The 72,089-nt window shown below is 38.2% G+C and overlaps 2 protein-coding genes and 1 non-coding gene across 3 annotated transcripts; 2 read left to right on the plus strand and 1 right to left on the minus strand.

Moving 5' to 3' along the window:
* Positions 1 to 19,924: 19,924 nt before the first annotated feature.
* Positions 19,925 to 20,031, plus strand: LOC127133342 (small nucleolar RNA R71). The gene has a single exon (XR_007807325.1). It is a non-coding gene; the product is annotated as a small nucleolar RNA R71 (small nucleolar RNA).
* Positions 20,032 to 31,166: 11,135 nt separating this feature from the next.
* On the plus strand, positions 31,167 to 37,216 carry LOC127132031 (pumilio homolog 23). The gene is made up of 8 exons (XM_051060898.1): positions 31,167 to 32,088; positions 32,350 to 32,517; positions 32,985 to 33,128; positions 33,347 to 33,466; positions 33,614 to 33,799; positions 35,628 to 35,776; positions 36,231 to 36,413; positions 36,630 to 37,216. Exons 1-8 carry the CDS (start codon positions 31,297 to 31,299, stop codon positions 37,066 to 37,068), a joined length of 2,181 nt encoding a protein of 726 aa, XP_050916855.1. The 5' UTR covers positions 31,167 to 31,296; the 3' UTR covers positions 37,069 to 37,216.
* Positions 37,217 to 38,392: 1,176 nt separating this feature from the next.
* LOC127132032 (RING-H2 finger protein ATL3) lies at positions 38,393 to 39,736 on the minus strand. The gene has a single exon (XM_051060899.1). The coding sequence runs from the start codon at positions 39,409 to 39,411 to the stop codon at positions 38,593 to 38,595; it is 819 nt and encodes a 272-aa protein (XP_050916856.1). The 5' UTR covers positions 39,412 to 39,736; the 3' UTR covers positions 38,393 to 38,592.
* Between the last annotated feature and the right edge of the window lie 32,353 nt (positions 39,737 to 72,089).

The raw sequence follows: 72,089 nt of genomic DNA on the forward strand, positions 1-72,089 counted from the left end.
GACCTCGGACAGGTATAACCTTAATTGCTCATTTATAACAAAAAATGCTTTTCACACCCCACACCTTTCAAACGTCTTCTTTTGGAAAATCACCACTTAGCATACATCCGTACTAGGATCATTGCCAAGTTATATTTTTCTAAACTACTTTCAAAAAACTAAATGAGATAACCACTTTGTATACATTCATGCAAGAATCATTACAAAGTTAAATTCTCGTTTTCAAAACCTTTTTATACACTTTTCAACCACCTTTTTCGAACTAAGAAAAAAAAAACATAAATGATTGAGCAATTAAGAGCCCATGGATAACCATGGATACAAAGGGTGCTAATACCTTCCCTTTGTATAAAGTACCTCCCGAACCTAAGAATTTAAAATTAAGGTCTTTCCTGTTCTTTTCCACCTTTCCTTAAGGGATAAAAGAAAAGTCGGTGGCGACTCTTGCTAACCGCGACATTGCGATTACAAATCCAATAAGGTCCAGTTCACCGTATGACAGAACTGGCGACTCTGCTGGGGACGATAAAGAGAGGTCCACCTTAAAAATCATTTATGTTTTATTATTCCTTCTTTTAAGGGGGCTTTGAGTGAAAGATCCTACACCCGGATCTAGTGTACCTTAGGTAAGTAGCAATAGATCATCGCGACTATCCGGCGTATACTGGAATGGTCAAAATGATAGCTACGGTTAATGTGACACTTTGGTTGTCCTGATGGTCCTCATGTTATTTGAGGAAAAATTTGGCTTCCGCGTGGTGTCATCAAAGCATTAACCAGACCTTTAGAACCCTAATTGACTCATCCTAGCCATTAGAAAGTAGTGAGATAACTGGCTTCGGTTCCGACTGAGGTTGGTTGATACTCGATACTACACCCTTTGAGATTGGACTTTAGGGAAGCTTCGGTCAACCACTTGGTGTTGCACTGAAGTGGACCTAAAGGAAGGTCGATGATCTGAGATCCTTCTAGAACCCGGTTACTATTCTAAGACAGGTTGAACCAACCAAACTTCAGTGGGGAGGGTACTTACCTATGGAACTCATGCAAGCCTTAAAACCTAGGAATAATTGTTGTGTGACATGCTTGTGCTTGCATAACATCATAACATCATAACATCATAACATCATAACATCAACATACTAACCATTTCAAGGACTTAGGAATTTAGCTTTGCTCTGTTGAACAGGTTATGGCTTCCAGGAAGACTATCCGGATCAATCTTGTAGCAATCTCTCCTCAACTCAAGGATTTGGTGTCAGAACTCCCCGATCATGCTCAGTTCAACAAGAAACATGGTCATCTTCTCAACTTAGTTACCACTGGTTTCAAAGAAGATATGATGAGAGTCCTATTCCAGTTCTTCGATCCTAAGCATCATTGCTTCACTTTCCCAGATTATCAGTTGGTACCCACATTGGAAGAGTTTTCCCAGCTGCTCGGGATACCTATCCTGGATCAAATACCTTTCAGCGGTTTAGAAAAGATGCCAAAGTCTGAAGAAGTTGCCGCAGCTTTACACATGACGAAGTCCGACGTTGAAGCTAATCGGGTAACAAGGAGTGGAGTTAAGGGTTTACTTGCCAAATTTCTGATAAGTAAGGCCCGAGAATTCCTAAAAGTTATGAATGTCCATGCTTTTGAAGATGTTCTAGCATTGCTAATCTATGGTTTGGTGTTGTTCCCTAATCCGGACCAATTCATAGACATGAATGCTATTAAGATATTCCTCACTCACAACCCTGTGCCTACCTTGCTTGGAGATGTCTTGCATTCCCTTCACACTCGTACTATGAAGAAGCAAGGGACTCTCATGTGCTGCGTACCTTTGTTGTCTAGGTGGTTTATTTCGCACCTTCCTCAATCAGTTTTAAAGAATGATCAAAATCTGAAATGGTCTCGAAGGATAATGACACTCTCCCATTCAGACATCCGGTGGTGTCCTAACCTCAGAGAAAATGTTATCATCATCGACCGTTGTGGAGAATTCCCTAATGTACCCCTCATGGGGATAAGGGGAGGTATCACTTACAATCCTGCCTTAGCCCTACGTCAGTTCGGGCATGCTCGAAGAGACGGTCCACATGAAATGATTATCCAAGGTATAGTGTTTGACTATGACAATGACCCTCAAAATCTCCGTCAAAAGTTTGTACGAGCTTGGGGCATGGTGAAAAGAAGCAATTTAGGCAAGAAAAATTCTATTCCTATGGAGCCTTATCTCAGATGGGTACGCGCCAGAACTCGTGAACTTGCCATGCCATATCTTGCAGTCGGACCATTGATTGTTGAATCAGAGGTCGAAGGAGGTACTTCCCAGATCATTCCTTACCCAGATATGCCTACTGATGTTGAGGAATTGAAAAGATCCTGGACCCAGTTGAGAGAAGAGAGAGATACTTTCGAAGCTCAGTTCAATGCAGAAAGGAAGAAAGTATTAGAGCTCACCAGTCAGCTTAATGAGGAACGAAGACTCAATGCATATCTTCGCCCAAAAAGAAGTCGCCCCTGGGAGACTTGAACTTTCATTGTATTTTATCATTATTCCTTTTGTAATGAACATTGAAAAATTAGCAATAAACATTTCTCTCTTGTTGGCAACTTACGCAAAGTTAAATTCCCAAAAGTCCTTGAAAACATTTCATGCATTGCATCGCATAACATAACATTGCATAACAGGTATTCCAAAGGACCATATTCTCACGGTCTGCCTCTTAAACAGAAAAATGGATCTCGAACAAACTGTCAAAGATCTCCAGACTCAGAATGCTCAATTCAAGGAGATGATGCTGAGCTTATCCAAGGGACAGGAGGAACTGAAGGCTCTTTTGGCCGAAAAGAAGAAGGACAAGAAAGCTGTGAGCTTCATTAACCCGGGCAGAAGGCGTAAAGGACAGGCTACGGGAATCAAATTTGGAATCCCGAATGGCCCAGAAGAGGGGGCGGAAAAGGATTCAGAGGAGGAGGACGCTGATTTCTCTAACCCTGAGGATGAGGATGAAGAGTATGAAGATGAACAGTACTCTCCAAGAGATGATAAGTACAAACTGCTGGAAGAGCGCATGCTAGCCATGGAGGGTCAGAAGACACCTGGTCTGGATTTCGAAAGTCTGGGTCTGGTCTCCGATGTGACCATTCCTCGCAAATTCAAAATCCCCACTTTCACTAAGTACGATGGTGCGTCTTGTCCTCAGATGCATCTAAGGGCTTATGTGAGAAAGATCCAGCCGCATACCACTGATAAGAAACTGTGGATCCATTTCTTCCAAGAGAGTCTATCTGGCACTCAGTTGGAATGGTATTATCAGCTCGAGAGCTCTGACATCCGCACCTGGACTGATTTAGCAACAGCTTTCTACAAGCAGTACCAGTACAATTCTGAATTAGCGCCTACTCGGCTACAGTTGCAGAATATGGCTATGGGATCTAAAGAAAGCTTCAAAGAGTATGCTCAGAAATGGAGAGATTTGGCTGGCAGGGTCAAACCCCCTATGACTGACCGAGAGTTAGTAGACCTGTTCATGGGTACCCTGACTGGCCCATTCTACAGCCATCTACTGGGGAGTTCTTCATCAGGTTTCACTGAACTTATACTGACAGGTGAACGGGTGGAGAGCGGCATTCGAAGTGGAAAGTTACAGGCAGCTACTTCTACAAGCAGTAAGAAATCCTATCATGGGAAGAATGAATCGAATGCTGTGTATGGTCAGAAGAATCATAATAAGAAAAATGGTGACCATGCCGTTGGAGCAGTGACAATTGCAGCCCCGCCAGCTCAAAACTTCCAGCAAAGACAAGACAGACCAAGAAGGCAGTTTACCAAGCTCAATATGACTTTAGCACAAGCACTGCAAAGCATGCTGAAGGTAAATTTAATCACTCTCAGAGGTCCTCCTGCAAATGTCAACACTGCTTCGCCTCGTTATAATCCCAATGCCAGGTGTGCATATCACTCCGATAGCCCCGGGCACGATACAAACGATTGTTGGCTGTTAAAGAATAAAATTCAGGACATGATCGACGCTGGGGAAATTGAGTTCGAGCCTCCGGAGACTCCTAATGTCATCACCGCTCCTATGCCTAATCATGACAAGGCTGTTAATGCTCTCGATGACAATCCTCTCATCACTACTGTAGCAGACTTAACATCTCCTCTCCCAATTATAAAGAGGAATTTATTGCAAGCTGGTTTATTTCCAGGTTGTACGGAAGATTGCAATCTCTGCATACTCCGGCCCGAGGACTGTTTGGAATTGAAGAATGGTATTCAACAGCTGATAGCCGATCGTACAATTCTCTTTGAAAGGGTTTCTAAGACGGAAAACCCTGTTGAAGAAGTATCTGTGATTGCAAGGTCCAAGGTTCCAGTGAAGATTACTGCTCCCAGAATACCTGTAAAGATTATTGCTGAGCCCAGAGTAGCTCCCCTGATCATTACTGCACCTGGCCCGATCCCGTATTCCTCAAGCAAAGCTATTCCGTGGAATTATGGAGGTGATGTTTACATCCATGGTGTAAAGCAAGTTGGCAATTCTGCTAATCCTAATGACATTGTTGGGACTAGTAAAGTTACTCGAAGCGGAAGGATCTTCTCTCCAGAGATCTCACCTCCAGTTCCCGAAAACCGAGGAAAGGAACCAGTCAACCCTTCTCAGTCAGAGACACCGATCGAAGCTACTACTGAAGACGTTGCCAAACGAGAAATGGAAGAAGTGCTGAAAATCATCCGCAAGAGTGATTTTGATGTGGTAGAACAGTTGGGGCATACCCCTTCCAAAATCTCGATGTTGTCCTTGTTGTTGTCTTCTGAATCTCATGCCAATGCCTTGATAAAATTCCTGAAGACTGCCCATGTACCTCAGGAGACCTCCGTCGATCAGTTCGAAAACTATGTTGCTAACCTGACTGTTGACGACGGCCTAGGTTTTTCCAATGCTGACCTGACACCGGCAGGAAGGAACCACAATAAGGCCCTGCATATTTCTATTGAGTGTAAGGGAATCACTTTGGCTCATGTGTTGATCGATAATGGCTCTTCCTTGAATGTGCTACCGAAAGTCGTGCTCGATAAACTTGACTGTAAAGGCATTGAATTGAATCCTAGTGACATTGTGGTGCGTGCTTACGATGGTGCAAAGAGTGTTGTCCACGGTGAAGTTGTTCTCCCTATCAAGATAGGACCTCAAGTCTTCAACACTACCTTTCATGTAATGAACATTCGCCCCGCCTATTCCTGCTTGCTGGGACGCCCCTGGATTCATGGGGCAGGTGTTGTAGCTTCGTCTCTCCATCAAAAGCTGAGATATCCAGTAGAGGGAAAGATTGTCACTGTGTGTGGGGAAGAAGAATACATTGTCAGTAGTGTGCATACCTTCAGATACGATGAGATGGATGGTGAATTCTTCGAGACTCCAACTCAGTCATTTGAAGTGGTTCCTCCGCCTAGTCCTGTCCTTAAGCCAACTCCCCTGGTGCCCAAGGTTATTCGAGCTCCTCCTGCTATGATTTCTCTGAAAGATGCTCAAGCTGTGGTCGAAGATGGTGGCTGTACTGGCTGGGGTCAACTGATCAACGTACCGTACAAGTCTGACAAAGCTGGTCTGGGATTCAACTCTGGAAAGATGGTCAAAGATCAAATCAATGCTGTAGAAGAGGCTGACAGTGATTGCGACCTGGATAGCTGGATCTACCCAACAATTGGCGACGGACTCAATAATTGGAAGGCTGAAGACACTATCCCGATCTCCTTTAGTCAGGAGTAATTGCTATTGTCCATTTAGTTTTGCAAACCTTTATTTTTTCAATTGAACTTCTTAAAGCATTGTGTCTATACCCGGGGCACAATAGCTAATTTGTTAAGGGTTTGTCATTTCATAAGCATATTCATATTCAATAAATCAATGGACTTTTTCGCATTCAAATATTGCGCTCTTTATTTTTCCTGTTGTCTTTCAAACAAGCTATGCATTCTTACACACACTCACGTAACAAATTGCAGATCCGTATCCACTCTGGATCCTATTGATAATAATTCCGCTACTGTTCATTATGACTTCGAAAATCCGATCTACCAAGCCGAAGATGGAAGTGAGGAAGATTGTGAAGTCCCTGGAGAGCTTGCCAGACTGTTACTGCAAGAGGAAAGGACTATACAGCCGCATGAAGAGTCACTCGAAGTCGTAAATCTAGGTACTGAAGTGGAAAGAAAATAAGTCAGAATAGGAGCAGGATTGGAAAACAGTGTCAAAGAAAGATTGATTCGGATGTTACATGACTATGTAGAGGTTTTCGCTTGGTCTTATGAAGACATGCCCGGGTTGGATACCGACATAGTGGTGCATCGACTGCCAACGAGGGAAGAATGTCGTCCTGTTAAGCAAAAGGTTCGTCGCATGCGTCCTGAAATGTCCGAGAAAATCAAAGCCGAGGTTATGAAACAGTTCAATGCCGGTTTCCTAGCCGTTACTTCTTACCCTCAATGGGTTGCTAATGTGGTACCAGTACCGAAGAAAGATGGTAAGGTGCGAATGTGCGTAGATTACCGAGACCTGAATAAAGCAAGTCCCAAAGATGACTTTCCACTCCCGCACATTGATGTTCTGGTAGATAACACCGCTCAACACAAAGTATTCTCATTCATGGATGGATTCTCGGGTTATAACCAGATTAAGATGGCACCTGAGGACATGGAGAAAACTACGTTTGTGACGCAATGGGGCACTTTTTGTTACAAAGTAATGCCATTCGGTCTAAAGAACGCCGGGGCAACGTACCAGCGTGCTATGGTGGTTTTGTTCCATGATATGATTCATCATGAGGTAGAAGTATATGTGGATGACATGATAGCTAGATCTCACACTGAAGGAGAACATCTCGATCATTTATACAAACTGTTCGAGAGGTTGAAGAAGTACAAGTTGAGATTGAATCCGAACAAATGCACTTTTGGAGTAAGATCCGGTAAACTCTTGGGCTTTATTGTCAGCGGTAAAGGAATTGAGGTTGACCCGGCTAAAGTGAGAGCTATTCAAGAAATGCCAGTTCCCTGTACGGAGAAAGAGGTAAGAGGTTTCTTGGGACGCTTGAACTACATTGCTCGATTTATCTCCCACTTGACCGCTACCTGCAAACCCATCTTCAAATTGCTGAGGAAGAATCAAGAGATGATATGGAACGACGAATGCCAGGAAGCTTTTGACAAAATCAAGAACTACCTCCAGGAACCTCCGATTCTGATACCACCAGTTGAAGGAAGACCTCTAATCATGTATTTGACCGTGTTAGAAAATTCAATGGGGTGCGTATTGGGGCAACATGACGAGTCTGGTCGAAAAGAGCATGCCATATACTACCTGAGCAAAAAGTTTACCGACTGTGAAACAAGATACTCACTGCTCGAGAGAACTTGCTGTGCTTTGGCCTGGGCTGCTCGCCGACTAAGACAGTATATGTTGAATCAGACCACTTTGTTGATTTCTAGGATGGATCCCATCAAATACATGTTCGAGAAGCCTACCCTCTCCGGAAGAATAGCGAGATGGCAGATGATCTTAACAGAGTACGATATCCAGTACACTACCCAGAAGGCAATCAAAGGAAGCGTGTTGGCTGATCATTTGGCTCATCAAGCGGTGGATGATTACCAATCTATGAATTTTGAGTTCCCAGATGAGGATGTCATGTTTGTTACGGATAATGAAAAACCTAAACCAGATGAAGGACCCGAATGGGGATCCCGATGGACTATGGTCTTTGATGGATCTGCTAATGCATTGGGCCATGGTGTTGGGGTTGTACTCATTTCTCCCGGAGGTTACCATACACCTCTCACGGCTAGACTATGTTTCCATTGTACCAATAATATGGCTGAGTATGAAGCATGTATTTTTGGACTCAAAGCTGCTATAGATTGGCGAATCAAGTTTTTGAGTGTGTACGGAGATTCGGCCTTGGTAATCAGTCAGATCAACGGGGAATGGGATACTAAACATCCAAATCTCATCCCTTATCGAGAGCAGGTGATGACATTAATCCCATACTTTGAAGAGGTAACATTTGAACATATTCCACGAGAGGAGAACCAGTTGGCAGACGCATTAGCTACCATGTCATCTATGTTCAGAGTCAGATGGGGCAGCGAAGCTCCCAGGATTACCATCGGACGGTTAGATGAACCAGCTTACTGTTATGGACTTAACACTGAGAAGGTACAGGAGAAACCTTGGTTCCACGACGTAAGAAGATATTTAGAAGCTCAGGAATACCCTGAAGGGGCATCCATCAAGGACAGAAAATTCCTGAGGAAGTTCTCCGCTAAATTCTTTCTGAGTAATGGAGTGTTATACAAACGCAATCATGATTCGACTCTGCTTCGCTGTGTGGATAGAAAGGAAGCAGAAAGAATTATGGGAGACATGCACGACGGTATTTTTGGGACTCATTCTAATGGACATACGATGGCCAAGAAGATTCTGAGAGCAGGGTATTATTGGTCTACCATGGAAACCGATTGTCACCATCACTCCAGAACCTGCCACAAGTGTCAGATCTATGCAGATAAAGTACATGTGCCTCCTGCTCCATTGAACGTGTTGACAGCACCTTGGCCCTTTGCAATGTGGGGCATCGACATGATTGGAGAGATTAAACCTACGGCTTCTAATGGACATCGCTTCATTCTCGTCGCCATTGATTACTTCACAAAGTGGGTAGAGGCATCCTCATTTGCTTCTGTCACCAAGAATGTGGTGGCACGGTTCATCAAGAATAGTCTTATTTGTCGATATGGCATCCCTGAAAGAATTATCACCGACAATGGTACTAATTTGAACAACAAGATGATTACTGAACTCTGCACGCAGTTCAAAATAAAGCATCATAATTCTTCTCCGTACCGGCCAAAGATGAATGGCGCCGTGGAGGCTGCTAATAAGAACATCAAGAAGATCATACAAAAGATGACAGTAACGTACAAAGACTGGCACGAGATGTTACCATTTGCTCTCCATGGTTATCGCACTTCAGTACGCACTTCGACAGGGGCAACTCCTTTCTCTTTAGTCTACGGAACGGAAGCTGTTTTACCAGTGGAAGTCCAGATTCCCTCTCTAAGAATCATGAAAGAGGCGGGCTTAGATGAAGATGAATGGATTCAGACACGACTCGATCAGATAAATTTGATTGATGAAAAGAGACTTGCGGCTGTTTGTCATGGGCAGATATATCAGAAGCGCATGACCCAGGCATTTAACAAAAGAGTCAAGAGACAGGTGTATCAGGTAGGCGACTTGGTGATCAAGTGTATCATTCTACCACAAGGTGATCCCAGAGGCAAATGGACTCCCACATACGAAGGGCCATTTGTGGTTAAGAAGGTATTCTCTGGTGGAGCCATGATACTCGCTACTATGGATGGTGAAGACTTCCCGCATCCTGTGAACGCGGACATAGTTAAAAAATACTACGCATAAAAGAGACCCGCTAGGTCGACGTACCTAGGCAAAAGTAAGGGCATCCCGGCGAACCAAAAGGGTTCGAGCAAAAATTAGGGATAAACATATAAAGACGTACACCCGGCAAGTCGAAAACCTGAAAAGGCGGCTTGGGCAAAAAAGGGTATCCTGGTGGACTGAAAACCTGAAAAGGCGGTCCAGGCAAAAATTAGGGGTTAAAGCGCATGACTATGTCCCGTTCTCGGTCAACTTTCATCCAAGTTCCAGGGACTGACCAAGCCAATCACTTCTATCCGACAGCAGGGGATGAGATGCTTGAAGACATAATGGCGATAGTAGACTTAAAATCAATAGGACTTTTTCTGCATAGCTGTCTCTTTGTTTTGACAATTTCCTCTTACTAGGATTTCTGTCTCCTTGTACGCAATTTGCCTGTTTATAGGCCTTCTTTCAAAAATCAATACAACCCTCTTTCAAAAAAAAAAGATGCTTTGTTTTTACTTTCTGTTTTGTTTGCGTCAACGCCCATTGATTTAATTTGAATTAATATATGCATTTGAATATGACCAATGTTTACCAAAATACATGCATAGAATAGCAATAGCAATTACTACAAGACTTCGGGATCGAGGATAAGGTCTAATCATGCTTCCAATGAATCCACTACCAATTCTCTTCCCCCAGCAAGCCTGTTTTTCCCAGAAGAAATTGGCAGTATTCCCCGGCACAGCCAGCTATTCCCCAACAGAGGTCGGCCTCATCAGGCAGATTGATCATCTCACCCATCCCTAGCCAGGCTCTGTTGAATATCTCTACCATCAGACAGAAATCAGAACCCCCAGCCGAGAGAGGGTCCTCAACACGAATATCTCCAATCAGTAGATGGGGATTTATTTTCCCCAGTAGAGTCCCCAAGCAGAACTTCTCATACGCATAACTCATTCATTACATCGTTTCACAACATACGCATGCATACAACATTCGCATTAATTTTCGAAAGCATAAAACATCTCATGCATCATGACATGGCATAAAACTAACCGTTCTTTGCAGGTTAATTATCCTCCTGATATAGTCAAAGTAAAAGGCTCATTCAGGTAGACGCCTTTATCAATCACAGACAAGATTCAGATACACATTCCAGATGCAATTCATGGGAACATTCATTCTGACAACACTTCGATATCCTCCTAGCGATGGCATCTTTAAGCCCATCCCAAACATTTATTGCAAATACAATGTGTACAGATACAGCCTAACATACGGTTCATCCGGATTCATCTCAACATATGACTCCTTCAACAACTCAAATACAGTCTAATGTACGACCAAGTTAGACCTTCCAGGCATCAGATACAGTCTAATGTACGACCAAGTTAGACCAGATGCTGCTCAAATACGGTTTAACGTACAACCAAGTTAAACCTTCATCTTTCTCAGGTGCTACCTTCGGACAGGTACATTCCTGAATGGTAGTCTAGTATACGGCTACTCCCTTTCTCAGGTGCTACCTTCGGACAGGTACATTCCTGAATGGTAGTCTAGTATACGGCTACTCCCTTTCTCAGGTGCTACCTTCGGACAGGTACATTCCTGAATGGTAGTCTAGTATACGGCTACTCCCTTTCTCAGGTGCTACCTTCGGACAGGTACATTCCTGAATGGTAGTCTAGTATACGGCTACTCCCTTTCTCAGGTGCTACCTTCGGACAGGTACATTCCTGAATGGTAGTCTAGTATACGGCTACTCCCTTTCTCAGGTGCTACCTTCGGACAGGTACATTCCTGAATGGTAGTCTAGTATACGGCTACTCCCTTTCTCAGGTGCTACCTTCGGACAGGTACATTCCTGACTGGTAGTCTAGTATACGACTACTCCCTTTTCAGCAGCTTCAGCCTAACGTACGGCTCATTCTGCAACTCAGATACGATCTAGCGTACGATCCATTCTGATCTTTCATCCCCAGCAAAGTCATCTGCCTAATGAACAACTCACTCTGGTATTCAGACACGGTCTAACGTATGATCCATTCTGATCCCTCATCCCCAGCAGTATAGCATACTCTGACTCCCCAACGAAGTCAACAGCATAATGGATGGTTCACTATACGGTCTGATTTATGACCCGGTGTGACACCCATGTCTCTAGGTATCGTCTAACGTACGACACAATCTGGAAATCTCCTCAGCAAGTTTCTTGGATGGCATCTTTAAGCCCATCTCCGTCAAGACAAATGAACAAGTGCAAATTTTTGGGGCATTCTAAGTGTTCAATAATCTTTCACCTCCAGACCACGAACGGCACCTACCATTCTACTCTCTCGGTTCAAGAATATTGAACAGGGGCAGCTGTCATACCCCAAAATTTGCCCGTTGGTATTACAAAGCATTTTCCAAGACCCCGACTTATTCTGCAAGGCACCGACATCAAGCCCAGCTCCCAACAGGCCCAATCCAAAAGGGGCCCAAAATAGCTTGCTCGCTAGGCGAGCAATCTCTTCGCCTAGCGAATGCTTCATCATGACACTCGCCCAGCGAAGCGCCAGATCCAGGAAAAGGCCCAGACCTAGTTTGCTCGCTAGGCGAGCAATTCCTTCGCCTAGCGAAGCTTGCGAAGTTTGAGATTTTTGGACCTCGTTTTAAGCCCATTAGGTCACCACTACCTCTACTATAAATACCTGCTCCTTTGCTACGGAAAAAACACACACAGACGGACGAAGACGGACGGAAACACGCATCCAGAGGGAGAAACACAGAAACCCTGCTGATCCAAAGAATTTAGAAGGCGGAAACCCTGAAGGCCGTTTATTCACTCCGAAGCTACCGCCGTCCAACTCGATCCGGCTCGCCAATTCAAGGTTACAACTTGATTTGCAAACAGGTTAGCCTCACTATTATCGCTTTAGCTTCTTAATTGGCATATGATTATCATTTGGTGTCCTTATTTTGCATGTGGTATCATTTTAGTATCTTAATTTGCATGTGATATCGTTTTGTATTTTCAATTGGCATATGGTACCACTTCATGTTCTTAATTTGTGGATTATAATTGAATTCATAAACATCTTGAAGTCTTGCATGAGAATTTAAATGTGTTTGCCTATTGTGAAACTGAACCATATAATTGTATGTTGGATGCCATAAGCCATGCTGCAGGTTGAGGTCATAATGTTCTCAAATTTCAAACCCGTGGCCGCTCGCTAGCTCATCGCTAGGCGAGCCCGCAGTGAGCCTTCGCTGGGCGAAGCAGAGGCGACCGGGCCAGGGGCTGCTTTGCTTTTTGCTGCCTATTTCGTGTTTACCTAATGATGATTCTGCATTATTTGGCCTAAATTCTTGGCTGCTATATTTATCTTATGATGCAATTTCCAATTGTATTTTATGCTTTAATCCGTGTGTTCATGGTAAAGGTTAGCATACTTCCGAAGAAATAGCCGGTTAGGTACTACGCTTTACGCATGGGAAGCCTTCATGGAGAGGGATTCTAAATTATTTCACTTTAATGTGAAGATTCATATTGAGTGCCTAATTAATTTTACTATATTAATTTTTAATGTAATGTTGATTTTAATGTATCGATTTAATGCGGTATCATCATAATTACCTAATGGACTTAAAACATGGACTTTAAATAAATGACATCGGACCTCTCTTTATTACCTCACGATTACAATATTACGGTCATGTCCCGCGAATATGGGGATATCCTTAGCAAAGACCCTTCGGTAAAATCATCATAGTCCCTCGGATGTTGCCTTCGAAAATACCATTTTGTCCCTCGACGACCCTTCGGTGTAGCCTACGGTTAAATGATGATAGTCCCTTCGAATGCTAAGGTATCCTCACAACTGTTGCCTTCAATGACCTATCGATGACCCTACGATGACCCTTATACATCCCAAGGATAAACTACTTGCTTCTCAATAGTAAGGACAGTTTTACCCTCATAAGGATGGGAAATGCCCAGAAAGACCTCGGACAGGTATAACCTTAATTGCTCATTTATAACAAAAAATGCTTTTCACACCCCACACCTTTCAAACGTCTTCTTTTGGAAAATCACCACTTAGCATACATCCGTACTAGGATCATTGCCAAGTTATATTTTTCTAAACTACTTTCAAAAAACTAAATGAGATAACCACTTTGTATACATTCATGCAAGAATCATTACAAAGTTAAATTCTCGTTTTCAAAACCTTTTTATACACTTTTCAACCACCTTTTTCGAACTAAGAAAAAAAAAACATAAATGATTGAGCAATTAAGAGCCCATGGATAACCATGGATACAAAGGGTGCTAATACCTTCCCTTTGTATAAAGTACCTCCCGAACCTAAGAATTTAAAATTAAGGTCTTTCCTGTTCTTTTCCACCTTTCCTTAAGGGATAAAAGAAAAGTCGGTGGCGACTCTTGCTAACCGCGACATTGCGATTACAAATCCAATAAGGTCCAGTTCACCGTATGACAGAAGGGTTCAGTGACTACTACTTCAGTTTGTTTAAATTGCCCTTTGAGTATTTTTGGTAGAGACTTTGGGATGGACCTCGTGTGTCTTCCACTAGTGCAGATTGATGTTATCTTGGGTATGAACTGGTTGGTGTTTAACCGAGTTTATATCAACTGTTTTGATAAGACTGTGATCTTTCCTGAGATTGAGGAAGGAAAGAGTTTGTTTCTATCAGCAAGGCAGGTGAATGAGGCAGTAGCAGATGGGGCAGAGTTGTTTATGCTGTTAGCGACTTTGGAGGCTAAAGATAAACTGGTGATTTGCGATCTAGCCGTGGTGTGTGATTTTCCTGATGTGTTTCCTGAAGAAGTGAATGAATTATCGCCAGAGCGTGAAGTTGAGTTCTCGATTAATTTGGTACCTAGTACTAGGCCGATATCGATGGCTCCGTACCGTATGTCTGCTGTTGAGTTAACTGAATTGAAGAGTCAGCTGGAAGATCTGTTGGATAAGAAATTTTTATTCGTCCGAGTGTGTCGCCGTGGGGCGCACCAGTGTTATTGGTTAAGAAGAAAGAAGGTACTATGAGGTTGTGTGTGGACTACAGGCAACTGAATAAAGTGACGATCAAGAATCGATATCCTTTGCCGAGGATTGATGATTTGATGGATCAGTTGGTTGGTGCGAGTGTGTTCAGCAAAATAGATTTGAGATCGGGGTATCATCAGATACGTGTGAAAACTGAGGATATTCAGAAGACCGCTTTCAGAACAAGGTATGGACATTATGAGTATTCTGTAATGCCTTTTGGTGTGACTAATGCGCCTGGGGTATTTATGGAGTATATGAATAGGATTTTCCATCCGTACCTAAACAAGTTTGTTGTGGTGTTTATTGACGATATTTTGGTGTATTCGAAATCTGAAGAAGAGCATGCTGAACATTTGAGAGTGGTTTTAGGAGTTCTACGAGAAAAGAAGTTATTTGCTAAACTGTCCAAGTGTGAATTTTGGTTAGAAGAGGTTAGTTTTCTTGGTCATGTGGTTTCAAGAGGTGGTGTTGCTGTTGATCCTTCTAAGATAGAAGCGGTATCTAAGTGGGAAGCTCCGAAGTCAGTTTCTGAGATAAGGAGTTTTCTTGGACTTGCAGGTTATTATAGGAAATTCATTGAGGGATTTTCTAAGTTGGCATTACCGTTGACGATGTTGACTAGAAAGGGGCAAGTGTTTGTTTGGGACTCAAAATGTGAAGAAGGTTTCCAAGAGTTAAAGAGAAGGTTAACTACTGCTCCTATTCTGATATTACCAAGTTCGTCGGAACCATTTGAGGTTTACTGTGATGCTTCATTGTTGGGTTTGGGTGGTGTTTTGATGCAGAATAAGCAGGTTGTAGCTTATGCTTCGAGACAACGGAAGGTTCATGAGAGGAACTATCCGACACACGATTTAGAGTTGGCAGCTGTGGTATTTGTTCTGAAGTTATGGAGGCATTACTTGTACGGGTCAAGATTTGAGGTTTTCAGTGACCATAAAAGTTTAAAGTATTTGTTTGATCAGAAAGAGCTGAATATGAGACAGAGGAGATGGTTAGAGTTTCTGAAAGATTATGACTTTGGTTTGAATTACCATCCGGGTAAAGCAAACGTAGTGGCTGATGCATTGAGTCGGAAATCATTGCATATGTCTATGTTAATGGTTAAGGAATTGGATTTAATTGAGCAGTTTAGAGACTTGAGTTTGGTGTGTGAGAGTACTCACAATAGTGTTAAATTGGGAATGTTGAAGTTAACGAGTGGTATTCTGGATGAGATTAGAGAAGGTCGGAAATCCGATGTGCTTTTGGTTGATAAGTTGACTCTAGTGAATCAAGGTCAAGGTGGTGAATTCAGAGTTGATGAGAATGGTGTTTTGAAATTTGGTAATCGGGTGTGTATTCCGGATGTTACCGAACTTAAGAAGAGTATTCTTAAGGAAGGACATCGTAGTGGCCTCAGTACTCACCCTGGGGCTACGAAGATGTATCATGATTTGAAAAAGTTATTTTGGTGGCCGGGAATGAAAAGAGAAATTGCGAGTTTTGTTTATTCTTGTTTGACTTGTCAGAAGTCAAAGATTGAGCATCAGAAGCCGTCTGGGCTAATGCAACCGTTGGCTATTCCAAAGTGGAAGTGGGATAGTATCAGTATGGATTTTGTTTCTGGTTTACCGAGGACAATTAAGAATTTTGAAGCTATTTGGGTGATTGTTGACAGATTGACAAAATCGGCTCATTTCATTCCGATCAGAATGGATTATCCGTTAGAGAGATTAGCTGAGTTGTATATTGAGAAAATTGTAAGTTTGCATGGTATTCCGTCGAGTATTGTTTCGGACAGAGATCCTAGATTTACATCGAAGTTCTGGGAAGGTTTGCAGAGGGCTTTGGGAACTAAGCTGAGATTGAGTTCTGCATATCATCCTCAGACTGATGGTCAGACTGAGAGGACGATTCAGTCACTGGAGGATCTTTTGAGGGCTTGTGTTTTGGAAAAGGGAGGTGCTTGGGATTGTTATTTACCTTTGATTGAGTTTACCTACAACAATAGTTTTCATTCGAGCATTGGTATGGCACCGTTTGAAGCTTTGTATGGTAGGAGATGTCGGACACCTTTATGTTGGTATGAGTCCGGTGAGAGTGCTGTGGTTGGACCGGAGATTGTTCAACAAACTACGGAAAAGATTAAGATGATTCAGGAGAAGATGAGGATTGCTCAGAGTCGTCAAAAGAGTTATCACGACAAGAGGAGGAAGTCACTTGAGTTTTAAGAGGGAGATCATGTGTTTCTTCGTGTTACTCCGATAACTGGGGTTGGTCGAGCTTTGAAGTCGAAGAAGTTGACACCTCGATTTATTGGTCCTTATCAGATTTTGGAGAGGATAGGGGAGGTAGCCTATCGTATCGCTTTACCGCCGTCACTTGCGAATTTGCATGAGGTTTTTCATGTGTCTCAGTTGAGGAGGTACATTCCTGATCCGTCGCATGTGGTCCAAGTAGATGATGTACAGGTGAGAGATAACCTGACTGTTGAAACATCACCTATGAGGATCGAGGATCGAGAGTTGAAGCAGTTGCGGGGTAAAGAGATTGCTTTGGTAAAGGTAGCTTGGGGAGGACCAGCAGGTGGCAATGTGACTTGGGAACTTGAGAGTCAGATGAAGGAGTCTTATCCAGAGTTATTCGCTTGAGGTATGTTTTCGAGGACGAAAACTCTTTTAGTGGGGGAGAGTTGTAACACCCCGATAAAATATGATAATTATTTAATTTAAGTTAATAGTATATTTATTAATTTAATTAAATAATTGGAATATTATTGGATTATTATTATTGGAATATAAAGTTGGAATCAAAAAAGAGTCCCATTTGGTAAAAAAGGTTTTACACGTGAAACAGAGAAGAAACTGAGAAAGGGAGGAGAAGAGGCTAGGGCTCAAGAGGAGAATTCACGATTGTTGAAGGTCAAAGAAGATTTGTCGGATTAACTCAGGTAAGGGGGGTTTATCGTCGTTTAATGGGTATTATGGGTTAACATGTAATGGGTAGTAATAAGCCATTGAATTGACCCTAATTGGGATGGTGAATGCTGCAAATTATGATGAACAAATTATGTTAAAACTGTAATTGAATCTATATTTGGATGAGTCGTCATTTTCTGGACGCGTAGCTTTTTACGGAATTGAAATCGGAGGTCCGGAAGTCCTCCAACGGCGAAAAATGCGGGTAATCCTGCATTCTGTTCGTGTTAGCGCAGGAACAGCTTTCTGTCTTGCGTTAACCGGTTAACCCAGGGTGTTAACCGGTTAACACTGTTATGATAATTAAAAGAATTGATGTTTGTCTGCGTTAACCGGTTAACCCAGGGCGTTAACCGGTTAACACTGTTAAAATTTGCCAGGAAGCGCGTTCTGTTTTGCGTTAACTGGTTAACCCAGGGCGTTAACCGGTTAACACTGTTTGAAAGTGGAAAAATTGATATTCAAATATTGTGTACATATTTGACGATTGGCCTATATTGGTGTATGATATAGTAGGGATCATTTCCCGTTGTTTTGAGCAATATAGGTATTAGTAGAGTGTGCTAATACTGTGATTTATTATTTGACATGACATGATATGATTCTGTGATAAATATGTTGATGATGTATGTTGGTATGCATAATGCTGTGAATATATCTATTGTGGATTGGAGTGTGATGTATGTATGATGTATGATGGACTGTTTATGGCTTAGAGTGTGAGCATATGTCCATTGTGGATTGTTGTTGATGGTTGTATGCTAGGTGATTTAGCGTGCATAGCGTAGTCTTTATGGTGGTAGCTAATTCCCATGGTGAGGAATTAGTGAGTGAGTTATTGTGGATTGTTGTTGATGTTTGCATGCTAGGTGATTTAGCGTGCATAGCATGGCCTTTATGGTGGTAGCTAATTCCCATGGTGAGGAATTAGTGAGTGAGTCACTAGGTCTCAAATGAGTGGGACTAGTGAGCTTGGTAGCCGTATCTGGGTTTGATCGGTGAGGTTGAACTATGTGTTCACGAATAGTCGGTACCGCATGCGTGGAGTCTCATTGCATAATGTATGTATGGCGTATAATATGAATGGATGTATTCCAATATTATACGTGTGTTTTGTGTTTGTGTTGAGTATGATTTTGAGTTGATGTTGCCGTTGCTGAATGTGTGATCTGATTAGGGTGATGAATGTGTTAATTTACTTAGCATTACATGATATTTTATAATGCTTATTATATCGATTGAGGAACTCACCCTTACAACTATGTTTCAGGTAACGAGCAGTGATTGAGTAGAAGCTAGTGCTTGGAGTCTAGTGTAATTCCTTAGTGGGTCATGCTCTGGTATATGTAACATCGGGACGGGATGTTTACTTTGTGTTCATTTGTGGTTGTTGAACAACTTTACATGTAATGTGTTACATGGTTTGCATGTTGTTGGATTTCTATCCGCTGCGAATTGTGCAATGTTTTATTTTGATTAATAAATGAGCATGACAAGTTATTTTGGTGAATGGTGTGAAGTGTCAAGTGTGACACCCTGAAATTGCATATCTACTTTGATTTATATTATGTTGTTTTAATTAATTATTGGGGTATTTTAGAAGGGTGTTACACCTTCCACTTCCGTTCCACTTCTCAGTATAATTGCATGAGCGTGGCTTCTCGGGTTAGGTTGGGGTTGTCCAGGAAATGTACCAGTTGGGGCAACAATAGGCGCTTGTTGTTGAGCTACTTGTGATATTTGCGTTTCCAGCATTTTGTTATGGGTAGCCAGGGCATCTACTTTACTTGCTAGTTGTTTAATTTGTTCGCTAGTGTGTACATTCTGGTTTAAGAAATCTTTATTGGTTTGCTGTTGAGAAGCTATAAAGTTTTCCATCATGATTTCCAAATTGGATTTCCTAGGGGCGTTATTGTTAGGTGTAGATGGGATCGGCTTTTGATATCCTGGAGGTATAGCTGGGGCTTGATTTGGAGAGTGTCCAGGTGCGTATAAAGCATTATTACTCTTATATGAAAAATTGGGATGATTCTTCCAATTTGAGTCATAGGTATGCGAGTAGGGGCTTCCTTGAGCATAGTTTACTTGCTCCGCTTGGATTCCTGTTAGGAGTTGACAATCTGTAGGAGTGTAACCTTGGATTCCACAGACGTCGCAATTCTGAGTTATGGCAACCACGGTGGCTGGAGGTGATACATTTAAACTTTCAATTTTTTGGACCAGAGCATCCACTTTTGCATTAACATGATCAAGGTTACTTATCTTGTACATGCCAGTTTTCGTTTGAGGTTTTTCTACCATTATTCGTTCGCTTCCCCACTGACAGTGGTTTTGAGCCATGCTTTCGATAAGTTGGTAAGCATCAGCATAAGGTTTGTTCATTAGTGCACCACCTGCGGCGGCGTCTATTGTTAACCTCGTGTTGTACAGGAGACCATTATAGAAGGTATGAATTACTAACCAGTCTTCTAAACCATGGTGTGGACAAAGTCTCATCATGTCTTTGTATCTTTCCCATGCTTCGAAGAGAGACTCGTTATCTTTCTGTTTAAATCTATTTATCTGGGCTCTTAACATAGATGTTTTGCTCGGCGGAAAATATCGGGCAAGAAAAACTTTCTTCAACTCGTTCCATGTGGTGACTGAGTTGGAAGGAAGAGATTGAAGCCATCTTCTAGCGCTATCTCTTAACGAGAAAGGAAAAAGACGAAGTCGAATTGCCTCTGAAGTGACACTGTTAGCTTTAACAGTATCAGCGTATTAGACAAATACGGATAAATGAAGGTTTGGATCCTCGGTAGGATTTCCAGAGAATTGGTTCTGTTGCACTGCCTGCAACAGTGAAGGTTTAAGTTCAAAGTTGTTTGCTTCGATTGCGGGTGGAGCAATACTCGAATGCGGCTCATCTTGCGATGGAGCGGCGTAATCTCGAAGAGCATGAGTTGGTTCTGCCATCTCGGGTATCGGCGAAGGAAGAAGATTTTTGAGATCAGGAAGTTCGACAGGAGGGAGATTGTTTGCAGCACGATATTCCCGAATTCATCGTAAGAGTCGGAGATATAGTTCGATATCGTTGATTCGTAAGTAGAACGGCTCGCCTTGTGAGCGAGTGTGTGGCATACAAATCAACGAAAGAAAGAAAAGAAAAGGAAAAGCCTTAGTCTCTACAGCGTAACAGAAGAGTTACGATATCGACTAAATAAAAGTCCCCGGCAACGGCGCCAAAAACTTGATCGTGACTTTATGAGTCGAATTTGGGGTACAAACTGCAAGTGCACAGTTCTATCGCGTAGTTTTAAAAGATATCGATCCCACAGGGACTTATGAATCGATATACCGTTTTCTAAGGTTACTTCGTAAAGCTAAGGCGGGTAATACTTTGATTGTTTGGGGAAAAGTTAAAACTAAAAATAGGATCTAAATTAAATATCAATTAAACGGATATCGGTATGTAGTTCGTCGTAATTAGGGAATCAATTCTTCGTTGGTTTCTTGGTTTTAAAATAAATCTTTTCAGTTGACACTATTGATTAAAAGTCGTATCTCAAACTCTCGCTCTGTTGAATAAACCATGATTTTATATTAACGTAGCTGTCACTTATTAGTTAAGTCAAAAACCACTTTTTGAAAACAATAGAATCCGTAGAAACTCTTTTTAAGAAAACACTAATCGTTTAAACACCCTTGTCTCAAACTCTCGCTCTGTTGACTTAGGTTATATAATTAAATTCAAATGCTTAACTCTCGTCCTCGCATTCAACCTTTAAAAATACTTTTTGAAAAAGATTAGAATTTAATTAACTCTAAAAATTGCTCTCGCCCTGATCTAGAATTAATGTCCAATTTACAATGTCTAGTCAAAAACTCAAACTTTCGTTCTATTGATTTTAACTTCTTTATGTCTTTTACTTTCGTACAAAAACCTTGTTATTATTAAACCTGTAAATTGAGGCCATGAAAAGAGTGATTTTAATTTTAAACTTAATTAAACCAACTTAGTTTTGATTCCTTCATTCCGCTTACTTTACATACCGATACCTAAATAAATTAGCCAGACATACTAAACAAATCTAAATAATCAGCATGCATAAATAATTCCATCTCAGGCAAATAATATAAATAAACAGTAAAACAAAGCATATGTAAATTCAAACAATAATTAAAGAACCTGAGTAATTAAATAGCAGTCTTGAACATCCACCACAGACCGGTTGGATTTGTTCTTGAATTCTTCAATCAGACAGAAAAATAAAAGTGAAGGAATAAAAATCTAGGATCTAACGTAAGGTTAGATCTAGTAAAAGATACACAATAGTTTTTAGTGTAGAAACTATTGTGCGAAAAAGAATTAATTAAGTGCTGAAAGCTTAACTGGAAAAGAAAATAAAAATAGAAATAAAAACTGCAATTAAAAGCAAAAACAGTAAAGAAAAAATAATGGTATGCTTGCACGGCTGGAAGAAGAAAATTGAACGAAGTCGGAGAGATCTGTAGGGTTTGCAAAGCCAATATTTATACTGGTCACTTTGTTGTAACGGTTTCCAAGATTCTTCCGTTCACGTTCCAATGGTCAAGCGTAACAATAGGCCTCAACGTCTTTGTTGCGCTTCTGAAGCCAAAAATATAGGAGAATGGTGTGACGTCCGTCACACCATGTGTTACGCTCGTAACACAAGTGGGTAAAGCGTGACGCTCGTCATAGCCTGTGTAATGCTCGTCACAGGCACAACGCCTGTGCTTTTTGGGCTGAGCTTTGGCTTTTGATATTTGCTTCTTTTCATTCCTTTTTGCACCTCCTTTTCTTCCTTTTTTTACTTGTGCTTCAAATAAACTACCTGAGATAAATAGAAAGAAAATACTGAGTAATATCGCATAAAATGAAATAAATTGAAGTAAATAATAATATAATTTAATTAAATTGAGTCCTAGAATGTGATATTATTTCATGTTATCAATAACATTAAAGCATTAAGACTATTATGTATATAGACTGATGATCACATCTCATGGATCATGGATAAGGAGTTATCAAGTCTTAAACATAAGTATGAATATTAGGAGTAATATTTATACTAGATTGACCCGCTATGAGAATACCATATAGAATGTTATGCAAAGTGTCATAAGTTATTCTCATGGTGATAGTGGTGTATACCGCCTTTGATCTGAAACCGCTATGGACCCTAGATGTAGAGTCGAGTGCTTTATTGCAAATCAAACATTGTCCGTAACTGGATGACCATAAAGACAGTTAATGGGTACTCCACGAAGCATGCTGAGGGACATGAGTGACCTATATGGAATTTGCCCATCCTACGTAACAGGATAAATGTCTACGGGCCCAATATTGAACTGGACAAGGATGACACGGTCTATGCCTTGTGTTCAATATACACATTTGGGCAAAATGGTAATTATACACATAAGTATTATCATAAAAGAATTTGTCAGATCACATGATATTTTCGTGTCTTTGGTAGTAGTGATGTATTGCTAGATACCACTCATTGTTTATTATGTTAAATACGTGATTTAATATAATTGCTAATGTCGCGAAAACCTACAGGGTCACACATAAAAGGACGGATTGATGAGAGGTAGAGTAAATAAGGAACACCGTAAGGTACGATGCACTTAAGTGAATTGTAAAACATCGTAAGGTACGGTGTACTTAAGTAGGATACGAAATATGGTAAGGTACCACGCGCTTAAGTGATTTTGGCATATCATAAGATATGAGCCACATACACTTAAGTGGGGTTTTTAGCTTGCAACCCATACAAGTGGTTCTATAAATAGAACCCTTGTGCAGAAGCATTTGTGTAGTTGAAATTTCGTTTCTCTCTCTCTCTCTCTCTCTCTCTCACTCAATGCCTTCATTCGTAGCAGCTAGCACTGAGATTGAAGGAATTCGTTCGTGTGGACTGAGTAGAGGCATTGTTACCATTCAACGTTCGTGATCACTCCTTAGATCCGCATCAAAGGTTGCAATCACCATAAGAGGTAACAATTCTATCACTGATCATGCTCATTCGTAATGATCACTACAGGAGAAATTTTTTAATTTCCGCTACGTTTTGGATTGCTATTCTCCTTCAGGTTGGTCCCCCTATTACAAAACCAGTTACTTTGATCCCTTACTTATTTTTATGGTCCCCATCCATTTTTGCGTAGGTGGCATTGATGAATAGGATTTAAAAATTATTTTTAATTACATGGAATCACTGATTAGGATAATTTATTTTTTAATGATGATTAAGATAATTTATTATTTAATATTTTTTATCTAACTAATTAATAAGTTTAGTTAAGTCTTTTTAAGAATTAACTAATTAAGTTTTTAATAAATTAGTTAATTAAAATTATGAAAAGTACTTTGAACCTTAAGTCCATTTAATTTCAGCATTAATCCAATATTCAAGTTTGTAAATAGTAGTATTATTGAGATATATAAACACTAACCAGTGGCGGAACTGAGGGGGGACGTGGGAAGGCCACGGCCACCCCTCAACTTTTTTTTTTAATTCATATATATTAAATTACTAAAACATCCTTATTTTAAATTAAAATTAATTTATCTTTTTTCTTTTTCATTCAAAGTTAGGTTAAAATACAGATAAGGTAAAAAGCTCCTACCTTTCCTTTCTTTCTCATATGGATTTGTTACCGGTACCGGAATCGGAACAGATTAAAGTGATTGACATCTAACAGGTAAAAAACTTTATTCATTCTTCTTTTATAAAAAATAACAAATTAAAGTGATTGTTTGATTTGTGTTTTTGAGATTTTTAGGATTCTTCTTTCTTGATGTGTTAAAATAATCTATATGAGGTTTATTAAGTCAATTCATAACACTGTAATTTACAAATATAGTTATACACTGTAATAACTAATAAGGTTTATTTAATCATTGTTGCTGCTAATTTCTAATAGTGAAGTTACCAGTATTTGAAAACAGATTAAAGTTGATTAATTAAGTTTATTAATTTTGTTCTCTTTTAATTTTTATGTTCTCTAAATTGATTTTTGGATCTGATATAATATTATGGGAAGAGTAAAGATGAATAATAGGAAAATTGATTCTTTTTTCAAAAGGAAAGCATGTGAAATTGAAAGAGAAGAGAGAGATGAAGAAATTATAATCCCGACATCCGAATCTGAAACAGTTCTTGAGAATCCAACAATTGAAGAGCATCATAGTTTTGAAAATTCTTTGGAACGCGATCCTGGAAAGCGTCCTCCGATTTGGCAATATCCACCAAATTAAGTGGATGCAATACGAAGAGCTTATCTAAAATGGGGTCCATATCAAATTCATTTAGAAAACTATCATTTGCCCGGTAACGAGGATCATCCGAGAAGGTTTCAACATACTTGGTTTAACATATTTCCATCATGGTTAGAATATTCACCATCTGAAGATGCCGCATATTGCTTACCATGTTACCTTTTTAGCAAAAAATTAAGTGGACGTCCCGGATCACTTGTCTTTATTTCTATGGGTTTTAGAAATTGGAAGAAAGTTAGGAATGGAAAATATTGTTCATTTCTTAAACACATAGGGAAGGATCCTTGCTCACCACACAACAATGCAATGAAAGCTTGTCAAGACTTGTTGAATCAAGATGGTCATATTAGAAATGTTATTCAAGTGCAAAGTTCAAGTCAAAGAATGAATAATCGGTTACGACTCAAGACTTCAATTGACACTGTTCGTTGGTTAACACTACAAGCTTGTGCTTTTAGGGGTCACGACGAAAGTAGCAAATCAAGAAATCAAGGTAACTTTCTTGAGTTATTGAAACTTTTAGCATCCTACAGTGATGAAGTTGCAAAAGTTGTGTTGGAAAATGCTCCACAAAATTGCAAGTATACTTCACATCAAATTCAAAAAGAGCTCTTGCAAATTCTTTCTAGTAGGGTGAAAAAGAGTATTCGTGAGGAAATTGGTGATTCCAAATTTTGTATCGTTGTTGATGAAGCTCGTGATGAGTCAAAAAAGGAACAAATGTCTCTTGTATTAAGATTTGTTGATAAAGTTGGTTTAATACAAGAGAGATTTTTTGATGTGGCACATGTTAAAGACACCACATCTTTAACTCTTAAGGAAGCAATATGTGATATACTTTCTCGACATAACCTTGATGTTTCTAACATTCGTGGCCAAGGGTATGATGGTGCTAGCAATACGAGAGGAGAATGGAATGGTTTACAAGCCCTCTTTATGAAGGATTGTCCTTATGCATACTATGTTCATTGTTTTGCTTATCGATTGCAACTTGCATTAGTTACATCATCAAGAGAAGTCAAACATGTTCATAAATTTTTTGAGAAGATGATCTTTATTATGAATGTTGTTTGTTCTTCTACAAAGCGTCATGATGAGTTACAAGTTGCCAAATTAGAAAAAATTGTTTATTTATTAGAGATTGATGAGATTGTAACTGGTAAAGGTGCAAATCAAGTTGGTACATTGAAACGAGCTGGAGATACTCGTTGGGGATCACATTACGATTCAATTTCTAGCTTGATAAACATGTATGAAGCAACTTGTTTAGTTTTAAAAAAAATTGCAAAAGATAGAGGGAGTTATGCTACACGTGGGGATGCAGATAGTTGTTACAATTACTTGAAGGCATTTGATTTTATATTTATTTTGCACTTGATGAAAGAAATCATGGGAATAACATATATGCTTTGTCAAGCCTTACAAAAAAAAATCAAGATGTAGTTAATGTTATGAACTTGGTTCGTTCAACAAAACATCTTATTCAAGGTTTGAGAGAAAATGGTTGGGATATATTGTTTACTAAAGTGGTATCTTTTTGTGAAAAGCATGGTATTGAGATTCCTGATCTTAATGATGTTCATTCAACAACAAGATTTGGACGCTCCCGTCTTGAAGAGAATCAAGTCACAATTCAATATTACTTTAAAGTTGAAATCTTTTTCACTACCATTGACAAACAATTACAAGAGTTGAATAGCAGATTCAGTGAACAGACAATGAATTTGTTAACTCTTTCTTGTTCTTTATCTCCTAAGGATGGATATAAAGTTTTTAGCATTGATACTATTTGTTCTTTAGTTGAAAAATATTATCTTATGGATTTTAGTGATCAAGAGAAGAATAATTTGCAATTTCAACTCCAACATTTTCTATTTGTTGCTCGTCAAGCATCAAACTTGAATAATTTATCAACTACTCAAGAACTATGTTCATGTTTGGTTGCATTTGGACATGCTGAAACTTACTTCTTGATTGATAGACTACTTCGTCTTATCATGACTCTTCCCATTTCTACGACCACAACTGAGATGTCTTTTTCAGCAATGAAAATTATTAAGACTAAGTTGAGAAACAAAATGGATGATGGGTTTCTTGGAGATAGCATGACAGTATATATTGAAAGAGAGATTAGTGCAAGCATTAGTTCGGAGTCAATTATTGACGATTTCAAGTCACTCGGAACGCGTAAAGCATTACTTTAAGGTAGTTTTAAGTCATGTAATTTAAATTTTTAGTAATTAACTTTGTATTTATTTTAACTTTAATATTTTATTTAAAATACTATTTACATTTTATTTATAATCTTTATTTTACGTTAGCGTCCATCCCAAATTTTTTTATCTGGTTCCGCCAGTGACACTAACTAAATTTATTAAAACTTCAATGTTAGACTTTAATGAGAAATAAAACTCACACTACATATGTAACCTTGTTTCTTTTCAATCTAATTGCACTATCTCCATCTCCGTCTTCCACAATCATTTTTGTTTGTGTCTGAGACATTTCTTTAAAGGAAGAATTCCAATTTAGAAAATGTTGGCACAAATATATCCCAGGAATGATGTGTTGCTTATTTTTTCCATTAAAGGATGTAGATGGTTCAAAATGAAATCAAATACAAATGCAATACCGTATCATTTATATTTCTCTTTAAAGTATCACCTTAAGAAGCATAGGCACAACTATCCACATTAGTGACACAAATTGAAGATGGGCCTTGATGCCCTCATAAACAAGCTCAACCACAATATTTAATGTGTTTTTAGTGGATAGCCTTTTGATTATCCAGTATCACCATAAAAGAAACATGAAAATAGTCTCATATCTCATATTCTCAATCATCATAATTGAGTTGTGATGTGGTGGTGCATGGAATTTCAGACAAAATATTCCATGCTGCAAGGAAATAAATTACAAATTTGCATATCTGCTACCATTTGGCAAAGATCGAAAGTCTCTTCTTTAAATCTTGCATTTTCTGAGATAACTCTGTTATGATTAAATTATATGGGGAATGGTAATTAGGATCACAAACCAACTTTCCGATGTAGCCACGAAGACAATGATCTTATTGAAGAAGTAAGAAAGATGTTGAGAAGGCTAATTGAAATTATATATAAAATTATAAGAGGAGTATTTAAAACGGAGATATTAAAATTAGATAGAAAAGAAACAAGATTGTAGGTGTAGTGTGAGTTTTGTTTCTCATACTACACCTAATAAACTTGAATACGGTACTAATGTTGAAATGAAACGGGCTTAAGATCCAAAGTATTTTTAATAATTTTAATTAATTAATTTTTAAAAAGATTTAATTAAAATTATTAATTAATTAGATATAAAAAATAATAAATCATCCTAATCATCATTAAAAAATTATTAACAAATAAATTATCCTAATCAGACTTCACCTAATTAAAAATAATTTTTAAATTTTAGTAATCACTTCCTCCTACGCAAAAGTGGAGGAGGTGTCTCCTACGCAAAAGTGAAGGGGGTGTCTCCTACATAAAAGTGGAGGGAGACCACACAAATCCAAAGGCCATCAAAATAACTGGTTTTGTAATAGGGAAACCAATGATTTAAAACGTCCAAACCTAGAGGACCAAAAGTGCATTTAAGCCAATGTCATATTATCAATATCCTCAATTATGTCCCATTGTTTCATTTTAATTTTCTATTTCCCTTTTCTTTTTATTCATGTAATATTTTTTTCTTTCTGTTATATCTATAAATCGAATTAAATGCATATAAATCTTTGTAGAATCCTTAATATATTTCTTTGTTCTCTTTTTGATATTTTATAATTAATTATAATAATAATTTTGTTAATTAATCATATTATATGTTGATATTAAAATTAAGAAATAGATATTAGCAATGTAACTTTATTTTTTTCTCTTAAATTAAGTATAAATTCTACTAAATTATTAAATTTAATTTATACATGTTTAACAAATTTTTAACATTTATGAATTGAATAATGGATTATAAAGACATAAATCAAATTAGAAGAATAAAGACATATTTAATTTTAATTTGTACATATTTAACGAGACATAAATCAAATTAATTTTTTTTTAATAATTAAAGGGTGGAAAACAAAAAATATACTTTAACAATCTATTGATTTATTGATGTATTAGCTTTATATTTTTAATTAATATTTTATATTATTTACTTTCATATTTAATCATATTCATAAAATATATAATATTTTATATTATTTACTTTAATATACAATCAATTTCTATAAAGCCTATGTTTTAATCTGTCTCTTGTGCACATGGCATCCATGTAACATTAGGGGGGACAAAACGGATCGGGTCGTTGGACATACTCGTTTTGTCCGCACTTTAGTGCAGAGCGAGACGAAGATTTAGACTCACACCCTCTAATGTGTCCGTTCTGTCCCGCCCTATTTTTTTTTGCGGACTTTTGCGGACACATGCATTTACATAATTTTTTGTATTTTTAGATTTAAAGAGTATAGAGTCCGCGGACTTTTCCCATTCGACCCTCACTTTTTTGAGGGACGAATTTAAATTTTAGGCTCACATCTTCAACTACGACCCTTCCGCACCGTTTTTTTACGGACTTTTGTGTGGCGGATCTAAACAGGACGGCATGCCCGTTTGCCACCCATATGTAATATTGCAACAATTAAATCTCCAAAATTTGTGTTGCAATAATTAAATATCGAAAGCTTGTGTTGCAATAATATTCACTTTAATTCTCCTAAAATAAAGAAATTTCAGAAAAAGATATATTTACATTTCCAATTGATTAATCATGATATTTAGAAGACAAATATAATTTCGAGTCACTTCATCAACTAACAAATTGATAAGTGTTGGAATTCTGAAGCACAAAAGGTGTTAAAACATTAGTGTAAATCAAATACATTACACACATGATAAAGCGAAAATAACTTAAGAAACATACTTCAATTGACTCAACTGATATCATATTTTTCCCCATTTACATTTTTATGTATTTATATTTATTTCAAAAAAGTTTGATAAAAAGGAGGGTCAATAAGCGCCCCTATTAATAACTCATTATTATTAGAGCAGCAAGGATAACGAGTCTCCTATGTTTAGAGTGTATCATATATGTTTGTCTAATTTATTTTTTTAAATTAATATTTTATATTATTCATTTAATATTTAATTAAATCAATAATATATATATATATATATATATATATATATATATATATATATATATATATATATAATTAATTATAATATTTATTTATTGTTAGTGCATTAAGATATATGTTCTATAGAAATATATGTTCCATATCTTTAGGGTCTATAAGTATACAGACATGAAATCTGCAATTATAAGACTTAGATACCATTATATCCCTTGTACACATTTCTTAATATATGAATCTGAAATTATATCTCCTGCACACCATTTAATAGTTTGATATGCAATATTCTGTCTAACTGCATAGATAAATAGACATTATAATCAATATTATAATACTCATAAGAATTAATTATAATATTTATTTATTAATTTAAATTGTATTCTTAATATATATAAAATAATTTAAATAATTTATACACTTTATTTTTTTAAATTATTTCTATATGAAAAACAGAACTACTATAAAAAAATTATATTAACATATTCTTTAAATTTTTTTACATCAAACACTTATTAATAAGGACTCAAAAATTTTCAACTTATTATAATCTTTAATTAACATAAAAATAATAATTCATTATTCTCTCTTATATCTTCTCAATCATCAAACAACCTTAAACGAGTGTCTATTTTGTGGATACAAATGTAATTATCGGGAATGTGATATTGAATTTTACATATTTCATTGTTTTAAGTTATTATAATTTATGGTTGATTACTATTTATTCTTAGGAATATGTTTCGTTCATGAATTTCTTCATATTTATTCTTATAGATCAAATGAAGAGAATCTTATAATCCCGTGTGAATATAAAATAACCAACCATAATTTCTCACGTTATTTTTATCACATTTAATTTTTAAAATTTAATTCAAATAAAACTTAAAAATATTTCTGATTTTTTTTTTCATTTGTCAAACACATTAATGAAAATAAAGTTTTCGACAATAATATTCCTAAAAATGATATTGTAAGGTTTATAATTTTAATCCATCAAACGAACACACCCTAATTATCTATTTTTATTTTAAATGAATAATAAATTATTAATTATAAATGAAATATAGAGAAATAATATTAAGACATTTAATATATTTCTGTCTCATTTGAAAACATAAGAATGTAAATTGTTTTTAAAATTAATATTTTACACTTTATTTTTAATTGTGTTAAAAATATATTATTATTTTTTATAAAATAAAAATCATAAATCATTTGTATTTTATATAAAAAATCATATTAATATATGACATTTTAAAATAGGTGTACCTTGCATCTGTCTGCGTCTTGTTAAGCTTAAGAACAATAGATAGATGTTAAACCCTAAAAAGACAAGGTGAAAAAGGGCGGCGATAGAGTGGTGCGGCAGCGTTAATCAGTTTCAGAGAAAATGGTTTCTGTGGGTTCAAAAGCATTACCATCCAGAAGCTCTTCCTCGACGGGGAAGAACAAGTGTAAGAAGCCTAAGAAGGGTTCTACTGATGATTATCATGATACCACCACCGCCTATTCCACTATTAGGAAACAGGTCGACCCTGAAACAACTAAATACTTGTCTGAAATCGCCAATCTATTTGAAAGCGATGGAGTTGAATTCGAAGAACGTTCACTCATATGTGCCAATGCCCTAGAAGAAACCAAGGGAAAAGAATTTGAAATCGCAACTGATTATATTCTCAGCCACACTTTGGAAACTATCCTCCAAGGCTCTGATGTTGACACCCTTTGTTCTTTCCTTCACACCAGTGCCAAACAATTTCCCTTCATTGCCATGGATAGATCAGGTTCTCATGTTGCACAAACAGCCATCAACTCTCTTGCTTCTCATCTTCAATACGACCCTCAAGTTCACCCTCTCGTTGAGGAGGCTTTAACCGTCATTTGCAAGGTCATTGCTGCCAATTCCCTGGATGTTATGTGTAACTGTTACGGCTCCCATGTGCTAAGGACTCTTCTTTGTCTCTTGAAAGGAGTGCCCTTAGATAAGTCTGGATACTATTTGTCTAAATCAACTACTGCACTTGCGGAACGATTGAATTTCAAACAGTTTTCTTCAAATAAAGATGGTTTTCTCCCTGGTTTCCCTAATTTATTGAATTCACTTGTGTCGGAGATGTTTAAACATTCTAGAAAGTGGATCAAGGATTTACAACTTGACCAATTTAGCAGCTTGGTTTTTCAGGTACGTGTTTCTCCATATTAATGTCTATTGACTTGGGTTCATGTTCTAGACCATGTCTGGTGTTGGATATTGTGTGCCCTTGATAACTTGAGGAACCTTCTTTGCCATATAGCCTTTTTGTTCATACTGTAAAGACAACACATTTCAAAGTTCATTAGTAACTTTTTTTTTTACCTGTTGGGTTAATCCATTTTCTGTGGTTTTATATTGTACATAGCTTCTGTTTCCTTTCATCTCACAATTTTCTTCAATGAATGACAGACAACTCTAAGGGTGCTGGTAGGCAATGATGAACTGCTGTTAGATGTCATTCCTATCCTTCTTGGCTGCAAGAATAAGAGCAATGCAGACGGGAATTTTATAGAGAGTACAGTGGTGCCGGGGCTCAAGCATTTGTTTAAAGAACCTGGCTTTAGCCATCTAATGGAGGTGAGCAACCTTTACAAGGGAAGAGATTGCTAAAAATACAAAGACAAGTTTTTAATAGAAACTTATATATAATTAGCTTATTCTTATGTTTTAAAGTTTTTTTCTTTCATAAAGATAACCACTTGTTCCTTTCTAACTGCCTGTTGTATTTACGTGTACTTTGTTTCTTAATAGTTTTATAACATATAAGCGAACTAGTATTATATTTTTTCAAAATAACCCTTCAACAAATGGAATCTAAAAGAAAGTTTGGCATTCTAAGTAACTGGGTCAAATTTTTCTTGCCTCGAAAATGGTCTAACCATTAGATATATCATGCTTGTAAATTGTTCTCTGATATTTCATACAACCTGTGTAATGCCTATTTTCACGGGTCATTATATACCTGCATTTCTTTATGGCGGCATCAGTGAAGTTCTATTTCTAAATAGCTTTTGAGCTAATCAATTTTCCTAAATGTTTTACAGGTTGTTTTGGAAGTGTCTCCCGTGGCTTTGTTCAATGAATTATTCACAAAAGTATTCAGGAGTTCCTTGTTAGAGTTATCATCTCATCAACATGGAAACTTTGTTGTTCAAGCATTGATTTCTCATGCAAGCGATCAAGATCTGGTATTATGCGTAGTTTCTTTTGCGTCTGAATATGTCGGCAATTGGTTTAGTTTTGATCTTAATGCTGGCCACCAGTTGATTTTGTCCAGTGTTGAATTGATTGGATTATATTGCATGTGTCTATGGCATATTTTTTGAATGGCATCTATTTTGTGTAAAATCTTCACTTTGCAAAATGCTACCCCATTTTTGTTTTAACCTTTTCAATGCTTTGGTAGATGGAGCTGATCTGGGATGAACTTGGGCCAAATATGGAGGATCTTTTCCAAATGGGAAGGCCAGGAGTGGTTGCTTCACTTATTGCTGCATGTGAAAGGCTTCACATTAATGAACAGAAGGTTTGCAATTAAGTTACTGTATCTAGGATTAGTGGATTCCTATATACTTAGAATTAATTTGACTGCATACTGAAGTTATTTTACTTTCTTCATTTTGTTCCACATCTTTGTGAAAAGCTTAATTGCCTTTTGTTCCTTTTATGGCAGTGTTGTCAAATGCTTGCTAAAACAGTGTGTTTAGCAGATGAGAATTCAAAATGGATTGTTCCACGACTACTATTTCTTGATAGCTATTTCACTTGTGAAGATAAGTCCAACTGGACCTGGCAAAGTGGAGCCAAAATGAATGTCATGGGGTCTCTGATTCTGCAGACAATATTCCGGTTAAACAGTGTAAGCAATTTTGTTGAACTCTAGAAATTTCTAAGATTAGCTGTAAGACTTCCATCCCCAATTACAACCTAGAAATTTGGATTAATAAGTCCTGTCCACTGAACTGTGGGAAAGTAACTATTTACATTGAATATGAGTAGGGTTTAAGGGTAATTAAATATAGGAGACATTTGTTTTCATTTTCGAGTTTGTTGCAATCTTTTGTTGTTGCTTTGCTTGGCACGTTAGGTTAGATCGTAGATTTGATGTTAGACTCATAATTGTTGAACTCTAGAGTTAACTTGGAATTACCAAACCAATTTATGTTAAGCTGGGTAGTATACAAAACATTAACTTCAAAGTTGTAGGACTCTATTCCACGTATGCATCTAACATTCCAACATGGATGCACCTGCAAGGAGGTGAGTGAGCCATCGGAGTGTCAGCCCCATAACTCCCAACATATATAAGAGACTTGAATTTAGAGAGATTTCAAGAGTTTACGTAGACTCTTAGGTTTGTCAACCTTGGTTGAATTTATTCCAGAGGCACAGAGATGTGTGATGTATTGCTCCAACAAAAATATCTTCGACTACTGTCTACTATACAATATGAAAATACGAGGAGCTTCAAGTGGTGTTGTAGCCTTTAAAATTTTTGGAAGCTTAGTGTTTGGGGTTAGGGCAAGGGATTTTCCAGGTTAGAGATGGTTTGTTATTCGTGTACATTTCTATGTAAGATGGTAATGCAAATTCAGATATCTGGTAGCTTGGTGAGTTTTTTATATTATTATGAATTCTGATTGATGGGTTGTCAAAAGTGGCAAGATAGCGCCACAAATGTGTAGTAGTGCAGAGCGGGTGGCGGCCACCACGGAGCCCCCTATGTGTTGTAGTATAGCGGTGTGGCCAGAGCAGTGGGTGATGTGGTGCAGAAATGCAGAAAAAATCACATATGGTACGACACTTCAGGGTCGAACCAGAGGATGAAGGAGAAATGTAATTAAGAAAGGAATTTGCATAAATTCTATTCTAATCTCGATTTTCCAACCAGATTTGCATTCTCGGGCTTAAGGCTTCTTTCTCTGCTCCTGTGGTTGTGTGCGGCACAAATGTCTTGCTACAGACCAATATTACTAAACACACTTGTAAGGGAGAATAAGAATACCGGGCCCTTAAGGTTTAATCCAAAGAAAAATACAATTTAAGTAAGAGGCATCATAAAAAGTTTGGCCTTTGAGTTCCTTAGGCTTTTAGATCAATATTTGAATAGAAAAAATGAACTAGTCATATAGTAATAGGACTATGATCAGTAATAGAACTTTTATTGACTGCAGGGAATAAACCCTTTCAGTACACAAAGGAATTCATTTCCAAGATATCTAAGATGAAATGAGGAATCTGAGTCCTCCCAATTAAATTCTTATTATGCATAAGTGACTAAACTAACTCATTGACTCATTCACCCTCTATTAGTAAGCTCAGCCTAACAACTTCCCTAACAATTAATTACTGGCAATTACAATTTACTAATCAGTTATATAATTATGTTAATACCTTCCTATCCTGTTTCTTCCTTACGTAAACTTGTTTAGTAGGAGGTTTCCTATTTCTATCCTAAAGCTAATAGTAAAATAAATATGCTTATTATGGGAGTCGGTGTAAACACTACCATATATTTCTAATCCTGGTTATATTACTCAAACATGCGGTGCTTTTAAACCTATCTGTGTGCAAGGTAGAATGCCTACAAAAGTACCAGGTTTCCCATTTATAACTTGATTTCGTGTATTGATTACAAAATGTTATTCATGTGTTGTATTTCGTTGTCTTTCATTTTATTTTTACAGGAATATACAAAACCTTTTATCACCAGTATAACATCCATGGACACGGCTCATGTTCTCGAAGTGGTGAAAAATGCTAGAGGATCACATGTTATTGAGGCTTTTTTGAGTTCAGGTGCTCCTGGGAAACAGAAGCGCAGATTGGTTTCGAAGTATGTCTTTCAAGTTTCAACTATATTTCTTGTATTTGCGTTCTCTGAATTTTTTATTTAAGCTGAAGGAATAAATGAAATTAAAAGCCAAAATCATTCAATATATGTTTTATTACTTTAGAAAACCTATCACAAATACACACACATTATATGAGAACAATTATTTGGTTGAAATCTAAGTATATTTCATTTGTAGTCACAGTTTAACCTTTGTGATTTAAGATTCTTTGGATATTATTTCTTGAGTTTTGACTAGCACTAAATAATTAGCTATTAAAATTGTTTCTGAATTTTAGAGGGTGTTAAAATATTCAGACCTAAGTTGGGTGTATTTTTTTTCTCATAGTTTTTAGCTACCTTTTTCTAAACTCCAGCAAGGTGAAAATATCCCGAAATTTATTACGATGTAATAGATTTCAAGAGTATTGAGTGTCTATTGTAACTTGTTTTGTAGACTACAGAAGCATTTTGGAGAGGTTGCACTCCACTCATCAGGTGCTTTTACCATTGAAAAGTGCTTCACTGCCTGTAATCTATCGCTAAGAGAGACTATAGTGTCTGAACTATTGGCTGTGCATAGTGAGCTTTCCAAGGCAAAGCAGGGCTCTTACCTATTGAGGAGATTAGATGTTGATGGGTATGTTGTTGGCTATTTTCTGTATTGTGGAATTTCCATATCTATTACTTTCTGTTGAATAATTTTGACCCTTTGGTCTCCAAATAAATAGATATAGAAACAAGATCATATAACAGGGCTCAGGCCTTTTCTGTTCATACCTTAAGTTTATGAACTACAGTCTCACTTATGATAAACCGACGCAGTAATACCGTCTCCTTTGGTTTATTGCAACAGATTTGCTGCAAGTCCAGATCATTGGAGGTCAAAGCAAGTATCAAAAGAATCTACTTATAAAGATTTTTATGCTACGTTTGGCTCCGGCGATACAAGATCAGCCAAAAATGATGGTTTTCTTGCTGACGCTTCAAATAGTAAATCTAATCCAAATAATGTGAAGGAAATGAGAAAAGAAATTGACCAATCACTTGGTTCTTCATCATTTCTGAGCACGGATAGCTTGAACAAAAAAGCAAAGAAAAACAAGAAAAATGCTGAGATAGGTGGAAATGAAGATGACTCTAGTAGGAAAAAGAAAAGGTCTAAGAAAGAAAAGGTTGAGAGTGGATATGATATTGCTGCTACTGAGGTAGACAGGAAAAGTGCAAAGAAACGACATAGAAACCGTGAAGTATCGGAGGGTTCAGGGAAGAAATTAAAGAAATCAGATGAGTAGAGTAGAAGACAATTTTGTTTATTGAATTTAAAGGAAAATGATGGCATTAAGGATGGCTAATTTATTTCCGTTTTTCTAGTAGTTTTGTACCATTTACCACCTGTTGTAAACAATTAGTTACTGCAAAATATAGAAAATTTTCCTCCAATGAATCCCCATGAGTGTGTACAACTTTGCTTCAAATCTGGAGATTATTCTGACTTGTCCAGATTAAAAAATACAAATATTATTATAGATTGAATAAGTACATAACATAACTGAATACAAGCTTGGTTAGCAAAACTGTAAAAATACAATGTAAATTGCAGTGCATACAGCCATTGGCACTTGCCTTTTGTTCAAACGAAATGAAAGAAATAAGAGAAGTTTGGATATTGCTTGTTATCTTTCAAGACTTGTTTTGAAGGATTGGACTTGCGATGGAAATATAATTTAGGTATAGTTTGGATCAGTGGTTTGCTCAGTATTAGTGATTAGCCACATGATGCTTACCTATAAGCTCTAACTTTTTCCTTATTTATAGTATTCTATGATACTCTACCAAAAGGAAAGAAAGACCAAAAACAAGAATGACCTTATCATATTATTTTAATCCTAATGTTAATTATGAAATCGTTTTGAGCCACATGACGGGCAAATATCCTCTACCTTTTAGGTGGATAGGATTTTCATAAAATAGGAGAGATAACGATGTTTAAAATGAAGAAAAAAGATGTATGAGAAAACAAATTAAGATAAAGAAATTGGCAAAAAGACCGTAAGTCACGGTAACAATATTTTTTTTTATTACAACAGTCATGCATCATTTCTAGAGCTAGAGATAGTAATTTGTTCAATTGAGTATTTACAAAAATATCCCTAATAAATAGCATTTTATTATATATCTGCATAATATATATTTATATATTTTAATTTATATTATTATATAAAATTAAATTCTTATCAATTTTTCAAAACACATAATTCTAAATTACGATGTATTTCATAATTCAATAATAAATTCTTTTAAAAATATTTTTAAAAACTTAAAATAATATGTTGTTTTATACTTTATATATATTTTTTATTTTAAATATAAAAAACGGATACGATACAACATTTACATATTCATAGTGTACGAGTATGAGTGTCAGTGTTATACCCAAGAGAATATGGATTCGGAAATGAGAATTTTTTTCGACGGAATACGAGGACAAATACTATAATACTCTGTCCAAATCAAGTTCATTGCAATCATTTCAAATAATTTTGTATTGTACCATGATGATTGATTTGGGTGGAAAACTATTGAATTATTGAATGGATTATTATTGATGATACTTGATTGAATTAAATGATTTAATAAGTTATTTCATCCAAGTGTGGTATAAACAAGTTTGTAAATAAAGAAAAAAGTGGATTAATTGCCGCTGCCTGAATTGGGGCGGGCGTATATATACACACAGAAGCAGTTGAAAAATAATAATAATAAGAATAATGAATTGGTAAAATTAGAGCTTCACGCTATATATATGTATAGGTAGCTCAGCTGTGTCCTGCTGCTGATTCCTTTGGTAGAGATGTAGTAGCAGCAGCAGCAGTTGGACTCCATGGATTTAGTCTGCTGTTGCTTAAAAGCCTCTTCAACGACCTTAATCTTCCTCCTCCTCCTCCTCCGGTGGGCGAGGATGAAGATGATGATGAACTAGTTGCCTCATTGTGATTGGGTATATCAATCCTCAACATTCCATCCTCACTTGTTCCCTCGGATGAAGAGGAAGAAGAAGAACAATTGTTTTGTTCCGAAGTAGAAGAGATAGTTTGGTCGTGGTTTCCCCATATCAAAACATTTGTGGGAAAAGCAGCAGCAGAGGATGGTTGTATTTCAACTACTAGGGAAGAGGAAGGAGAGGCGGCTAGTGTTGTTCTGCAAAGAGGGCAGGTTGAATGAGATTGGAACCACATATCGATGCAATCTATATGAAACCTGTGATTGCATTTAGGCAAAACCCTCACTTTTTCTCCTTCAACTAGTTCAGATAGACAAACTGAACACTCCAAATCCAAACCATCTTTTTCCGAATTGAATACCGATACCGGCAGGGAGTTGAGTATCAAAGGATCAAGACCTCCTTCTCCAAGAACGGCACCCTGTTGACCATGGCGGCGGCGGCGTCGGGATTGGGAATTGTTGTCTGCCTGACTATTATGGGACCACCAGAATCCCTTTGCAAAAAGATGGAAGAAAAGAAAAATAACAACAAACATGAAGAGAATAACGATGATAACAACCATGACCTTGCCGGTTATATCAACGGCTGTGGATTGACTCAGATTATCACCGGTGGCGGACAAGTCAGACATTATAGTTGCTTCTTAGAAGAGAGACAGAGAGATAGATAGTTTGTGTTTGAATGATGAGAAAGGAATTTTGGAGGTTATAATAAAAAGAGGAAGGAGGGAGAGAGTTGATTTAAACCTCCCTCCCTCCACATTGGACTTTTGACTAAGTATTCACCAAGACAACGTGATGTCATTCACTTCAATTCATCAAAATTTCCTTTCTCTTTCTATCAAGCTTCCGAGATACTGTATTTCTTTATTACTAGTTTCATTTTGAAGACAAAGTCAGACTATCAATGTATCTCTACTAGTCAACAATGTATCTTTCTTCTTCTTCTTCTTGCTCCCGACTTTACCACAAAACCTACCAATTCATTTTATTCAACTTCCTATTTTTTCTAGATAACCAACTATAGGACCCCACAATGTCTGCTTTTCCTCCCCTAACTAATTCTATATTACCATAATGCTCCACCTATTTTCACACAGACTCAACCACGTCACACTATACGTCATTTAACAATATTCCATTCATTATGTATAATCTATTTCTAATTCTTATCAATTTATAAACTCAAAAACTAACTCATCCATATCTTCTTTTATTATAAATCCTTTTTTTAAAGAGAAAAGCATAACTAATAGGATTCATGATTCATGTCAATTTGTGTTTACTACCTAAACTAACATGGAATTCGCTCCGGTCAAAAACGAATGATACAATTCTTATCACCCAGCTCTAAATAGTAAATAAAGACTTGTGTCTAAATAAATAAGAAAATGATATTTTCATACTGACTTGTACACTTATACCTCTTCAGGTATATGTTGAACAATAAAATATTATAATAATATATTATTTTTTTAAAAATATATATCTTTTTAATTTTTTATTTATTATTCGAACGTTTATTAATCAATTTTATAAATTTTTTTACCAACTGTTAACCAAAACGTTTATTAACTAATTTCATAGTTTCATTCATCAATTTTTTATTTTTTATTAACCAATTTTGATTTATTAATAAAAATTATTTTTATATTTGAACGTTTATTAATCAACTTTGTCACTTCATTAATCAATATTTTATATTTAATTAATAATTTTTTTCACTACTTTAATTAATTATTCACGCGCACTGTTCATAGACATTATTCACACGTACGTACTATTCATAATATATATTATTTTAATTTTAAAAATATACTATTCATCGAACTGTTGTAATTTATTAAATACAAGTGTGTTCCAAAATAATAAATGGTGGAAGTGAGTTAATGCTAATAAATGCATGAGATAACTCTTCATGAATTTTGAATTTTGAATTTTGAATTCGGAGATTGCAACTCTTCATGAGATGTTGCAAAGGCGAAACCATGCAACTGTTGATGAAACATGTTGCAGGCCAACCATTATGATTATTGGAAAAGGACATTGCTTCACCAAGGGTCACTACCTTGTGAAACAATATCAACATGGCCTATAAAAACATAAATTCAGATTCAGAATATAATACACAAAATCCGAAAATCCTCTAAATAATTCCAAACGCTCTTCGCTGCATTCGGGTTTTCGTTGGTCTTGCGCAAACTCGATAAGGATGAATTATCCTGGGTATTCCTGCATCAGAACTCTAAGACAATCGAGTGCTTGAAATACTATAAGGAAAGTGTTGCATTCACGATTCAAGCCTGGATCCCTTTAATCTTTCCGAACTTTCTAACAGTCTTATAGTATCTCAAATCATGGCCACCAACGCTTCTGTTTCAAGCATCAAACTGATGAACCAAGACCTTGTTAAGTTAGATCGTTTCGATGGAACAAACGATACCCGCTGGCAAGACAAAATGACCTTTCTCTTGACCGCCATGAAAATTCAATATGTCTTGGATCCTGATCTGGAGACAATTCCAGAACTAATTGAGAATGACACTGATGAAGTAAAAAAGGAGAGAAGGAAACGAAAAGAAGATGAACTGCTTTATCGTGGACACATCTTGAATACATTATCTGATCGTCTCTATGATCTATACACCAATACTGCATCCGCAAAGGAAATTTGGAACGCACTCGAATTCAAATTCAAGGCCGAAGAAGAAGGTACGAAAAAGTTTTTAATATCTAAATACTTTGATTTTAAGATGTTAGATTCCAAGCCGATTCTTGCACAAGTACACGAGTTACAAGTTCTCGTGAATAAAATAAAAGCCGTGAAAATTGACATTCCTGAAGCATTCCAAGTCGGTGCAATAATAGCAAAATTGCCACCTTCGTGGAAAGGATATAGAAAGAAATTGCTGCATAGTTCTGAGGACTTTTCTTTGGAGAAACTTCAGAAACACCTTCGTATCGAGGAGGAAACGAAGGATCGAGAAAAAACTGAGTCTGCTGGATTTACTAAAGCAAATGCTGTTGCCACTAAAGAAAAGAAAAAATATGATGGCATGAAAAACCATCTAGGCCCAAGGAAAGAACACAACAAGTTCAAAAATTCTGGCGGACCAAAAGGTACTAAAAATGGTTGTTATGTATGTGGCAAACCCGAACATTATGCTCGAGATTGCAGGCACAATAAGTCCAAAAATGATGTCAATGTTGTTCATGTCGATGACGACATAATCGCTACGGTAAGCGAAATTATGGCAATCAAAGGCAAAGTGCAAGGATGGTGGTATGACACATGTGCAACTGTGCATGTATCTTATGATAAAACAGCATTCAAAACCTATACCGAAGTCAATGATGGACAAGAAGTGCAAATGGGAAATGAAGTGCGATCTAAAGTCGTTGGAACAGGATCCGTCGAACTCAACTTCACTTCCGGAAAGAAAGTCACTCTTGTTAATGTGCTTCATGTTCCTGATATGAATAGAAACCTTGTTAGTGGGAACTTATTGGAAAAACCGGGTATTAAATCTGTATATGAATCGGGCAAATTAATATTGACCCGTAATGGTATATTTGTAGGAAAAGGATATTCCGCTGAAGGAATGATCAAACTTTGTACTACCGACAATATTATTAATGAAATTTCTAATTCTGCTTATATGCTTGAATCTATTTCCTTATGGCACTCTAGATTGGCACATATTGGTATTAGTACTATGAATAGACTAATTAAATCCGGTTTGATATCATGCAACGTTCATGATTTTTGAAAATGTGAAATATGTGTTAAATCAAAAATGATAAAGAAACCTTTCAAAAGTGTTGAAAGAAAAACAAACGTGCTAGATCTTGTGCACTATGATTTGTGTGAATTTAATGGTATGTTGACCCGTGGGGGAAACCGTTATTTTATAATGTTTATCGATGATTGCTCTAGGTTCACATATGTATATCTCTTAAAGCATAAAGATGATGCTTTTAATGCCTTTAAGACATATAAAGCAGAAGTAGAAAATCAATTAAGTACAACTATAAAAGTACTTAGGAGCGATAGAGGCGGAGAATATTTCTCAGCAGAATTTGATGCATATTGTGAAGAATATGGCATCATACACGAATGTTCTGCGCCCCGCACACCACAACAAAATGGCATGGCCGAAAGAAAAAATAGAACATATCAAGAGATGATAAATGCTATGTTAATGCATTCATAATTACCATTTAATTTATAGGGTGAAGCACTATTGTCCGCATGTCACATAATGAACAGGATTCCTTTAAAAGCAATTGGTATTTCTCCATATGAGAAATGGAAAGGAAGACCACCAAGTATTGGTTATTTCAGAGTGTGGGGGTGTGTAGCTTATTACAAGAACATGGATCCCAAAAGGACAAAATTGGATCCTCGAGGAATCAGATGTGCCTTCATAGGATATGCACCAAATAACAAAGCATACAGACTTCTAAATCTAGAGCCTAATGTAATTGTTGAATCCAGAGATGTGGAATTCTTTGAAAATCTCATCACAAAGGATAAGGGACCTGAAAATCCCACAATTGAAGAATCTCGTGACAAAGATTCGACACGAATTATTGAAACACAATCAGATGCAAGGAGAAGCAAAAGGGCACGAAAAACTAAGGATCTAGGACCAGATGAAATCAATTCCCAACATATTTCTCTTTATTTAGTTGAAGGAAATAGCAAGAATGATGTTCATAAAATTCCTATTATTCTTCAAGTAGAAGATGATCCTAAAACATATAAGGAAGCGGTGGCTTCTAGGGACGCTTCTTTTTGGAAAGATGCTATCCAAGATGAAATGGATTCAATTATGTCAAATCATACTTGGGAACTAGTTGATCTTCCGAAGGGATCAAGACCCATTGGATGCAAGTGGGTGTTTAGAAAAAAGTATCATAGTAACGGTACATTAAACACCTACAAGGATAGACTAGTAGCAAAAGGATTTAGACAAAAGGAAGGTGTCAATTATTTTGACACATATGCACCGGTAGCAAAAATTACGACAGTTAGAATCCTGTTTGCACTAGCTTCCTTGAATAACCTTATTGTTCATCAAATGGATGTTAAAACAGCATTCCTAAACGGAGATCTCGATGAGGAGATCTACATGGAGCAACCAGAAGGCTTCATGCTTCCTGGAAATGAACAAAAGGTATGCAAACTTGTTAAGTCTCTATACTGTTTAAAACAGGCACCAAAACAATGGCATCAAAATTTGACACCGCAATAGTTTCAAATGGGTTTGTTCCAAACTCTTGTGACAAATGCTTGTACACAAAGGTGCGCGGAAGTGTTGTGATATTTCTATGTCTATATGTTGATGACATGTTGATTATCAGCAATGAAATGAATGGAATATTAGAAACAAAGAAATTTTTGACTTCCACATTCAAGATGAAAGATCTTGGACTAGTTGACACTATACTAGGGATCAAAGTAAAACGAAATAGTGGGGGTTATGAACTTAATCAAACACATTATATTGAGAAAATGTTGGAAAAGTTCAAACACCTAAACTTTAAGGAAGTAAACACTCCATTCGATCCTAGTGTCAAACTTCAAAAGAACAATGGAAGAACCGTGGCACAACTGGAATATGCAAGTGCAATTGGATGTCTAATGTACTTAATGCAATGCATCAGACCTGACATAGCTTTTGCAGTTAGTAAGATGAGTAGATTTACTAGCAATCCAAATGATGAACATTGGAAGGCCATAACTAGGATTTTCGGATATTTGTTAAAGACCAAAAATCTTGGCCTTCATTATGGTAAGTTTCCTGCCGTACTAGAAGGATATATCGACGCAAGTTGGATATCAAGTGTTGGAGATTATAAATCTACAACTGGGTGGATATTCACATTATCTGGAGGTGCGAGTTCTTGGAAAAGCAAGAAACAAACATGCATTACTCTCTCAACCATGGAATCAGAGTTTATGGCTCTTGCGTCTGCTGGACAAGAAGCATAATGGTTAAGGGACCTCTTATTGGAGGTTCCGTTAGCTAAAGACAATGTTTCAAAAGTATTGATACATTGTGATAGTCAAGCCACCCTGGCTAGAGCGTTCAGTGAAGTGTACAATGAAAAGTCTTAGACACTCTCTCGTGAGAAAAATGATAAAGGATGGAATCATTTCACTAACATATATACAAACAAGCTATAATTTGGCTGATCCATTTACTAAACCACTGGCCAGAGATTTAGTAAAGACTATCTCGAAAGGTATGGGATTAAAACTCCTTAAATAAGGGTTCCGACAATGATAATAACCCAATCTGAAGTTAACACATCTTAACCTAAGATTCAATGGGTAACAACAAGTCGTTGATTCGGAAGGTTATGCAACATTCCACGATAATGTTGACGATTACAAACTGAGGGTTGAGTTTTCAAAGAAACTCTTAATGAAGTTCTATATCAAGGAGGATACGTATCTCAAGAAATAGATACGAATTGAACTTCACCTATATGAACTTCAAGATGGTGTCGTCTTAAGGTGAGAGTTGGAGTTTCTCTCATGAAAAATTCATGAAAACAGGAAAAACACATGGCCATAAATAGTGCTAAGCGAGATATATAGGCGAAGAACCTCTAAAAGTGTGTGTATAGCAACGCCGGTCTGATCACATGGGATAATGGTTCAAAGCATAGCTACCTAACGTTCCGATTAGGCTTTGCGTTGTCTTTACTAAGGTTAAGTTCAAATCGAAAGATACCTAACTGTATTAACACTTTTCGCTTTCTGTATTCTGGAATTGGATTTGTCATTATTAGAACAAGTGGGGGATTGTTGTAATTTATTAAATACAAGTGTGTTCCAAAATGACAAATGGTGGAAGTGAGTTAATGCTAATAAATGCATGAGATAACTCTTCATGAATTTTGAATTTTGAATTTTGAATTCGGAGATTGCAACTCTTCATGAGATGTTGCAAAGGCGAAACCATGCAACTGTTGGTGAAACATTCTGCAGGCCAACCATTATGATTATTGGAAAAGGACATTGCTTCACCAAGGGTCGCTACCTTGTGAAACAATATCAACATGGCCTATAAAAGCATAAATCCGGATTCAGAATACAATACACAAAATCCGAAAATCCTCTAAATAATTTCAGACGCTCTTCGCTGCATTCGGGTTTTCGCCGGTCTTACGCAAACTCGATAAGGCTGAATTATCCTGGGTATTCCTGCATCAGAACTCTAAGACAATCGAGAGTGCTTGAAATACTATAAGGAAAGTGTTGCGTTCACGATTCAAACCTGGATCCCTTTAATCTTTTCGAAATTTCTAACATGAACAATGTAAGTATTGAAGGTAGAAAATGGTATAGGAATAGCCATGCTGCTGAATAAATAAATACCGTGTACTTTACTTTAGATTACATTTCTATATACACTTATCAATTAACTATTGCTTTATTTATATTTTTAGGAACAACATCTGACCTGAGTGGAATGGGGGCCGCTGTCCCCACTTGGTTTTGGATTTAGTTTTAGTATCTTTTATACTATTTGTTTAATGATATTTAATAATTTAATAATGGTTTTAATTATAATTTAAAATATTCATTCTCATAAATTTATTTTGTATTCAATGGTTTATTTATTTATTATTTTGTTTAAGAAAATTATGATAAATAAAATAGATTTTCAACAATAATTTTGTTAAGAATCAAGTATCTAAATATTTGACTATATATATAAAAATAAATATTTTTAATAACATTTAAAATAAATTAATCATATAATAATTTAATTAAAATGTAGGTATAATTAGTCATTAGGTCCCTTAACTTTAGCGAAGTTTCGTGTTGGCCCCCTAACTAAAAAACGTTACGTATTAGTACCTTAACTTCTCTTCCAGTAAAGTATTTGGTCCCTTCCGTTAGTTAGGGTGAGAAAACGTTAAGTATGATTGAGGTGACATATCAGGTATGCAACCATTCAAGTTAAGACTCAACTGTTGTGTTATAAACCATTTAGGGTTCGTGTTTCCCCAATCTTCATCTTCCTCCTTCATTTTTCATTGTTCATATATCCATCTTCCATCGTGTATTCATATGTTCATACATCCATCTTCCATTGTGCATTTATATTCCTCCATCTTCCATCAGTGCTTCAATGTCTAAGAATGCAAGCAGTGCCTCAATCACATACTTTGGTACATTTGGATCCGTGCTTCGTAGAAACAAGATAATTGAGTGTTTTTGTCAAGATGATAGTGTTCTTCGTACTGTTATGATGTGAACAATGTCAACTATGGGAAAAAAATTTGGGGATGTAGAAATTACATAAATCACATGGACAAGAGGTGTAATTTCTTCAAGTGGTTAGGTGATGAATTTGTTGATGAAAGAGATTTGAAGCTTGAAAGACAAAAGAAGAAAATCAACAAATTGAAGAATGAGGTTATCCACGCTAAATGATGGTTGAAAATGTCCATTATGGTTGGGATGTTGAGCTTAGGGTTGAACCTTGTGTTTGTAACAAAGTATTTCAATTAAGACTAGGGTAATTTAGGATTTTTCCACAATATGAATGTAATCTTTTGTTTATTTAATTAAGAATGTTAGTGTCTGTTTTGACAAAGTTTGTGTTAGTACATTATTCATCTATTTTAACATTGATACATAACTTGTATAAAAGCTGGAAGAAATAATAACCTGTTATAATGCATATCTATAACATTCCAAAAAGTGATACAAAAAAGCATTATAAGCCATTGTCATTAAACCATTATAAGAAATATCAATAACATTATAAAAATGCATTACAGACCATTGTCAATAAGCCATTATAAGACACTAAAATAACATTATAAAAAGCCATTATAAGCCTTTGTCAATAAACCATTATAAGCCACTAAAATAACATTACAAAAAGGCATTATAAGCCATTGTCAATAAGCTATTATAAGACACTAAAATAACATTACAAAAAACCATTATAAGGCATAACAAACATCACAAAAAACATCAAGGTTGACTTGAAACATACTTCCCACCCTTTTGAAGTTTTTTTTTCTTCTTTTTGGATGGTGACTGACTTGAAACTGTTGGTTGTGGTGGTTGACTTGAGACTCCTTCTGCTACCTGAGTTGGAGGTACCACTGGTTGTGGGAATTTACATGTGGCCTTGTTGTGACCTTCCTTGTGGCAACGATTGCACTTGATTCCATGATTTTTCCTTTTCAAGTGTGTCTCATCCCTCACCATTTCTCCAGCCTCTCTATTCCTCTTTTTCTTGGGCCTTCCAGGTTGTCTCTTTATTGGTGGTGGTTGGAGATCAACCACATCAGATTTAGTCCACAAAGCTTCCCCATTAACTGGATAAATAACTGAAGAATAACAAGCTTCATAGAGATCCTTCTTATAACAGTTAGGTACAAAATCATCAATTTGTAAATATTGATCCTTCATGCATGACAACGTGGCAACCCTGTCAGCATCCATATTCTACATGAGCATTATTTCTTGAGCAAAATAAGTCCTTACTCCCCATTTGTAGTCTTCCATTTTTTATGGAAGTTTAAAGGTTACAAAGGCATCCTTTATAATCTCACCATTATCACTATCATACTCTTCAATGTCACTTAATCCTCTTAAATTTGGCTCTAAGACCCCACCTTCATTCACAATGTTAAGTAAACCAGTCCCTTCATTTGATCCTGCCACATTTCCCTTGCTCTTTCCCTTGCCTTTTGCTTTTCCCTTTGACTTACCCTTTGTATTACCATTTGCCTTACCATTTTCCTCGCCCTTTGCCTTTCCCTTTGCCTTGCCCTTTGTACTCACTTCCTCATCATCAACTACTATCTCTCCATCAATTCCTAGATCATTTTCTGAGTCTTCAAAATTTACATCCAAAGCATTGTCTTCACTACCCTCTACCTCCACCCCCACTTCTGCATGGCTAACATTAACTCCATCAACTTCTGACTGGTTATAGTTGAGTCCCTCAATGTCATTATGAAGGAGAATTGCCATCCAAGGCGCAACGGAATTTAAAATTTTCTCCATTTAGTGATCCTTACGAATGAGCATGATCAGTGATAGAATCGTTACCTCTTGTGGCGATCACGAACGTTGAATGATGACAACGTCTCTACTCAGTCCACACGAACGGATTCCTTCAATCTCAGTGCTAGCTGCTACGAATGAAGGCTTTGAGAGAGAGAGAGAGAAACGAAATTGCAAGCCTGAGTGACAATGCTTCTACCCAAGGGTTCTATTTATAGAACCACTTGTGTGGGCTTCAAGCTAAAAAGCCCACTTAAGAGTATATGGCTCATATCTTATAATATGCCAAAATCACTTAAGTATTTGGTACCTTACCATATTTCGTATTCTATTTAAGTACACCGTACCTTACGATGTTCTATAATTCAATTAAGGAAACCGTACATTACAGTATTCCTTAATTACTCTATCTCTCATCAATCTGTCCTTTGTGTGTGACCCTATAGGTTTTCGCGGCGTTGGCAATTATATTAAATCACATATTTAACATAATAAACAGTGAGCGGTATCTAGCAACACATCACTACTACCCAAGACACGAAAATGTCATGTGATCTGACAAGTCCTTCTGTGATAATAATTATGTGTATAATTACCCTTTTTCCCTTATGTCTATATTGAACACAAGGCATAGATCGCGTCATCCTTGTCCAGTTCAATATTGGGCCCATAGACATTTACCCTGTTATGCAGGATGGGCAAATTCTGAAATTCTTGTATCAAATATAAGATGTCGAAGGTAATGTTACGACACTGATATCTGTCAACACATAATGGATAAATAAACAGAATGGTAAAGAAAATAACACAGGCAATTGTTAACCCAGTTCGGTGCAACTCACCTACGTCTGGGGGCTACCAAGCCAGGAAGGAAATTCACTAAAATAGAATTAGTTCAAAGACTATCCTTACACTTCAACAAGTTACAATCTTTCTCACCTAATCTCTACCCATGCAACTTCTACCTAAGCACTCTTAGATATGAGAACCCACTCACTTCCCTTACAATCACACACCAGTGATTTTAAACAACAATCCCTTGTGAAAAGAAAATACTTTTCAATTACACACTCTTGATTTTACTTCACAGTTTCAATCAAGAAGACACACTCTTGATCTTGCTTCAAAGCTTTGATCAAGAAGACACACTCTTGATCTTGCTTTAAAGTTTTAATCAAGAAGACACACACTCTTGCTTAACAACTTTAGAGTGACAAATTACAACCACAAATCAGTCCAATTCAATCATCAATGGATGACTTGAATGACCTATAAGTCTTACGACTAAAACAGACACAAACCCTAGCTCTCTCTCTCTATTTCACTCAGTCTTGGTTGTGTGTTCAAACAGGTTTTCTAAGTCCCTTTTTATAGAAGCATTCTGCTGGGCTTGGACATCTTGAAAACCCTAAATCTATTTTCCAATCAAATCTTTTTATAACAGCTGTATAGATCTCCTAGGAAAATAAGTAAATCTGGTTGTAATCCATGATTGAATGCGCCAGCTAGCCATATCTTCAATCATCCAAAGATTGCCGTTAATTGTGCAATCACAAAACACCAGACATTCATAGTGAATGTTCTGTGTACAGGATGTCATGACATCGGGTCTGACATCCTGGAAAAATCCTGCATAATCCAATAATTCCTTTTATAGCTTTTAGCAGGTACAACCATATCAGATGCCATGACATTGTGTATGTCATCTGAAACAATCCTGCATGAACATGTCTTCTGTAACACCCTTCTAAGATACCCCAAATATTTAATTAAAATAGCAATATATCAATCAGAGTAATTATGCAATTAAGGGTGTCACACTATCATTTCACACCATTCACCATAATAACTGTCATGCTCTTTTATTAATTCAAAACATAAAGTATTTGCACAATACGCAGCGGATAGAAATCAAATCAATCATGCAAAACATGTAACACATTACATGTAAAATTATTCAACAAGGTAAAACATCCCGTCCCGATGTTACATCTATCAGAGCATGACCCACTAAGGAGACTACACTAGACTCCAAGCACTAGCTTCTACTCAATCACTGCTCGTTACCTGAAAAATAGTTGTAAGGGTGAGTTCCTCAATCGATATAATAAGCATTATAAAATATCATGTAATGCTAAGTAAATGAACACATCTCATCACCCTAATCATATCACACATCCAGTAACGGCAACATCAACTCATACTCATAATCATGCTCAACATACACATCAAAACACACGTATAATATTGGAACACATCCATTCATATTATACACAATACATACATTATGCAATGAGACTCCATGCATGCGGTACCGACTATTTGTGAACATATAGTTCAACCTCACCGATCAAATCCAGATACGGCTACCAAGCCCACTAGTCCCACTCATTTGAGACCTAGTGACTCCCTCACTAATTCCTCACCATGGGAATTAGCTACCACCCCAAGGGCTATGCTATGCACGCTAATCACCTAGCATGCAAACATCAACAACAATCTACAATGATTTACTCACTAATTCCTCACCATGGGAATTAGCTACCACCATAAAGGCCACAATATGCATGCTAATTCACCTAGCAATGCAACATCATCAACAACAATCCACAATGGACACATGCTCACACTCTAAGCCATAAACAGTCCATTCACAATTACATACATAACATATACATTCACAGCATTATGCCTACCATCATACATCATCAACACATGTATCAAAACATCATATCATGTCAAATAATTAATCACAGTATTAGCACACTCTACTAATACCTATACTGCTCAAAACAGCGGGGAATTAATCCCTATTACATCATACGCCAATATAGGCCAAACACCAATTATGCTCACATTATTCAAATATTAATTTTTCACCTTTCCAACAGTGTTAACCGGTTAACGCCCTGGGTTAACCGGTTAACGCAACACAGAACACGCTTTCTGGCAAAACTCAACAGTGTTAACCGGTTAACGCCCTGGATTAACCGGTTAACGCAGACAGAACAGCAATTCTCACAAATCATAACAGTGTTAACCGGTTAACGCCCTGGGTTAACCGGTTAACGCAGACAGAACAGCAATTCTCACAAATCATAACAGTGTTAACCGGTTAACGCCCTGGGTTAACCGGTTAACGCAAGACAGAAAGCTGTTCCTGCGCTAACACGAAGCAGAATGCAGAATTCTCCGCATTTTCCGCCGTTGGAGGACTTCCGGACCTCCGATTCCGATTCCGTAAAAAGCTATACGTTCGGAAAATCACAACACACTCAATTACAGATTCAATTACAGTTTTATCACAACTTATCCAACACAATTTTTCAACATTCAACATTCCAATTAGGGTCAATTCAACGGTTTATCACTACCCATTACATGTTAACCCATAATACCCATTAAACGACGATAAACCCCCCTTACCTGAGTTAATCCGGCGAATCTTTAAGCTTCAAGCTTTTCCGTTCTTCAACCCTTGCTCTCTTGCTCTTCCTCTCTGCCTTTTCTCCCTTTCCAGCCGCTTCTCTGTTTTCACGTGAAAACTCTTTTTACCAAAATGAAACTCTTTTTCCTTATTTCCAACTTATATATATTTTCCAATAATTATTATTCCAATAATAATAATAATAATAATAATCCAATAATTCCAATTACTTAATTAAATTAATAAATATAATATTAACTTAAATTAAATAATTATCTTATTTTTATTGGGGTGTTACAACTCTCCCCCACTAAAAGAGTTTTCGTCCTCGAAAACATACCTCAAGCAAATAACTCCGGATAAGACTCCTTCATCTGACTCTCAAGTTCCCAAGTCACATTACCACCTGCTGGTCCTCCCCAAGCTACCTTCACTAAGGCAATCTCTTTACCCCGCAACTGCTTCAACTCTCGATCCTCGATCCTCATAGGTGATGTTTCAACAGTCAGATTATCTCTCACCTGTACATCATCTACTTGGACCACATGCGACGGATCAGGAATGTACCTCCTCAACTGAGACACATGAAAAACCTCATGCAAATTCGCAAGCGACGGCGGTAAAGCGATACGATAGGCTACCTCCCCTATCCTCTCCAAAATCTGATAAGGACCAATAAATCGAGGTGTCAACTTCTTCGACTTCAACGCTCGACCAACCCCAGTTATCGGAGTGACACGAAGGAACACATGATCTCCCTCTTGAAACTCAAGTGACTTCCTCCTCTTGTCGTGATAACTCTTCTGACGACTCTGAGCAATTATCATCTTCTCCTGAATCATCTTAATCTTTTCCGTAGTTTGTTGAACAATCTCCGGTCCAACCACAACACTCTCACCGGACTCATACCAACATAAAGGTGTCCGACATCTCCTACCATACAAAGCTTCAAACGGTGCCATACCAATGCTCGAATGAAAACTATTGTTGTAGGTAAACTCAATCAAAGGTAAGTAACAATCCCAAGCACCTCCCTTTTCCAAAACACAAGCCCTCAAAAGGTCCTCTAATGACTGAATCGTCCTCTCAGTCTGACCATCAGTCTGCGGATGATATGCAGAACTCAATCTCAGCTTAGTTCCCAAAGCCCTCTGCAAACCTTCCCAAAACTTCGATGTAAATCTAGGATCTCTGTCCGAAACAATACTCGACGGAATACCATGCAAACTTACGATCTTCTCAATATACAACTCGGCTAATCTCTCTAACGGATAATCCATTCTGATCGGAATGAAATGAGCCGATTTTGTCAATCTGTCAACAATCACCCAAATAGCTTTAAAATTCTTAATTGTCCTCGGCAAACCAGAAACAAAATCCATACTGATACTATCCCACTTCCACTCTGGAATAGCCAACGGTTGCATTAGCCCAGACGGCTTCTGATGCTCAATCTTTGACTTCTGACAAGTCAAACAGGAATAAACAAAACTCGCAATTTCTCTTTTCATTCCCGGCCACCAAAATAACTTTTTCAAATCATGATACATCTTCGTAGCTCCAGGATGAATACTCAGGCCACTACGATGTCCTTCCTCAAGAATACTCTTCTTAAGTTCGGTAACATTCGGAATACACACCCGATTACCAAATTTCAAAACACCATTCTCATCAACTCTGAATTCACCACCTTGACCTTGATTCACTAGAGTCAACTTATCAAGCAAAAGCACATCGGATTTCTGACCCTTTCTAATCTCATCCAGAATACCACTCGTTAACTTCAACATTCCCAATTTAACACTATTGTGAGTACTCTCACACACCAAACTCAAGTCTCTAAACTGCTCAATTAAATCCAATTCCTTAACCATTAACATAGACATATGCAATGATTTCCGACTCAATGCATCAGCCACTACGTTTGCTTTACCCGGATGGTAATTCAAACCAAAGTCATAATCCTTCAGAAACTCTAACCATCTCCTCTGTCTCATATTCAGCTCTTTCTGATCAAACAAATACTTTAAACTTTTATGGTCACTGAAAACCTCAAATCTTGACCCGTACAAGTAATGCCTCCATAACTTCAGAACAAACACCACAGCTGCCAACTCTAAATCGTGTGTCGGATAGTTCCTCTCATGAACCTTCAGTTGTCTCGAAGCATAAGCTACAACCTGCTTATTCTGCATCAACACACCACCCAAACCCAACAATGAAGCATCACAGTAAACCTCAAATGATTCCGACGAACTCGGTAATATCCGAATAGGAGCAGTAGTCAACCTTTTCTTTAACTCTTGGAAACCTTCTTCACATTTTGAGTCCCAAACAAACGCTTGCCCCTTTCTAGTCAACATCGTCAACGGTAACGCCAACTTAGAAAATCCCTCAATGAACTTCCTATAATAACCAGCCAAACCAAGAAAACTCCTTATCTCAGAAACTGACTTCGGAGCTTCCCACTTAGATACTGCTTCTATCTTAGAAGGATCAACAACAACACCATCTCTTGAAATCACATGACCAAGAAAACTAACCTCTTCTAACCAAAATTCACACTTAGATAGTTTAGCAAATAACTTCTTTTCTCGTAGAACTCCTAAAACCACTCTCAAATGTTCAACATGCTCTTCTTCAGATTTCGAATACACCAAAATATCATCAATAAACACCACAACAAACTGATCTAGGTACGGATGGAAAATCCTATTCATATACTCCATAAATACTCCAGGCGCATTAGTCACACCAAAAGGCATTACAGAATACTCATAATGTCCATACCTTGTTCTGAAAGCAGTCTTCTGAATATCCTCAGTTTTCACACGTATCTGATGATATCCCGACCTCAAATCTATTTTGCTGAACACACTCGCACCAACTAACTGATCCATCAAATCATCAATCCTCGGCAAAGGATACCGATTCTTGATCGTCACTTTATTCAGTTGCCTGTAGTCCACACACAACCTCATAGTACCTTCTTTCTTCTTAACCAATAACACTGGTGCACCCCACGGTGACACACTCGGACGAATAAACTTCTTATCCAACAGATCTTCCAGCTGACTCTTCAATTCAGTTAACTCAACAGCAGACATACGGTACGGAGCCATCGATATCGGCCTAGTACCAGGTACCAAATCAATCGAGAACTCAACTTCACGCTCTGGCGGTAATTCATTCACTTCTTCAGGAAACACATCAGGAAAATCACACACCACGGCTAGATTGCAAATCGCCAGTTTATCTTTAGCCTCCAAAGTCGCTGACAGCATAAACAACTCTGCCCCATCTGCTACTTCCTCATTCACCTGCCTTGCTGATAGAAACAAATCCTTTCCTTCCTCAACCTCAGGAAAGATCACAGTCTTATCAAAACAGTTGATATAAACTCGGTTACACACCAACCAGTTCATACCCAGAATAACATCAACCTGCACTAGTGGAAGACACACTAGGTCCATCCCAAAGTCTCTACCAAAAATACTCAAAGGACAATTTAAACAAACTGAAGTAGTAGTCACTGAACCCTTCGCAGGAGTATCAATCACCATACTTCCATGCATCCCAGATATCTCTAATTTAAGTTTCACAACACAATCCAAAGATATAAAGGAATGAGTCGCACCGGTGTCAATAATAGCTACAAGAGGAAAGCCATTAATATAACACGTACCTCGGATCAAACGATCATCTGCAGAAGTCTCAGAACCCGATAAAGCAAAGACCTTGCCTCCCGACTGGTTCTCTCTCTTCGGCTTAGGACACTGTGGACTGATATGATCCACCTCTCCACAGTTGAAACAAGTCACAGTCTTCAACCGGTACTCTGCAGCCAAGTGACCACCTTTTCCACACTTGAAACACTTCTTCTCAATACTGGTACACTCATGGATACGATGTCCAGCCTGACCACACCTGTAACACTTAGCAGGAGCACTGGAGTCTCCCCCACTAGGCCTCTTCATTCCACTCTGCCTCTGGAAACCTTTGCCAGCTGCATACGGTTTTCCACGATCATTCTGATTCTTGCCTTTCCTATCAACCCTCTGCTGATAGCTCTCCGCTCTGGCCTTGGTATCCTGTTCGAAAATCCTGCAACAGTCAACCAAGTCAGAGAACACTCTGATCCGCTGATACCCAATAGCCTGCTTGATCTCGGGACGTAACCCGTTCTCAAACTTCACACATTTTGAAAATTCCCCAGTAGCCTCATTATAGGGAGTGTAATATTTCGACAGCTCTGTGAACTTAGCAGCATACTCAGTAACAGACCGATTGCCCTGCTTCAATTCTAAGAACTCTATCTCTTTCTTTCCTCTGACATCCTCTAGAAAGTACTTCCTCAGGAATCTCTCTCTGAACACAGCCCAAGTGATCTCAGCATTCCCAGCAGATTCCAACTCAGTGCGGGTAGCAACCCACCAATCATCTGCTTCTTCTGACAGCATATGCGTACCGAACCTGACCTTCTGGTTATCGACACACTCAGTCACTCGGAAGATTCTCTCGATCTCCTTCAACCACTTCTGAGCACCATCTGGATCGTATGCTCCCTTGAACATTGGAGGATTGTTCTTCTGGAACTCACTCAGTTGACGAGCAGCTCCCATTCCCACAACATTCGGATTTCCTCCAAGTACTCCAGCTAGCATACCCAGAGCCTCAGCAATCGCAGCATCGTCTCTACCTCTTCCAGCCATCTCTATTCTGAAAACCCAACAAGCTAAAACAATAAGTACTGATAGGGTCACACAACACCTATCCCGTACAGGGAAACAGAATAATTACGACTCGACTCGACCGACTATGCTCTGATACCACTAATGTAACACCCTTCTAAGATACCCCAAATATTTAATTAAAATAGCAATATATCAATCAGAGTAATTATGCAATTAAGGGTGTCACACAATCATTTCACACCATTCACCATAATAACTGTCATGCTCTTTTATTAATTCAAAACATAAAGTATTTGCACAATACGCAGCGGATAGAAATCAAATCAATCATGCAAAACATGTAACACATTACATGTAAAATTATTCAACAAGGTAAAACATCCCGTCCCGATGTTACATCTATCAGAGCATGACCCACTAAGGAGACTACACTAGACTCCAAGCACTAGCTTCTACTCAATCACTGCTCGTTACCTGAAAAATAGTTGTAAGGGTGAGTTCCTCAATCGATATAATAAGCATTATAAAATATCATGTAATGCTAAGTAAATGAACACATCTCATCACCCTAATCATATCACACATCCAGTAACGGCAACATCAACTCATACTCATAATCATGCTCAACATACACATCAAAACACACGTATAATATTGGAACACATCCATTCATATTATACACAATACATACATTATGCAATGAGACTCCATGCATGCGGTACCGACTATTTGTGAACATATAGTTCAACCTCACCGATCAAATCCAGATACGGCTACCAAGCCCACTAGTCCCACTCATTTGAGACCTAGTGACTCCCTCACTAATTCCTCACCATGGGAATTAGCTACCACCCCAAGGGCTATGCTATGCACGCTAATCACCTAGCATGCAAACATCAACAACAATCTACAATGATTTACTCACTAATTCCTCACCATGGGAATTAGCTACCACCATAAAGGCCACAATATGCATGCTAATTCACCTAGCAATGCAACATCATCAACAACAATCCACAATGGACACATGCTCACACTCTAAGCCATAAACAGTCCATTCACAATTACATACATAACATATACATTCACAGCATTATGCCTACCATCATACATCATCAACACATGTATCAAAACATCATATCATGTCAAATAATTAATCACAGTATTAGCACACTCTACTAATACCTATACTGCTCAAAACAGCGGGGAATTAATCCCTATTACATCATACGCCAATATAGGCCAAACACCAATTATGCTCACATTATTCAAATATTAATTTTTCACCTTTCCAACAGTGTTAACCGGTTAACGCCCTGGGTTAACCGGTTAACGCAACACAGAACACGCTTTCTGGCAAAACTCAACAGTGTTAACCGGTTAACGCCCTGGATTAACCGGTTAACGCAGACAGAACAGCAATTCTCACAAATCATAACAGTGTTAACCGGTTAACGCCCTGGGTTAACCGGTTAACGCAGACAGAACAGCAATTCTCACAAATCATAACAGTGTTAACCGGTTAACGCCCTGGGTTAACCGGTTAACGCAAGCAAAACAGCAATACCTCACAATTCCTAACAGTGTTAACCGGTTAACGCCCTGGGTTAACCGGTTAACGCAAGACAGAAAGCTGTTCCTGCGCTAACACGAAGCAGAATGCAGAATTCTCCGCATTTTCCGCCGTTGGAGGACTTCCGGACCTCCGATTCCGATTCCGTAAAAAGCTATACGTTCGGAAAATCACAACACACTCAATTACAGATTCAATTACAGTTTTATCACAACTTATCCAACACAATTTTTCAACATTCAACATTCCAATTAGGGTCAATTCAACGGTTTATCACTACCCATTACATGTTAACCCATAATACCCATTAAACGACGATAAACTCCCCTTACCTGAGTTAATCCGGCGAATCTTTAAGCTTCAAGCTTTTCCGTTCTTCAACCCTTGCTCTCTTGCTCTTCCTCTCTGCCTTTTCTCCCTTTCCAGCCGCTTCTCTGTTTTCACGTGAAAACTCTTTTTACCAAAATGGAACTCTTTTTCCTTATTTCTAACTTATATATATTTTCCAATAATTATTATTCCAATAATAATAATAATAATAATAATCCAATAATTCCAATTACTTAATTAAATTAATAAATATAATATTAACTTAAATTAAATAATTATCTTATTTTTATTGGGGTGTTACAACTCTCCCCCACTAAAAGAGTTTTCGTCCTCGAAAACATACCTCAAGCAAATAACTCCGGATAAGACTCCTTCATCTGACTCTCAAGTTCCCAAGTCACATTACCACCTGCTGGTCCTCCCCAAGCTACCTTCACTAAGGCAATCTCTTTACCCCGCAACTGCTTCAACTCTCGATCCTCGATCCTCATAGGTGATGTTTCAACAGTCAGGTTATCTCTCACCTGTACATCATCTACTTGGACCACATGCGACGGATCAGGAATGTACCTCCTCAACTGAGACACATGAAAAACCTCATGCAAATTCGCAAGCGACGGCGGTAAAGCGATACGATAGGCTACCTCCCCTATCCTCTCCAAAATCTGATAAGGACCAATAAATCGAGGTGTCAACTTCTTCGACTTCAAAGCTCGACCAACCCCAGTTATCGGAGTGACACGAAGGAACACATGATCTCCCTCTTGAAACTCAAGTGACTTCCTCCTCTTGTCGTGATAACTCTTCTGACGACTCTGAGCAATTATCATCTTCTCCTGAATCATCTTAATCTTTTCCGTAGTTTGTTGAACAATCTCCGGTCCAACCACAACACTCTCACCGGACTCATACCAACATAAAGGTGTCCGACATCTCCTACCATACAAAGCTTCAAACGGTGCCATACCAATGCTCGAATGAAAACTATTGTTGTAGGTAAACTCAATCAAAGGTAAGTAACAATCCCAAGCACCTCCCTTTTCCAAAACACAAGCCCTCAAAAGATCCTCTAATGACTGAATCGTCCTCTCAGTCTGACCATCAGTCTGCGGATGATATGCAGAACTCAATCTCAGCTTAGTTCCCAAAGCCCTCTGCAAACCTTCCCAAAACTTCGATGTAAATCTAGGATCTCTGTCCGAAACAATACTCGACGGAATACCATGCAAACTTACAATCTTCTCAATATACAACTCGGCTAATCTCTCTAACGGATAATCCATTCTGATCGGAATGAAATGAGCCGATTTTGTCAATCTGTCAACAATCACCCAAATAGCTTCAAAATTCTTAATTGTCCTCGGCAAACCAGAAACAAAATCCATACTGATACTATCCCACTTCCACTCTGGAATAGCCAACGGTTGCATTAGCCCAGACGGCTTCTGATGCTCAATCTTTGACTTCTGACAAGTCAAACAGGAATAAACAAAACTCGCAATTTCTCTTTTCATTCCCGGCCACCAAAATAACTTTTTCAAATCATGATACATCTTCGTAGCTCCAGGATGAATACTCAGGCCACTACGATGTCCTTCCTCAAGAATACTCTTCTTAAGTTCGGTAACATCCGGAATACACACCCGATTACCAAATTTCAAAACACCATTCTCATCAACTCTGAATTCACCACCTTGACCTTGATTCACTAGAGTCAACTTATCAACCAAAAGCACATCGGATTTCTGACCCTCTCTAATCTCATCCAGAATACCACTCGTTAACTTCAACATTCCCAATTTAACACTATTGTGAGTACTCTCACACACCAAACTCAAGTCTCTAAACTGCTCAATTAAATCCAATTCCTTAACCATTAACATAGACATATGCAATGATTTCCGACTCAATGCATCAGCCACTACGTTTGCTTTACCCGGATGGTAATTCAAACCAAAGTCATAATCCTTCAGAAACTCTAACCATCTCCTCTGTCTCATATTCAGCTCTTTCTGATCAAACAAATACTTTAAACTTTTATGGTCACTGAAAACCTCAAATCTTGACCCGTACAAGTAATGCCTCCATAACTTCAGAACAAACACCACAGCTGCCAACTCTAAATCGTGTGTCGGATAGTTCCTCTCATGAACCTTCAGTTGTCTCGAAGCATAAGCTACAACCTGCTTATTCTGCATCAACACACCACCCAAACCCAACAATGAAGCATCACAGTAAACCTCAAATGATTCCGACGAACTCGGTAATATCAGAATAGGAGCAGTAGTCAACCTTCTCTTTAACTCTTGGAAACCTTCTTCACATTTTGAGTCCCAAACAAACGCTTGCCCCTTTCTAGTCAACATCGTCAACGGTAACGCCAACTTAGAAAATCCCTCAATGAACTTCCTATAATAACCAGCCAAACCAAGAAAACTCCTTATCTCAGAAACTGACTTCGGAGCTTCCCACTTAGATACCGCTTCTATCTTAGAAGGATCAACAGCAACACCATCTCTTGAAATCACATGACCAAGAAAACTAACCTCTTCTAACCAAAATTCACACTTAGATAGTTTAGCAAATAACTTCTTTTCTCGTAGAACTCCTAAAACCACTCTCAAATGTTCAACATGCTCTTCTTCAGATTTCGAATACACCAAAATATCATCAATAAACACCACAACAAACTGATCTAGGTACGGATGGAAAATCCTATTCATATACTCCATAAATACTCCAGGCGCATTAGTCACACCAAAAGGCATTACAGAATACTCATAATGTCCATACCTTGTTCTGAAAGCAGTCTTCTGAATATCCTCAGTTTTCACACGTATCTGATGATATCCCGATCTCAAATCTATTTTGCTGAACACACTCGCACCAACCAACTGATCCATCAAATCATCAATCCTCGGCAAAGGATACCGATTCTTGATCGTCACTTTATTCAGTTGCCTGTAGTCCACACACAACCTCATAGTACCTTCTTTCTTCTTAACCAATAACACTGGTGCACCCCACGGTGACACACTCGGACGAATAAATTTCTTATCCAACAGATCTTCCAGCTGACTCTTCAATTCAGTTAACTCAACAGCAGACATACGGTACGGAGCCATCGATATCGGCCTAGTACCAGGTACCAAATCAATCGAGAACTCAACTTCACGCTCTGGCGGTAATTCATTCACTTCTTCAGGAAACACATCAGGAAAATCACACACCACGGCTAGATCGCAAATCGCCAGTTTATCTTTAGCCTCCAAAGTCGCTAACAGCATAAACAACTCTGCCCCATCTGCTACTTCCTCATTCACCTGCCTTGCTGATAGAAACAAATCCTTTCCTTCCTCAATCTCAGGAAAGATCACAGTCTTATCAAAACAGTTGATATAAACTCGGTTACACACCAACCAGTTCATACCCAGAATAACATCAATCTGCACTAGTGGAAGACACACTAGGTCCATCCCAAAGTCTCTACCAAAAATACTCAAAGGACAATTTAAACAAACTGAAGTAGTAGTCACTGAACCCTTCGCAGGAGTATCAATCACCATACTTCCATGCATCTCAGATATCTCTAATTTAAGTTTCACAGCACAATCCAAAGATATAAAGGAATGAGTCGCACCGGTGTCAATAATAGCTACAAGAGGAAAGCCATTAATATAACACGTACCTCGGATCAAACGATCATCTGCAGAAGTCTCAGAACCCGATAAAGCAAAGACCTTGCCTCCCGACTGGTTCTCTCTCTTCGGCTTAGGACACTGTGGACTGATATGACCCACCTCTCCACAGTTGAAACAAGTCACAGTCTTCAACCGGCACTCTGCAGCCAAGTGACCACCTTTTCCACACTTGAAACACTTCTTCTCAATACTGGTACACTCATGGATACGATGTCCAGCCTGACCACATCTGTAACACTTAGCAGGAGCACTGGAGTCTCCCCCACTAGGCCTCTTCATTCCACTCTGCCTCTGGAAACCTTTGCCAGCTGCATACGGTTTTCCACGATCATTCTGATTCTTGCCTTTCCTATCAACCCTCTGCTGATAGCTCTCCGCTCTGGCCTTGGTATCCTGTTCAAAAATCCTGCAACAGTCAACCAAGTCAGAAAACACTCTGATCCGCTGATACCCAATAGCCTGCTTGATCTCGGGACGTAACCCGTTCTCAAACTTCACACATTTCGAAAATTCCCCAGTAGCCTCATTATAGGGAGTGTAATATTTCGACAGCTCTGTGAACTTAGCAGCATACTCAGTAACAGACCGATTGCCCTGCTTCAATTCTAAGAACTCTATCTCTTTCTTTCCTCTGACATCCTCTGGAAAGTACTTCCTCAGGAATCTCTCTCTGAACACAGCCCAAGTGATCTCAGCATTCCCAGCAGATTCCAACTCAGTGCGGGTAGCAACCCACCAATCATCTGCTTCTTCTGACAGCATATGCGTACCGAACCTGACCTTCTGGTTATCGGCACACTCAGTCACTCGGAAGATTCTCTCGATCTCCTTCAACCACTTCTGAGCACCATCTGGATCGTATGCTCCCTTGAACATTGGAGGATTGTTCTTCTGGAACTCACTCAGTTGACGAGCAGCTCCCATTCCCACAACATTCGGATTTCCTCCAAGTACTCCAGCTAGCATACCCAGAGCCTCAGCAATCGCAGCATCGTCTCTACCTCTTCCAGCCATCTCTATTCTGAAAACCCAACAAGCTAAAACAATAAGTACTGATAGGGTCACACAACACCTATCCCGTACAGGGAAACAGAATAATTACGACTCGACTCGACCGACTATGCTCTGATACCACTAATGTAACACCCTTCTAAGATACCCCAAATATTTAATTAAAATAGCAATATATCAATCAGAGTAATTATGCAATTAAGGGTGTCACACAATCATTTCACACCATTCACCATAATAACTGTCATGCTCTTTTATTAATTCAAAACATAAAGTATTTGCACAATACGCAGCGGATAGAAATCAAATCAATCATGCAAAACATGTAACACATTACATGTAAAATTATTCAACAAGGTAAAACATCCCGTCCCGATGTTACATCTATCAGAGCATGACCCACTAAGGAGACTACACTAGACTCCAAGCACTAGCTTCTACTCAATCACTGCTCGTTACCTGAAAAATAGTTGTAAGGGTGAGTTCCTCAATCGATATAATAAGCATTATAAAATATCATGTAATGCTAAGTAAATGAACACATCTCATCACCCTAATCATATCACACATCCAGTAACGGCAACATCAACTCATACTCATAATCATGCTCAACATACACATCAAAACACACGTATAATATTGGAACACATCCATTCATATTATACACAATACATACATTATGCAATGAGACTCCATGCATGCGGTACCGACTATTTGTGAACATATAGTTCAACCTCACCGATCAAATCCAGATACGGCTACCAAGCCCACTAGTCCCACTCATTTGAGACCTAGTGACTCCCTCACTAATTCCTCACCATGGGAATTAGCTACCACCCCAAGGGCTATGCTATGCACGCTAATCACCTAGCATGCAAACATCAACAACAATCTACAATGATTTACTCACTAATTCCTCACCATGGGAATTAGCTACCACCATAAAGGCCACAATATGCATGCTAATTCACCTAGCAATGCAACATCATCAACAACAATCCACAATGGACACATGCTCACACTCTAAGCCATAAACAGTCCATTCACAATTACATACATAACATATACATTCACAGCATTATGCCTACCATCATACATCATCAACACATGTATCAAAACATCATATCATGTCAAATAATTAATCACAGTATTAGCACACTCTACTAATACCTATACTGCTCAAAACAGCGGGGAATTAATCCCTATTACATCATACGCCAATATAGGCCAAACACCAATTATGCTCACATTATTCAAATATTAATTTTTCACCTTTCCAACAGTGTTAACCGGTTAACGCCCTGGGTTAACCGGTTAACGCAACACAGAACACGCTTTCTGGCAAAACTCAACAGTGTTAACCGGTTAACGCCCTGGATTAACCGGTTAACGCAGACAGAACAGCAATTCTCACAAATCATAACAGTGTTAACCGGTTAACGCCCTGGGTTAACCGGTTAACGCAGACAGAACAGCAATTCTCACAAATCATAACAGTGTTAACCGGTTAACGCCCTGGGTTAACCGGTTAACGCAAGCAAAACAGCAATACCTCACAATTCCTAACAGTGTTAACCGGTTAACGCCCTGGGTTAACCGGTTAACGCAAGACAGAAAGCTGTTCCTGCGCTAACACGAAGCAGAATGCAGAATTCTCCGCATTTTCCGCCGTTGGAGGACTTCCGGACCTCCGATTCCGATTCCGTAAAAAGCTATACGTTCGGAAAATCACAACACACTCAATTACAGATTCAATTACAGTTTTATCACAACTTATCCAACACAATTTTTCAACATTCAACATTCCAATTAGGGTCAATTCAACGGTTTATCACTACCCATTACATGTTAACCCATAATACCCATTAAACGACGATAAACCCCCCTTACCTGAGTTAATCCGGCGAATCTTTAAGCTTCAAGCTTTTCCGTTCTTCAACCCTTGCTCTCTTGCTCTTCCTCTCTGCCTTTTCTCCCTTTCCAGCCGCTTCTTTGTTTTCACGTGAAAACTCTTTTTACCAAAATGGAACTCTTTTTCCTTATTTCCAACTTATATATATTTTCCAATAATTATTATTCCAATAATAATAATAATAATAATCCAATAATTCCAATTACTTAATTAAATTAATAAATATAATATTAACTTAAATTAAATAATTATCTTATTTTTATTGGGGTGTTACAACTCTCCCCCACTAAAAGAGTTTTCGTCCTCGAAAACATACCTCAAGCAAATAACTCCGGATAAGACTCCTTCATCTGACTCTCAAGTTCCCAAGTCACATTACCACCTGCTGGTCCTCCCCAAGCTACCTTCACTAAGGCAATCTCTTTACCCCGCAACTGCTTCAACTCTCGATCCTCGATCCTCATAGGTGATGTTTCAACAGTCAGGTTATCTCTCACCTGTACATCATCTACTTGGACCACATGCGACGGATCAGGAATGTACCTCCTCAACTGAGACACATGAAAAACCTCATGCAAATTCGCAAGCGACGGCGGTAAAGCGATACGATAGGCTACCTCCCCTATCCTCTCCAAAATCTGATAAGGACCAATAAATCGAGGTGTCAACTTCTTCGACTTCAACGCTCGACCAACCCCAGTTATCGGAGTGACACGAAGGAACACATGATCTCCCTCTTGAAACTCAAGTGACTTCCTCCTCTTGTCGTGATAACTCTTCTGACGACTCTGAGCAATTATCATCTTCTCCTGAATCATCTTAATCTTTTCCGTAGTTTGTTGAACAATCTCCGGTCCAACCACAACACTCTCACCGGACTCATACCAACATAAAGGTGTCCGACATCTCCTACCATACAAAGCTTCAAACGGTGCCATACCAATGCTCGAATGAAAACTATTGTTGTAGGTAAACTCAATCAAAGGTAAGTAACAATCCCAAGCACCTCCCTTTTCCAAAACACAAGCCCTCAAAAGGTCCTCTAATGACTGAATCGTCCTCTCAGTCTGACCATCAGTCTGCGGATGATATGCAGAACTCAATCTCAGCTTAGTTCCCAAAGCCCTCTGCAAACCTTCCCAAAACTTCGATGTAAATCTAGGATCTCTGTCCGAAACAATACTCGACGGAATACCATGCAAACTTACGATCTTCTCAATATACAACTCGGCTAATCTCTCTAACGGATAATCCATTCTGATCGGAATGAAATGAGCCGATTTCGTCAATCTGTCAACAATCACCCAAATAGCTTTAAAATTCTTAATTGTCCTCGGCAAACCAGAAACAAAATCCATACTGATACTATCCCACTTCCACTCTGGAATAGCCAACGGTTGCATTAGCCCAGACGGCTTCTGATGCTCAATCTTTGACTTATGACAAGTCAAACAGGAATAAACAAAACTCGCAATTTCTCTTTTCATTCCCGGCCACCAAAATAACTTTTTCAAATCATGATACATCTTCGTAGCTCCAGGATGAATACTCAGGCCACTACGATGTCCTTCCTCAAGAATACTCTTCTTAAGTTCGGTAACATTCGGAATACACACCCGATTACCAAATTTCAAAACACCATTCTCATCAACTCTGAATTCACCACCTTGACCTTGATTCACTAGAGTCAACTTATCAAGCAAAAGCACATCGGATTTCTGACCCTTTCTAATCTCATCCAGAATACCACTCGTTAACTTCAACATTCCCAATTTAACACTATTGTGAGTACTCTCACACACCAAACTCAAGTCTCTAAACTGCTCAATTAAATCTAATTCCTTAACCATTAACATAGACATATGCAATGATTTCCGACTCAATGCATCAGCCACTACGTTTGCTTTACCCGGATGGTAATTCAAACCAAAGTCATAATCCTTCAGAAACTCTAACCATCTCCTCTGTCTCATATTCAGCTCTTTCTGATCAAACAAATACTTTAAACTTTTATGGTCACTGAAAACCTCAAATCTTGACCCGTACAAGTAATGCCTCCATAACTTCAGAACAAACACCACAGCTGCCAACTCTAAATCGTGTGTCGGATAGTTCCTCTCATGAACCTTCAGTTGTCTCGAAGCATAAGCTACAACCTGCTTATTCTGCATCAACACACCACCCAAACCCAACAATGAAGCATCACAGTAAACCTCAAATGATTCCGACGAACTCGGTAATATCCGAATAGGAGCAGTAGTCAACCTTTTCTTTAACTCTTGGAAACCTTCTTCACATTTTGAGTCCCAAACAAACGCTTGCCCCTTTCTAGTCAACATCGTCAACGGTAACGCCAACTTAGAAAATCCCTCAATGAACTTCCTATAATAACCAGCCAAACCAAGAAAACTCCTTATCTCAGAAACTGACTTCGGAGCTTCCCACTTAGATACTGCTTCTATCTTAGAAGGATCAACAGCAACACCATCTCTTGAAGTCACATGACCAAGAAAACTAACCTCTTCTAACCAAAATTCACACTTAGATAGTTTAGCAAATAACTTCTTTTCTCGTAGAACTCCTAAAACCACTCTCAAATGTTCAACATGCTCTTCTTCAGATTTCGAATACACCAAAATATCATCAATAAACACCACAACAAACTGATCTAGGTACGGATGGAAAATCCTATTCATATACTCCATAAATACTCCAGGCGCATTAGTCACACCAAAAGGCATTACAGAATACTCATAATGTCCATACCTTGTTCTGAAAGCAGTCTTCTGAATATCCTCAGTTTTCACATGTATCTGATGATATCCCGACCTCAAATCTATTTTGCTGAACACACTCGCACCAACTAACTGATCCATCAAATCATCAATCCTCGGCAAAGGATACCGATTCTTGATCGTCACTTTATTCAGTTGCCTGTAGTCCACACACAACCTCATAGTACCTTCTTTCTTCTTAACCAATAACACTGGTGCACCCCACGGTGACACACTCGGACGAATAAACTTCTTATCCAACAGATCTTCCAGCTGACTCTTCAATTCAGTTAACTCAACAGCAGACATACGGTACGGAGCCATCGATATCGGCCTAGTACCAGGTACCAAATCAATCGAGAACTCAACTTCACGCTCTGGCGGTAATTCATTCACTTCTTCAGGAAACACATCAGGAAAATCACACACCACGGCTAGATCGCAAATCGCCAGTTTATCTTTAGCCTCCAAAGTCGCTGACAGCATAAACAACTCTGCCCCATCTGCTACTTCCTCATTCACCTGCCTTGCTGATAGAAACAAATCCTTTCCTTCCTCAATCTCAGGAAAGATCACAGTCTTATCAAAACAGTTGATATAAACTCGGTTACACACCAACCAGTTCATACCCAGAATAACATCAACCTGCACTAGTGGAAGACACACTAGGTCCATCCCAAAGTCTCTACCAAAAATACTCAAAGGACAATTTAAACAAACTGAAGTAGTAGTCACTGAACCCTTCGCAGGAGTATCAATCACCATACTTCCATGCATCCCAGATATCTCTAATTTAAGTTTCACAACACAATCCAAAGATATAAAGGAATGAGTCGCACCGGTGTCAATAATAGCTACAAGAGGAAAGCCATTAATATAACACGTACCTCGGATCAAACGATCATCTGCAGAAGTCTCAGAACCCGATAAAGCAAAGACCTTGCCTCCCGACTGGTTCTCTCTCTTCGGCTTAGGACACTGTGGACTGATATGATCCACCTCTCCACAGTTGAAACAAGTCACAGTCTTCAACCGGTACTCTGCAGCCAAGTGACCACCTTTTCCACACTTGAAACACTTCTTCTCAATACTGGTACACTCATGGATACGATGTCCAGCCTGACCACACCTGTAACACTTAGCAGGAGCACTGGAGTCTCCCCCACTAGGCCTCTTCATTCCACTCTGCCTCTGGAAACCTTTGCCAGCTGCATACGGTTTTCCACGATCATTCTGATTCTTGCCTTTCCTATCAACCCTCTGCTGATAGCTCTCCGCTCTGGCCTTGGTATCCTGTTCGAAAATCCTGCAACAGTCAACCAAGTCAGAGAACACTCTGATCCGCTGATACCCAATAGCCTGCTTGATCTCGGGACGTAACCCGTTCTCAAACTTCACACATTTCGAAAATTCCCCAGTAGCCTCATCATAGGGAGTGTAATATTTCGACAGCTCTGTGAACTTAGCAGCATACTCAGTAACAGACCGATTGCCCTGCTTCAATTCTAAGAACTCTATCTCTTTCTTTCCTCTGACATCCTCTAGAAAGTACTTCCTCAGGAATCTCTCTCTGAACACAGCCCAAGTGATCTCAGCATTCCCAGCAGATTCCAACTCAGTGCGGGTAGCAACCCACCAATCATCTGCTTCTTCTGACAGCATATGCGTACCGAACCTGACCTTCTGGTTATCGGCACACTCAGTCACTCGGAAGATTCTCTCGATCTCCTTCAACCACTTCTGAGCACCATCTGGATCGTATGCTCCCTTGAACATTGGAGGATTGTTCTTCTGGAACTCACTCAGTTGACGAGCAGCTCCCATTCCCACAACATTCGGATTTCCTCCAAGTACTCCAGCTAGCATACCCAGAGCCTCAGCAATCGCAGCATCGTCTCTACCTCTTCCAGCCATCTCTATTCTGAAAACCCAACAAGCTAAAACAATAAGTACTGATAGGGTCACACAACACCTATCCCGTACAGGGAAACAGAATAATTACGACTCGACTCGACCGACTATGCTCTGATACCACTAATGTAACACCCTTCTAAGATACCCCAAATATTTAATTAAAATAGCAATATATCAATCAGAGTAATTATGCAATTAAGGGTGTCACACAATCATTTCACACCATTCACCATAATAACTGTCATGCTCTTTTATTAATTCAAAACATAAAGTATTTGCACAATACGCAGCGGATAGAAATCAAATCAATCATGCAAAACATGTAACACATTACATGTAAAATTATTCAACAAGGTAAAACATCCCGTCCCGATGTTACATCTATCAGAGCATGACCCACTAAGGAGACTACACTAGACTCCAAGCACTAGCTTCTACTCAATCACTGCTCGTTACCTGAAAAATAGTTGTAAGGGTGAGTTCCTCAATCGATATAATAAGCATTATAAAATATCATGTAATGCTAAGTAAATGAACAAATCTCATCACCCTAATCATATCACACATCCAGTAACGGCAACATCAACTCATACTCATAATCATGCTCAACATACACATCAAAACACACGTATAATATTGGAACACATCCATTCATATTATACACAATACATACATTATGCAATGAGACTCCATGCATGCGGTACCGACTATTTGTGAACATATAGTTCAACCTCACCGATCAAATCCAGATACGGCTACCAAGCCCACTAGTCCCACTCATTTGAGACCTAGTGACTCCCTCACTAATTCCTCACCATGGGAATTAGCTACCACCCCAAGGGCTATGCTATGCACGCTAATCACCTAGCATGCAAACATCAACAACAATCTACAATGATTTACTCACTAATTCCTCACCATGGGAATTAGCTACCACCATAAAGGCCACAATATGCATGCTAATTCACCTAGCAATGCAACATCATCAACAACAATCCACAATGGACACATGCTCACACTCTAAGCCATAAACAGTCCATTCACAATTACATACATAACATATACATTCACAGCATTATGCCTACCATCATACATCATCAACACATGTATCAAAACATCATATCATGTCAAATAATTAATCACAGTATTAGCACACTCTACTAATACCTATACTGCTCAAAACAGCGGGGAATTAATCCCTATTACATCATACGCCAATATAGGCCAAACACCAATTATGCTCACATTATTCAAATATTAATTTTTCACCTTTCCAACAGTGTTAACCGGTTAACGCCCTGGGTTAACCGGTTAACGCAACACAGAACACGCTTTCTGGCAAAACTCAACAGTGTTAACCGGTTAACGCCCTGGATTAACCGGTTAACGCAGACAGAACAGCAATTCTCACAAATCATAACAGTGTTAACCGGTTAACGCCCTGGGTTAACCGGTTAACGCAGACAGAACAGCAATTCTCACAAATCATAACAGTGTTAACCGGTTAACGCCCTGGGTTAACCGGTTAACGCAAGCAAAACAGCAATACCTCACAATTCCTAACAGTGTTAACCGGTTAACGCCCTGGGTTAACCGGTTAACGCAAGACAGAAAGCTGTTCCTGCGCTAACACGAAGCAGAATGCAGAATTCTCCGCATTTTCCGCCGTTGGAGGACTTCCGGACCTCCGATTCCGATTCCGTAAAAAGCTATACGTTCGGAAAATCACAACACACTCAATTACAGATTCAATTACAGTTTTATCACAACTTATCCAACACAATTTTTCAACATTCAACATTCCAATTAGGGTCAATTCAACGGTTTATCACTACCCATTACATGTTAACCCATAATACCCATTAAACGACGATAAACCCCCCTTACCTGAGTTAATCCGGCGAATCTTTAAGCTTCAAGCTT

This window comes from Lathyrus oleraceus, chromosome 3 (assembly GCF_024323335.1).
Source record: "Lathyrus oleraceus cultivar Zhongwan6 chromosome 3, CAAS_Psat_ZW6_1.0, whole genome shotgun sequence".
Taxonomy (NCBI): domain Eukaryota; kingdom Viridiplantae; phylum Streptophyta; class Magnoliopsida; order Fabales; family Fabaceae; genus Lathyrus; species Lathyrus oleraceus.

What these genes read in the sequence shown, in the direction of transcription:
- LOC127132032 (XM_051060899.1), bottom strand. Translation starts at nt 39,411, where the DNA reads ATGTCTGACTTGTCCGCCACCGGTGATAATCTGAGTCAATCCACAGCC.
- LOC127132031 (XM_051060898.1), top strand. Translation starts at nt 31,297, where the DNA reads ATGGTTTCTGTGGGTTCAAAAGCATTACCATCCAGAAGCTCTTCCTCG. An exon ending in CAATATTCCGGTTAAACAGT is followed by an intron (nt 33,800 to 35,627) that starts GTAAGCAATTTT and finishes TTATTTTTACAG; the next exon opens with GAATATACAAAACCTTTTAT. An exon ending in AAGCGCAGATTGGTTTCGAA is followed by an intron (nt 35,777 to 36,230) that starts GTATGTCTTTCA and finishes CTTGTTTTGTAG; the next exon opens with ACTACAGAAGCATTTTGGAG.